Source organism: Ovis canadensis, chromosome 22 (genome assembly GCF_042477335.2).
Source record: "Ovis canadensis isolate MfBH-ARS-UI-01 breed Bighorn chromosome 22, ARS-UI_OviCan_v2, whole genome shotgun sequence".
Taxonomy (NCBI): Eukaryota; Metazoa; Chordata; class Mammalia; order Artiodactyla; family Bovidae; genus Ovis; species Ovis canadensis.
In genome coordinates this window covers 48067557-48135210 of record NC_091266.1, presented here as the reverse complement: position 1 = coordinate 48135210, position 67654 = coordinate 48067557, and the positions used below count along the sequence as shown (strand labels likewise).

At 45.5% G+C, this 67654-nt stretch overlaps 1 protein-coding gene and 1 pseudogene across 1 annotated transcript in view; one reads left to right on the top strand and one right to left on the bottom strand.

Moving 5' to 3' along the window:
- Positions 1-10592: 10592 nt before the first annotated feature.
- Positions 10593-47057, top strand: LOC138427937 (guanylate cyclase 2G-like; annotated as a pseudogene).
- A 5315-nt stretch (positions 47058-52372) lies between these two features.
- TECTB (tectorin beta) overlaps positions 52373-67654 on the bottom strand; it is a 17818-nt gene continuing 2536 nt past the window's right edge. Inside the window, exons 3-10 of the mRNA XM_069567639.1 lie at positions 67334-67476; positions 67157-67229; positions 61683-61786; positions 61458-61541; positions 56972-57134; positions 55379-55451; positions 53967-53999; positions 52373-52422 (exon numbers count right to left, since the gene is read on the bottom strand). Of these exons, the coding sequence (XP_069423740.1) occupies positions 52373-52422; positions 53967-53999; positions 55379-55451; positions 56972-57134; positions 61458-61541; positions 61683-61786; positions 67157-67229; positions 67334-67476 (723 nt within the window). The remainder of the gene's footprint in view (positions 52423-53966; positions 54000-55378; positions 55452-56971; positions 57135-61457; positions 61542-61682; positions 61787-67156; positions 67230-67333; positions 67477-67654) is intronic.

The window sequence follows — 67654 nt, the reverse complement described above, 5'->3', positions numbered from 1 at the left end:
CTTACATCTGGTAAGCATTTGAGCCAAAAAGATTCATGGAATTCTGCCTGTGATTAGAGCAAGGGAGTCCATAGACTCAGACTTTAAAGAATTTAGACTTTAATCTTTAAGATGTAGCAAGTTGACACCAAGTTGTCCTAGCAGAGGAGAGAGAGAATCTCAAGTTCAGGGCAGAAGCAGCAACGATGAATTTGGTTTGGAGAAAAGCAACCCTCCATAACCCAGGGGTTTTGAAATGCCCTCTGAAGCAGGTCAGAGCTAAAGCTCAGTAATCCCATGCTAGGAATTTGCTACCGAAGGAAATTCAGTAGTGGATAGTTAATGGCGATTCTTGATCTCTCTCATTTTAGACTGTCTCAGAGCTTCTCACACTAGTGTATTTAGGAGTATATGAGCATCTGTTGAATGCAGATTCCTAGAGTAAACTCAAGGCATCTGGTTCATAGGGTCTGGAGTGGACGCCTGGAATCTGTCTTTTTAATAAGAGGCTGATGTAAGAGGTCCTCAGATCAAGCCTTGAGATTTATAGCGAGTCTTCTGTGTTAAAATACATGATCCTGAGATGAGTGGGAGATGCCAGCGCCTACCCTGCCAGGGTCCAAAAGAAAATCCATTTTAGTCGTATTTGAATTCTTTATGGAAACAATGACAGACTATTTTGGGGGGCTCCAAAATCACTGCAGGTGGTGACTGCAGCCATGAAACTAAAAGACACTTGCTCCTTGGAAGAAAAGTTATGACCAACCTAGACAGCAAATTAAAAAGCAGAGACATTACTTTGCCAACAAAGGTCTGTCTAGTCAAAGTGATGGTTTTTCCAGAGTCATGTATAGATGTGAGAGTTGGACTATAAGGAAAGCTGAGCGCTGAAGAATTGATGGTTTTGTACTATGATGTTGGAGAAGATTCTTAAGAGTCCCTTGAACTGCAAGGAGATCCAACCAGTTCATCCTAAAGGAAATCAGTCCTGAATATTCATTGGAAGGACTGATGCTGAAGCTGAAACTCCAGTACTTTGGCCACCTGATGCAAAGAACTGACTCCTTGGAAATGACTGATACTGGGAAAGATTGAAGGTGGGAGGAGAAGGGGACAACAGAAGATGAGATGGTTGGATGGTGTCACCAACTCAATGGACATGAGTTTGAGTAAGCTCCAGGAGTTGGTGATGGACAGGGAAGCCTGGAGTGCTGCAGTCTATGGGGTCTCAAAGTCAGACACAACTGAGCAACTGAGCAACTGAGCCGAATTCTTTATACTGATGTGCATTTACCCGGTTGGTGGCTAGGTCATCTTCAGTTCAGTTCAGTCGCTCAGTCGTGTCCGACTCTTTGCAACCCCATGGACTGCAGCACACCAGGCTTCCCTGTCCATCACCAACTCCTGGAGCTTACTCAAATTCATGTCCATTGAGTTGGTGACACCATCCAACCATCTCATCTTCTGTCGTCCCCTTCTCCTCCCACCTTCAATCTTTCCCAGTATCAGGGTCTTTTCCAAGGAGTCAGTTCTTTGCATCAGGTGGCCAAAGTATTGGAGCTTCAGCTTCAGCATCAGTCCTTCCAATGAATATTCAGGTTTGATTTCCTTTAGGATGGACTGGTTGGATCTCCTTGAAGTCCAAGGGATTCTCAAGAATCTTCTCCAACACCACACTTCAAAAGCATCAATTCTTTGGCACTCAGCTTTCTTCATAGTCCAACTCTCACATCCATACATGACTACTGGAAAAACCATAGCTTTGACGAGACAGACCTTTGTTGGCAAAGTAATGTCTCTGCTTTTTAATTTGCTGTCTAGGTCGGTCATAGCTTTTCTTCCAAGGAGCAAGCATCTTTTAATTTCATGACTGCAGTCACCATTTGCAGTGATTTTGGAGCCCCCCAAAATGAAGTCTGCTACTGTTTCCATTGTTCCCCATCTTATTTGCCATGAAGTTATGGGACCAGATGCCATGATCTTAGTTTGCTGAATGTTGAGTTTTAAGCCAATTTTTTTTTTTTTTTTTGCTTTCTGCCATAAGGGTGGTGTCATCTGCATGTCCGAGGTCATTGATACTTCTCCCAGCAATCTTGATTCCAGCTTGTACTTTATCCAGCCCAACATTTCACCTGATGTACTCTGCATATAAGTTAAATAAGCAGGGTGATAATATACAGCCTTGACATACTCCTTTCTCAATTTGGAACCAATCTGTTGTTCCATGCCCAGTTCTAACAGTTGCTTCTTGACCTGCATACAGATTTCTCAGGCAGCAGGTCAGGTGGTCTAGTATTCCCATCTCTTTCAGAATTTTCCACAGTTTATTGTGATCCACACAGTCAAAGGCTTTGGCATAGTCAATAAAGCAGGAGTAGATGTTTTCTGGAACTCTTTTGCTTTTTTGATGATCCAACAGATGTTGGCAATTCAATCTCTGATTCCTCTGCCTTTTCTAAATCCAGCTTGAAGATCTGGAAGTTTCTGGTTCAGGTACTCTTGAAGTCTGGCTTGGAGAATGTTGAACATTACTTTGCTAGCATGTGAGATGAGTGGAATTGTGCAGTAGTTTGAACATTCTTTGGCATTGCCTTTCTTTGGGATTGGAATGAAAATTGACTGACCTTTTCCAGTCTTGGGGCCAATACTGAGTTTTCCAAATTTGCTGGCATATTGGGTGCAGCACTTTCACAGCATCATCTTTCAGGATTTGAAATAGCTCAAATGGAATCCCATCACCTCCACTAGCTTTGTTTGTAGTGATGCTTCCTAAGGCCCACTTGACTTCACATTCCAGGATGTCTGGCTCTAGGTGAGTGATCACACCATCGTGATTATCTGGGTCATGAAGATCTTTTTTGTACAGTTCTTCTGTGTATTTTTGCCACCTCTTCTTAATATCTTATGCTTCTGTTAGGTCCCTACAATTTCTGTCCTTTATTGAGCCGATCTTTGCATGAAGTGTTCCCTTGGTATCTCTAATTTTCTTGAAGAGATCTCTAGTATTTCCCATTCTATTATTTTCCTCTATTTCTTTGCATGATTGCTGAGGAAGGCTTTATTATCTCTCCTTGCTATTCTTTGGAAATCTGCATTCAGATGCTTATATCTTCCCTTTTCTCCTTTGCCTTTAGCTTCTCTTCTTTTCTCATCTATTTGTAAGGCCTCCTCAGACAACCATTTTGCCATTTTGCATTTCTTTTTCTTGGGGATGGTCTTGATCCCTGTCTCCTGTACAAGGGCACAAACCTCCTTCCACAGTTCTTCAGACACACTGAAGTATGCACTTGTTCAACAGCAAAAGAATCTGCTGCACTGCAGGAGCCTCAGGAGACTCAGGTTCGAGCACTGGGTCAGGAAGATCCCCCGGAGGAGGGCATGGCAATCCACTTCAGTATTCTTTCCTGGAGAATTCACAGACAGAGGAGCCCGGTGGGCTACAGTCCTTAGAGTCACAAAGAGTCAGACACCACTGAAGTGACTTAGCATGCATGCATCCATGTGCCTGTTAAAGGCAGCTATTTATCTTTCCTTTGGCTTATCATTCCCTTAATAAATTAAGATTTATACTTCACCTGACATTTCAAAAGGACAGCCAAGCCCTGATCTTTGGGATATTCATAGATTCAGTTCACAAGAGTCCCATCCACATCTTTTCCAAGTGGGAATATTAACCCTGCTTCCCCTCTTTTCTTCCTGACCCTGAAGCATTTGCTTAAAAAGGGAGGAGGAAGTGGGAGGAGTCTGTCTTCCTGATCTCAGTTTAATTCTCTGTCAGATCAATTTATTTCCTGGTTCAACCCTGGTTATAGCCCTTGCTACAGCCCTTCTCCTGTGCAGAACTTGGGAGGGAGCAGTGTTCAAGCCCGAACATTGAGGACACCAGCAAGTGGGCACAGCAAAGCAGCGAGAGGTGTGGAAGGCCACACACCTGGGGGCCAATAGGCCTGCTTCTTCCTGGCTCTGCAAACTTCAGGGAGTCTGTGCCTTCAACCCCTGCTTATTAGGAGTAGATGGTGGTGCCTCCTCTGTGGGGTCCACCATGACTGAAAGTGAAGGGAAAGTGTTAGTTGCTCAGTCATGTCTGACTCTTTGTGACCCTATGGACTGTAGCTTGCCAGGCTCCTCTGTCCATGGGATTCTCCATGGGCAAGAATACTGGAGTGGGTTGCCATTCTCTTCTCTAGGATTAGTCGAGTGAAATCACTAGAACCTGCAGCACTGGGTACATTGCAGGAGCTGATGAATGTTAATGTTGTGTCTTGTCCTGAGTGGGAACACATCTTCAGTAAGTCCTAGGTCAGACTCCAGGTCCTAGTTTGGAGTGTAGAACTGCTGTAGTTTACTCCTACGGGATTGCTAACGTAGCCTTTGTGTGTGGGGCTGGGCATGTACTAAGCAACAACAAGGAATGCACCTGGGCCTGGTCTGAGCAGCAAGCCTACTGCTGCTGCTGCTGCTGCTGCTAAGTCACTTCAGTCGTGTCTGCCTCTGTGAGCCCCCATAGACAGCAGCCCACCAGGCTCTGCCGTCCCTGGGATTCTCCAGGCAAGAACACTGGAGTGGGTTGCCATTTCCTCCTCCAATGCATGAAAACTGAAAGTGAAGTCGCTCAGTCGTGTCCGACCCTTCCTGACCCCATGGACTGCACCCTACCAGGCTCCTCCGCCCATGGGATTTTCCAGGCAAGAGTGCTGGAGTGGGGTGCCATTGCCTTCTCCGGAGCACCAAGTCTGAGCACAAACCAAAACCAGAAAGGAAGGCTGAGAGTGAAGCTTGCAAACTCATGCCCCAGGGCCTGGCAGCATGGAGAATGTGGGGAGGGCATTCCTCTGATATGAGTCAGCAGGCTGGCATTTTGAGCTCCAAGTTCCCCTCTCTGTCCCCCTTACTGTGTGTAAATACTTTTCTTTCCAGGAATCATGGAAACATGATTCGGAAACATGGCCCCATGTTCGTGGACTCCCAGGGAGAAAGGCACATGGATTACTTGGTCTATGCCCTATAAAAATCCCCAGACAACTACCTCTTTATGCCTTTTTTTCAATATGACAGCAATCAGGAAGTCATCAGGTATGGCAGGACCTTTCTCAAGTTTAGTTCATGCTACGGAAAGAGGCCTGGGAGGAGACAGAGGGTTGGGGTTCCTGTTGGGAAGTCAGCTGGGGAATCTAGCTCCTATAATTAAGTTGGTGTTCTCTGAATTCATAAGTCATGGAGAAGCTCTATACAATCAGCAAAAACAAGACCAGGAGCCAGCTTTGGCTCAGATCATGAACTCCTTATTGCCAAATTCAGACTTAAATGGAAGAAAGTAGGGAAAACCATTAGACCTTTCAGGTATGACCTAAATCAAATCCCTTATGATTATACAGTGGAAGTGAGAAATAGATTTAAGGGATTAGATCTGATAGACAGAGTGCCTGATGAACTATGGACGGAGGTTCATGACATTGTACAGGAGACAGGGATCAAGACCATCCCCAAGAAAAAGAAATGCAAAAAAGCAACATGGCTATCTGAGGAGGCCTTACAAATAGATGTGAAAAGAAGAGAAGTGAAAAGCAAAGGAGAAAAGAAAAGATATACCCATTTGAATGCAGAATTCCAAAGAATAGCAAGGAGAGATAATAAAGCCTTCTTCAGTGGTCAGTGCAAAGAAATAGAGGAAAACAATAGGATGGGAAAGACTAGAGATCTATTCAAGAAAATTAGAGATACCAAGGGAACATTTCATGCAAAGATGGGCTCAATAAAAGACAGAAATTGTATGGACCTAACAGAAGCAGAAGATATTAAGAACAGGTGGCAAAAATACACAGAACTGTACAAAAAAGATATTCATGACCCAGATAATCATGATTGTGTGATCACTCACCTAGAGCTAGACATCCTGGAGTGTGAAGTCAAGTGGGCCTTAAAGCATCACTATAAACAAAGCTAGTGGAGGTGATGGGATTCCATTTGAGCTATTTCAAATCCTGAAAGATGATGCTGTGAAAGTGCTGCACTCAGTATGCCAGCAAATTTGGAAAACTCAGCATTGGCCCCAGGACTGGAAAAGGTCAATTTTCATTCCAATTCCAAAGAAAGCAATGCCAAAGAATGTTCAAACTACTGCACAATTTCACTCATGTCACACGCTAGTAAAGTAATGCTCAAAATTCTCCAAGCCAGGCTTCAGCAATATGTGAACCATGAGCTTCCAGATGTTCAAGCTGGATTTAGAAAAGGAACCAGAGGATTCAGAGGAACCAGAGATCAAATTGCCAACTTCCGCTGGATCATGGAAAAAGCAAGAGAGTTCCAGATAAACATCTACTCCTGCTTTATTGACTATGCCAAAGCCTTTGACCGTGTGGATCACAATAAACTGTGGAAAATTCTGAAAGAGATGGGAATACCAGACCACCTGACCTGCCTCTTGAGAAATTTGTGTGCAGGTCGGGAAGCAACAGTTAGAACTGGACATGGAACAACAGACTGTTTCCGAAGAGGAAAAGGAGTACGTCAAGGCTGTATATTGTCACCCTGCTTATTTAACTTATATGCAGAGTACATCACGAGAAACGCTGGGCTGTAAGAAGCACAAGCTGGAATCAAATTTCCGGGAGAAATATCAATAACCTCAGATATGCAGATGACACCACCCTTATGGCAGAGAGTGAAGAGGAACTAAAGAGCCTCTTGATGAAAGTGAAAGAGGAGAGTGAAAAAGTTGGCTTAAAACTCAACATTCAGAAAACTAAGATCATGGCATCTGGTCCCATCACTTCACGGAAATAGATGGGCAAACAGTGGAAACAGGGTCAGACTTTATTTTTTTGGGCTCCAAAATCAGTGCAGATGGTGACTGCAGCCATGAAATTAAATGACACTTACTCCTTGGAAGGAAAGTTATGACCAACCTAGACAGCAAATTAAAAAGCAGAGACATTACTTTGCCAACAAAGGTCCATCTAGTCAAGGCTATGGTTTTTCCAGTGGTCATGTATGGATGTGAGAGTTGGACTATAAAGAAAGCTGAGCACTGAAGAATTGATGCTTTTGAAGTGTGGTGTTGGAGAAGACTCTTGCGAGTCCCTTGGACTGCAAGGAGATCCAACCAGTCCATCCTAAAGGAGATCAATCCTGAGTGTTCATTGGAAGGACTGATATTGAACCTGAAACTCCAATACTTTGGCCACCTGATATGAAGAGCTGATTAATTTGAAAAGACCTTGATGCTGGGAAAGACTGAGGGCAGGAGGAGAAGGGGACGACAGAGGATGAGATGGCTGGATGGCATCACTGACTCAATGGACATGAGTTTGGGTAAACTCTGGGAGCTGGTGGTTGACAGGGAGGCTTGGTGTGCTGCGGTTCATGGGGTTGGAAACAGTCAGACATGACTGAGTGACTGAACTGAACTGACTGAACTCATAAAGATTGACTTTGGGCCTTCAAGGAGATCTTGCCCTTGACTGAGGGTATGGCTTAGCCACTTCAGATTCCACTTATAGCCTCCCTACCTGTACCTCCACGTCAGCCTAGGCCTCCTCTGATGCTGCTCTGGGCAGGTCTCACTGCCTGGTATCTCAGGGAGAGGCCTTAGCCCTGGTTGATGTCGGAGCACAGCGTCCCTTACAGGATTAGGTTCACAGTCAGTGAAACTGCCTCATCCAGACAAGCCATGGGAATGCCAGGACGTGTCTGCCACCCTGGGCTCCCAGTACCCAGAAATGCCTGGGGGAAATAGTCTCTGTTTCTGTTTTCTCAGCTACAAATCAGTGAGCAACTAAATGAGAATCTAAAACGTAATTCAGTTTCTGCTTGCCCCCCCCCCACCACTACCTGCAGTCAAGATTTGATTTAACACTTCTCTCTCCCCTTCTCTTATGGAATTTTGTTATTGTTGTTCAGTCACTAAGTTGTGTCTGACTATTTGTGACTCCATGGACTGTAGTCTACTATCCTGTCCTCTACTATCTCCTGGAGTTTGCTCAAATTCATGTCCATTGAGTCAGTGATGCCATCCAACCATCTCATCCTCTGTCGTCCCCTTCTCCTCCTGTTCTCAATCTTTCCCAGCATCAGGGTCTTTTCCAAAAGTCTGTTCTTTGTATCAGGTGGCCAAGGTATTGAAGCTTCAGCTTCAGCGTCAGTCTTCTAATGAATATTCAGGGTTGATTTCCTTTAGAATTGACTGATTTGATTTCCTTGCTGTCCAAGGGACTAAGAGTCTTCTCCAGCACCACAGTTTAAAAGCATTGATTCTTTGGTGTTCAGCCTTCTTTATGGTCCAACTCTTAGACAATACATGACTACTGGAAAAACTATAGGAATATAGTTGAATATATGGACCTTTGTCAGCAAAGTGATGTCTCTGCTTTTTAATATGCTTACTAGGTTTTTCTTAGCTTTCTTTCCAAGGAGCAAGCATCTTATAATGGAATTTTAATGTTCCCAAATGGATTGGCCTAAGCAGGAGATGCTGGTTTGATTCCTGGGTCAGGAAGATACCCTGGAGAAGGGATAGTCTGCCCACTTCAGTATTCATGGGCTCCCTGGTGGCTCAGATGGTAAAAAGTCTGCCTGTAATGTGGGAAACCTGGGTTCAATCCCTGGGTTGGGAAGATCCCCTTGAGGAGGGCATGGCAACCTACTCTAGTATTCTTGCCTGGGGAATCCCCAAGGACATGGCTAGAGTCCATGGGGTCACAAAGAGTTGGACATGACTGAGTTACTAAGTGCACACAGAAGAAATAAAGCGACCGTGGCCAACTGGGTTCTCAGTGTTGCAGGAACAGGCATTCTCCATGCAGTGGGGATGTTATAGTCTGTGAAGTGTGAGGGTGCTTTCTAACAAGATTTGTCTAAATCAAACATGGAAGAAAACCCTAGCAACATCGGAGAATTGACACATCGTTTTTGAAGTCAGGAGTGACATGGTTTGAATCAAAAGATCGAGTCAGTTATTCTGCCCAGCAAAAAATATTGCTCTCTCATGAATTATACTACCTGAAGGCTAGGTTTAAAGAGTCTAGGTGAGGGGGGGAAGCTAGATGGATCAACAGATGTTTGAGTTAAGAGACCAAGGACTGTTTTTGCAATGACGTGTGTGTTTCAGCTGTCCCTGCTATACCTAAGGTAGAGACAAGTAGAATAAATCAAGTTGGCACTGACCTTTAATTGTCTTCTTTTTTTTTAAGACCCATGGGTAATTTCTCCACTATTTCTCGGCTCCATGGCTCCCTTCTTGAGGACAGACCTGGCTGTAGATTTTCCAATGAGCTCTGTGAAACTGAGGCGGCTTTTACAGGTCAGAGTGGCCACCTGGAGAAGGGAGCAGAAAAGATTCATTACAACAGGGCTTCTCAGCAGTGGCAACAGCACTGATGTTTAGCATGGGATAATATTTTTCTGTGAAGGGCTGTCCTGTGCCTTGTAGGAGGCCTACCAGCATCCCTGGCTTTCACACACTAGATGCCAGAAGTGCCCTCTGGCTGTAACAACCCCAAATGTCTCCAGACATTGCCAAATATTGCCTGGGGAGGCAACGTCACCAAGCCTCCCCTATCGAGAACCTCTGCCCTGAGAAAATTTGGCCCCTGAGAGCTGAGTCTTGGGAATTCCATTTCTACAGAGATGGAGTCTGGAAAAGGGAGTGTTACCTGGTGGTTAGGAGCCCAGGCCTGCAACGAGGTGGATCATAACTGAGAACAAGTGTAAAGAGAACACATAGTTTATGTTGAATGAAAGGTGGTGATGGTATGAGAAGTTCTCTCTACAAGGGAAGTTTCTATATAAGGAAGAGGTGAGTGCAGTTGCCATGGGAATCAGATGGGTATGGGAAGACCATACACTTGGGGCCCAATAGGATTCCCCGAGAAGACACATCTGAGTAGACTCTGTGTGCTTTGATTTGGACCCGCGCCCGGGCAGCTGTTGAGCCTTCTGTTTAGCAGGGCCAGGCTGGGGTCCCAATGTGGTCACTTTCGCTCCTAGGCAGGCCTCAGCAGTGCTATGTCTCTGCCCTTTAGGTGTGACCGCTGTGATCTTCGGAGAAGGTGATGGCACCCCACTCCAGTACTCTTGCCTGGAAAATCCCACAGACGGAGGAGGCTGGTAGGGTACAGTCCATGGGGTCTCGAAGAGCTGGACACGACTGACTGACTTCACTTTCACTTCTCACTTTCATGCATTGGAGAAGGAAATGGCAACCCACTCCCGTGTTCTTGCCTGGAGAATCCCAGGGACGGGGGAGCCTGGTGGGCTGCCGTCTACGGGGTCGCACAGAGTCAAACATGACTGAAGCGACTTAGCAGCAGCAGCAGCTGTGATCTTCACCCTAACCCTCCTGATTCCATCCTGGGAGCTGTCATCATAGGTCTTATTTGAAGGATGAAGAGAGGAAAACTACAGAGGCAAAATAAAGATGCTGCTGCTGCTGCTAAGTCGCTTCAGTCATGTCCAACTCTGTGCGACCCCATGGACGGCAGCCCACCAGGCTCCCTCGTCCCTGGGATTCTCTAGGCAAGAACACTGGAGTGGGTTGCCATTGCCTTCTCCAATGCATGAAAGTGAAAAGCAAAAGTGAAGATGCTCAGTTGTGTCTGACTCTTAACGTCCCCATGAACTGCAGCCTACCAGGCTTCTCCGTCCATGGCATTTTCCAGGCAAGAGTACCGGAGTGGGTTGGGTGGCAAGTCAATTATGATTACATCACCATTCTGCCCCAGAGCAAGGTGAAGCCATGCCAGGCCCAGACATCCACTTTCCTGCTCACTGCTTGTGCCTCATGGAAGGGTCCTGAGCTAGGAGCCTGTGAGGGCGCTGGGTGACTCACTTATAAATTGAATGCTTAATGGAGAATCTTGGGCCCTGAGTTCTTATTCTAGACCTACCACTTTCTTGCTGGGAATATCATTTCCGGGCCTCAGTTTCTGAATACTTAAATATGATCAGATGGTGTCTAAAGTTCCCTTCAGCTCTGTTTTGTGGTGCGTAGAAGAACCTGTATACATGCATGCCAAGTCACTTTAGTTGTGTCCAACTCTGCGGTCCCATGGACTGTAGCCCGCCAGGCTCCCCTGTCCATGGGATTCTCCAGGCAAGAGTGCGGGAGTGGGTTGCCATGTCTTCCTCCAGGGGATCTTCCTGACCGGAGATTGAACCCGTGTCTCCTGCATCGGCAGGCAGGTTCTTTACTACTAGTTCCACCTGGGTAGTAGAAGAATCCATATATCCAGCTCAAATATTAAAGCTGGCTCCTGGGGAGCATTTAGTAATTTTCAAAACCACATTAACTTCTTTAACTTACTGATAATTAAGACAATACAATTCATTTACTCCACACACACGTGTGTTGCCCATCTATCTCAGACCAGCGGAGTGGAGGGTACACCGGGAATAGATGCCTTCTGAGGGAGGCAGGTGCTCTGGGAGGTGTCTACAAAGTGGGGCAGAGACCCCCACAGGTCTTTGTGGATGTGGCTCAGGGATTGAATGTTGCAGCACTGTGAAGGCTTCAGAGAAGGGGTGTCATTTGGGGAGGGTGGGTTTGCTAGTGGTGACCACGAGAGGTAATGCCAGGGTATACTGAGGTGGGGGCTTCTCAGGGCTGCGAGGCTTGACACACACTCAACAAGCATGACCTTATTTGATACGTATATAACATTTATGTAATTCCAGAAAATACAGCATTAACGGTATTTTATGCATCCTTTAAGCTTGAAGTTTTGAAGTGTCTTTTTTTCTTCTTCTTTTTTTATTTTGTTTTTGTTGTTGATATTAGACAGGGTAATTTTTGCCAGCGTATATTGATTATTCTGAAGTACTTTTTGCCTTCCCAGAGGGATTAATGAGAAATGTTCTTTAGAGTAGAAAGACAGAACCCAAGTTTCTACACTTTGATAAGAGCTCTTTGTTCCTGCGGGAAGGTGAAGGGAGGGTTTCGAGTTTACTTTCAAGTGATTCTCAAAGTGATTGAAAACCCACAGCTGAAATAAATGTTATGTCAAAGATTAAAAATTTTAGAATTTCAGGTAGTACTTGTTCAGGAATACATGCTACTGATGATATTCAGAGAATAACAAGATAGGCAGATCAGCTATTGAATTAGAATCTATGCACTTCAACAAATATACGAATCTCAAATATCTCACAGCAAAAGTGTTCCAGAATGTTGTTACTTGTTGGAAAATTGCTCAAGTTAGACAAGGGAAACAGGTTTGTTCTGAAGACATTTAGCTTAATCGTAAAAAACAAGAAAGCACGATGAGTCAAAATCAAACATTCTTCTCTTGTTATGTATATTTTATTCTTGTTATATTGGCTTTATTTTCAAAATTGTAGTTTGCAAAATTAGTTTCCTTTTATTGGTATTCTTAATAATACTATTTATTGAATAAATGAATTATGACTTTCAATAAAAGGTGACTTGACAGGTACTAAGTCAAAGAGTGGAGAAGATAATGGCTACCCACTCCAGTATTCTTGCCTGGAGAATCCCATGGACAGAGGAGCCTGGCGGGCTACAGTCCACGGGCCGCAAAGAGTCAGACATGACTGAGCGACTAACACTTTCACTTTCAAGTCAAAGAGGCTTGATCAGGAGACTGGTGTTCATTTGTAAATTATTTTTCAAGTGTCCCTGGGGATCCTGGGGCTCACTACTCTGGCCTTGGGTGGATGATAGGATGAGGTAGAGGTGTGGTGGGGAGGAATTGTGAGCCCTCCTCTTCTGCAACTAAAACAGCTCTGCATTGGTCTATTGTATTCTATATCAGGGTCCTGAGTAAGACTCTTCTTGAAAAGCAGGGTTACTGTGTTTAAGATATATTCTCTAGGGACTTCCCTGGTGGTCCAGTGATTAAGGCTTTGTGTTCTCAGTGTAGGGGACCTGGGCTTGATCCCTCGTCAGGGAACTAGATCCTGTATGTCACAGTGAAAGATGTTGCATGAGGCAACTAAGACCTGGCCCAGCCAAATTTTAAAAAAAAAATTATAAATCTTTAAAAAAAAATCTTAAAATACATTCTCTAGGTGTTGGGGAGGCCCTGGGTGCGGGACGCAGAGAGGCCACATCCTCACATGCTCATTGAGGAAAATTACTTCAGCGTCAGGTCATGCATCAGGTTAAGTGCCAGAGTCAGAACTTGAATTGGGGTAGCCTGAGCCCAGAGTCTGTGTGGATCACAATAAACTGTGGAAAATTCTGAAAGAGATGGGAATACCAAACCACCTGACCTGCCTCTTGAGAAATTTGTATGCAGGTCAGGAAGCAACAGTTAGAACTGGACATGGAACAACAGACTGGTGCCAAATAGGAAAAGGAGTACGTCAAGGCTGTATATTGTCACCCTGCTTATTTAACTTCTGTGCAGAGTACACCATGAGAAACGCTGGACTGGAAGAAACATAAGCTGGAATCAAGATTTCCGGGAGAAATATCAATAACCTCAGATATGCAGGTGACACCACCCTTATGGGAGAAAGTGAAGAGGAACTAAAAAGCCTCTTGATGAAAGTGAAAGAGGAGAGTGAAAAAGTTGGGTTAAATCTCAACATTCAGAAAATGAAGATCATGGCATCCAGTCCCATCACTTCATGGGAAATAGATGGGGAAACAGTGGAAACAGGGTCAGACTTTATTTTTGGGGGCTCCAAAATCACTGCAGACGGTGACTGCAGCCATGAAATTAAATGACGTTTACTCCTTGGAAGAAAAGCTTGACCAACCTAGATAGCATATTGAAAAGCAGAGACATTACGTTGCCAACAAAGGTCCGTCTAGTCAAGGCTATGGTTTTTCCAGTGGTCATGTATGGATGTGAGAGTTGGAGTGTGAAGAAGGCTGAGCGCCGAAGAATTGATGCTTTTGAACTGTGGTGTTGGAGAAGACTCTTGAGAGTCCCTTGGACTGCAAGGAGATCCAACCAGTCCATTCTGAAGGAGATCAACCCTGGGATTTCTTTGGAAGGAATGATTCTAAAGCTGAGACTCCAGAACTTTGGCCACCTCATGCGAAGAGTTGACTCATTGGAAAAGAGTCTGATGCTGGGAGGGATTGGAGGCAGGAGGAGAAGGGGACGACAAAGGATGAGATGGCTGGATGGCATCACTGACTCGATGGATGTGAGTCTGAGTGAACTCTGGAAGTTGGTGATAGACAGGGAGGCCTGGCGTGCTGCGATTCATGGGGTCGGAAAGAGTCAGACACGACTGAGCGACTGAACTGACTGAACTAACTGACTGAGCCCAGAGTCTTAACCACGACACTGTCCACATTGGCCCAGACCCCGCAGTGGTGTGTGGAGCAGTTCAGCACTTGCACTGCAGGTCAGAGAGATCAGCGTTGGAGTCCTGACTCTCATTTATTAACTGCTTTTCACCTTGGCACTAATCGTCCTCATCTATAAAAGTCGCAGTCTCATTAGTACTTGGTCATCCTACTGAGAACAACCGAGTTGTGTCCTGTTTTGCAGCCACCCCAGAGGGCCACGCCTGTGTCCAGAGGGAACAACAGTATCATGTCTAGTGCGACGATTTCGGGGGATGTCAACTCCTTTGTGGACAGCCAGTGGGGTCAAGAGCTCTTTTATGCCCCAGTAGGGCTTTACCAGGTACTTCTGAGGGCAGAGTGGTTACATGCAGATGTTCAAATTCTGGTTGTACAGCTGTGTAACCTTGAACAAGTTCCCTAACCTCGATGATCTTGTCTGTAAAAGGATGAACCATACCTGCCTTGCAGGGCCATGCTGCCTGTTAAATGAGGTCTCCTGTGTCGAGCAGTGAGCTCGGATCCTGGACCCAGCACTATGCTCCCGCCCCAGGTAGGTTTGGGCTGGGAGGTGCTCAGCGATCGCTTCCTAGGTAGATTTCTTTCCCATCTTCTTTTCCTCCCTCCACCGCCCCCGCCCTTTCCTAGCTCTTTCTGAGTGTAGCATTTTCTGGTTAATCCTGGGTTAAGAACATTCTGCTCCTTCGCCTCCAGGGCAAACATGTGGCCATCTGGTATGTTGGTGACCGAGTAGAAGCCTGGATCAGGAAGCCGCCTGTGCTGCAGGAAATCCGGCTGGTGAGTCCCCACCCCTGGGAGGAGACAAAGCTTTGCTGCCCTCAGCCTCCCCCCTGCCAACTCCCCATTCCCACCTCGGGTGGGAGTGGCCCTCACCCCAAAGGGCAATGGTGGGAGTCTGCTTCCTTAACTTGGCCCAATACCACCACCCCAAGAGCCCAAACTGAGGTCTAAAGACCTCAGTCCCCTTACGCCTGACTCAGGGCCTGAATCCTGGGAGCTCTCCTAGCCTGTTCTCTGCCTTTAATCCTGGCCTTAATCCTGCCTCTTCATTCTTTGTGTCTATCTCCCTCGAACCCAGTCCTTGCAGGGAGTCAGGTTTATAGGGTTCACCTCTGGACACCCTGGTTTTATGTTGTGTTGTGTTAGTTGTTCAGTCGTGTCTGACTCTTTGTGACCTCACGGACCGTAGCCCTCCAGGCTCCTCTGTCCATGGGATTCTCGAGGCAAGAGTACTGGAGTGGGCAGCCATTCCTTTCTCCAGGGGATCTGCCCAATCCAGGGATCAAACCTGGTTCTCCTGCACTGCAGGCAGATTCTTTACTGTCTGAGCCACCAGGGAAGCCCTGTGGTTTTAGTAAATCCCCATTACTGGGGGAGACTTCAATCATCCCTCTGGTTTATTTGCTGGAGGCAGACTGCCTGGATTTACCTCGAAGCTCTGCCACTAAGTAGTTGTATGGTCTTTAACACGTTACTTTATCTTTTGAGCATCAGTTTCCTAATCTGTAAAATTCAAGCAGTCATAGTTCTTATCTCACAGGGTCTTTGCCAAAACTAGCTGACAGTGTGTAAAGCGCATAGCATCATCCCTAGGGTGGGAAACATAGTATCATCACGAGCTATTATTCCATCATTATTTTCAGATGTGTGAGTTAAGGCACATTCCCTTCTTTGGTGTTTGCACAGAATCACCAAACACCTGCATTGTCACCTAATGTTGCAAAAAAGGAAGTCTTAAGGTAAGCAAAAGAATCAATCTTACCTCACATTCGATTAGCAGCACCCTTATGGCAGAAAGTGAAGAACTAAAGAGCCTCTTGGTGAAAGTAGAAGAGGAGAGTGAAAAAACTGGCTTAAAGCTCAACATTCAGAAAATGAAGATCATGGCATCTGGTCCCATCACCCACCGCACAGCAAATAGATGGGGAAACAGTGGAAACAGTGGCTGACTTTATTTGGGGGGGCTCTAAAATCACTGCAGATGGTGATTGCAGCCATGAAATTAAAAGACGCTTACTCCTTGGAAGGAAAGTTATGACCAACTTAGATAGCATATTCAAAAGCAGAGACATTACTTTGTCCACAAAGGTCCATCTAGTCAAGGTTATGGTTTTTCCAGTGGTCATGTATGGATGTGAGAGTTGGACTATAAAGAAAGCTGAGCGCCAAAGAATTGATGCTTTTGAAGTGTGGTGTTGGAGAAGACTGTTGAGAGTCCCTTGGACTGCAAGGAGATCCAACCAGTCCATCCTAAAGCAGATCAGTCCTGGGTGTTCATTGGAAGGACTGATGTTGAAGCTGAAACTCTAATACTTTGGCCACCTCATGCAAAGAGCTGACTCATTTGAAAAGACTTTGATGCTGGGAAACATTGAGGACAGGAGGGGAAGGGGACGACAGAGGATGAGATGGTTGGATGGCATCACCGACTCAATGGACATGGGTTTGGGTAGACTCTGGGAGTTGGTGATGGACAGGGAGGCCTGAGATGCTGGGGTTCATAGGGTTGCAAAGAGTCAGACATGAATGACTGACTGAACTGAACTGAACTGAACTGAATAAAGAAGCTTATCAATGCTTTTGCCCCTTCATCCAAGAGGAGTTCTTCTCCAGTCTAATTTCAAGATCTGAATTATCTTGCTGGGATGCCTGCAGAGGATTAAATTAGCAGCGCAGTTGCCCAATGTCTGGTTTCTCCGTTCTGGGTGGAGACTGTCTGAGCTTGGTTTTGACTCCTACGGTGTCATAGCTGCTTCTGGACTGTGCTCCTGGGCTCATCCTCCCCATGGTATGTGACCATCAGCTTTATGTCAGGAACAAGGAAGTATTTGTAAAACTCAAGACTGCATGACTTTCTCAATATTGAATCGGGTTATGGTTTCTCCCAGGGAGAGTTCAGGTTACTAGAGTTAGAGTTCTCTGCCTCAGGTGTTATCATTTCTGCTTAATAATCCAAAGTATTAGGATCAAATCTACAGAATCTATGAAGCTCCCTGTGCTTCCAGGTGAGTCACTTGTGATGTTTGGAATAATTGTGTTTTTCAGGATGTTTTGAGAAACTCAGGCCATGAAATGGATTGGATATTCAAGCTCTCATTTGCATATGACATACTCACATATCATATCATATGTGAATATCACATAAACCTATGTAAAGAACAAATAGTGTTCTTGAGTTGTTCTGTGTCTTGGATTAACTCTAATCTTTCTTGAAAATTCTGGTCCTCTTCAAATCTCTTCAAACAAAATAATTCCACTCCTAAAATCCAACTCTTCCATCAGATTTTCCATCCTTTTCACCCTCCCTGATCTCAAATACATGTCAACAGAGTAAAATATTGTACACTCAAGTTGGAAGGGATACCCAAATATGAACGGAGTATTTACATTTTAGCGTAGATTTTTTTATCCCAAGGAAAATCTAATTACTAGATCATACAGTGAGTTGGAGAGGGAGATCCTAATAACCCTTCCTTATCCCTAACCCTTGATTCTTTTCCCCAGAAAATAGGATTAACTGTTACAGTCACCATAGAGCTGTTGATCTAAGTGGTGGCCTTAGGATGCATACCTGAGAAAACAAACCAGCAGGTGAATCTTCACTTTGGGCAAAGAGGGTTGTGATGGATGTAAAGAAGAGGAGGAGCAATAATAGTAATAACAGCTAAACTATATTTAGTGCTTACTTTGTTCTCACAACAAAATATAAGGAAGATCTCAAAAAAAAGGTAGATTTATTATCATCCCCATTTCACAGGTGGAAAATGACTTGGGGGACCCATTCTGAGGGTGCTCTCTTCACCCTGGGCTAAAATCTAGCTGGTCTTTCTAAGCTCACTGCATCTGCTTTTTCCATTAGAGGGGACCAAGCCAATGACTTGGAATTGGATCCTGGTGAGGGAGTCACTCACCCTGACACACGGCAGCAGGACAAGGCTGTCCGGCCATGAATCAACATTCCCGTCCATCAGCTGATAGCCTCCTATAGGCAAGACCCTGCCTGAGTGCTGTGGGGGATACATGGGGGAAACATAAACTCTGCTCTTCTGGGTTTCTAGGCCAGTGACTCACTGAGTGGCTGTGGCACATTGCTTCCCCTCTAAATGGTAGGAGCGGATCAGTGAGCTTAGAAAGAGCAGCTGAATTTTAGCCCAGGGTGAAGAGAGCATTTTCAGAATGCTGGTCCACAGTGTCATGGCCCACCTGCCTCATTTTCCATCTGAAACAGGGATAATAAGAGATTTGCCTCATATTCTGTTGCAAGGATAAAGTAAATTAATGAACACAAAGTGCTAGAAAGTATCTGAGCCAGAGGAAGTTTTTGCTGTAGCCACGTGTTCTGGGAAACAAACTCACTCAGAAGGGCAATGCAGGTAGCGGCGTGCAGTTTATTACACCGGCCGCCCAAGGCAGAGTCTCCTCTTAGCCAAAGGACCCCGACCAGTTTTTGTGAAAACCTTATATGCCCTAAGTGTACTTGCTCAAACCCACCTCCCCAAATACCTTGAAACTAGTCTGGACAAGGTAAGAGAGAGATACGATCAAAGTTAACCCATGATTCATGTGTCGTAAGACTAGATAAAGAGTGGATATTTATCAATAGGCCTGTGGTCATATCCCGGTAAACATAATGGAATTTACCACTTTGTTCTGTTACAGAGATGATTAGCGTATTCTTTTAGGCAACGGAGAGTCCAAGTCCTGAGGCTCTTTTATCCAGGGGTCTGGTTTCCCATTTGTCTGCCGTTTCCACAGACACTGGGCACAAAGTTCAGAGTCCACTGGGAGGGTGACCATGTGTGTAGCCTAATGCTTGCAGCCTGGCCTAAGAGGGAGTCCAGCTCTGTCTGTTTCCTCCTTCATTCCCCCCTCTTGATGCTCTTAGCTCATATTATGAGCATCACTCATAGGGATATATTGCACCCTGGCTCTCCGACCGCCAATTTGGGAGAATGACATCAACCTTCGGGTTACAAAGTTCATAATACATTGTAAAATTCAGGGTCCACAAAGCAGAACTATCAAGGTAACTATAACAATGGTAAATATAGTTTTCCATCAATTGCCCTTCACCCAAGAGAGGACTGAAGTCCAGAAAGGAATGTTTTCATTTGACATTGTTTTACCTGGTTTTTCATGTCATCTAAAGCAATCGATACATTGCCAGATAAGTCAGGAATGTATACACAACATTCAACCGTAATTATAGCACAGGTCCTTCATTAAGCAGCTGTGAGTATGTCCAGCAATTCTATTATGAATTACTGCTTTTCTCATTTGGATTTGCTCTTCATTTAAGGCTTGGATGGCTTTTGTTCTATCTAGGAGGGCCTGTTTTGTGAAATTAGTCAAGGCCTCTACTTTAATCATATCTGTTTTCCCTATAGTGAAAAGTGAAGTCACTCAGTCGTGTCCGACTCTTTGTGACCCCATGGACTGTAGCTTACCAGGCTCCTCCATCCATGGGATTTTCCAGGCAAGAATACTGGAGTGGGTTACCATTTCCGTCTCCAGGAGATCTTCCCGACCCAGGGTTTGAACCCGGATCTCCCAGATGGTAGGCAGATGCTTTACCATCTGAGCCACCAGGGAAGCCTAAGGCAGCAATATACTCATACCACTGAAACACAGATCTTGTCCACCTAGTGTGTAAATAAGATAGATTTATCGGGGCTTGTAGGTTAGGCTTTTGTTACACTGGCCTTTATATCAAATGTAACCCCATGACCTGAGTTTATTGACTGTAGGTCTTACACCAAGAGAGCAAGGAGAGGTTATGATTGACAAGAGAGAGGAAAATCTCTTTTTGTCATTCCAGAAAAGAGCAGAGTGGTTTAAAATCTTGGCAGAGTGGTGACACCCACCAAGGAAGTCCCTCCATCGCTTAAGAAGCGATGTCCATCGACAGAAGCATAGCCCCACTTATCCAGCAGCTGGAGGTGTTTTGGAAATCTGGTAGGAATGTGCCCATGAGATGAACACATTGTCCTGAGTTGAAATGGAAGTTAAATTCAAAATCATGTTGATGAGGCCAAGCAGCAGGAGTTGATTGTGCGGCTTCATCCTGAAGGGGCTCGTCCGGGATCTTCTTTTCCATCTTTTTAAGGATGGCCTTAGTCTCTCGAGGGTCAGTGGGGTCCCTCAGTATTTTTTGGGTCTGCACGGTATGTTCTCTTCACCCTTGTATGATGGATCCAAGGGACAATACCTGCAACTTTAACTGCAGTAGGGGTAGTTAGAATAACGTAAGGGCCCTTTCACCGAGGGGCTAGCAAATCATGTGTCCAGTCTTTGACCCATACTTGGTCACCAAGCATAAACTCATGAATCTGTTCCCCAAGGGGGAATGGCACCCTTTCTTGTACAAACTTAGTTACCCGATTTATTACCTTACCCAGTTCCATCTGCTGTAAAATCCTATCCCCCATTACCTGAGGCAAATTTGTTGACACCTGTTTTATTATGGGAGGGGGCCTCCCATACATAATTTCGTATGGAGAACAGCCTTGGGACTGTGGGGTCATCCTGAGTCTGAGCAGAGCTGTTGGAAGCAAGTCCACCCAGGAGCAGTCAGTCTCTATGATCCACTTGGAGAGTCTCTTTAAGGTCCGGTTGGTTCATTCCACCATCTCAGAACTCTGGGCCTATATGCAGTGCGCAGTTTCCATCTGATGTTTTAAGTTTTGCTTACTTGTTGTACTAAATCAGCTACAAAAGCCGGGCCATTGTCTGAACCAATGCTGGTAGGAAGTCCAAATCTGGGAACTATTTCCCTAAGCAGGCACCGGGCTACTTCTGATGCTCTTTCAGTCCAGGTAGGAAAAGCTTCTACCCATCCCGAGAATGTACATACCATGACCAGCAGGTAACGGTAGTGTCAGTGAGGTTTCATTTCAGTGAAGTCCACTCCCAGGTGTTCAAAGGCAGCGTGCCTTTCAGCTGAGTACCCAGAGGTTTTTGTCTAAATACCCGAGAGGCAGCATTAACTTGTGAGCAGGCACCCTGGCCTAGGTGGGTCGCTTGGTGTGTTTGGCTTACCAGATTGTGTGCCAGCTCCTTTGGTACCAATAATTTGCCACTTGGCAATTGCCACCACCCCTTTTCAGTCTTGATGGCCCCTTCCACTTTGGCCAACCTGACAGCTGTTGTCCTTGTTTTATCAGGCTGGTGCCATCAGTATATGGGACCCAGCTAGGGTCTGGACCCTTGTGTCCTTCTTTAAAACAAACCCCAGAGACCTTGCCTCCTCCTTGCAGATCTGTGCCTTCTTCTTCAACACCCGGTTACCTGCTTCCATCAGCAGCTGGAGCAGTGCTTTTGTCCCTTCCCAGCACTTTTCCTTGGTCTCTGCAGCCAGCAGCAGGTCATCCCCATATTGTAGGAGCCAATATCCATACTCTTCCAGATGGAATGAGTTCAGGTCAGAAGCCAAGGCTTCCCCAAAGATGGCTGGGGAGTTCTTAAACCCTTGTGGGGGAGTCCAGATGAGCTGTTGCTTGGTGCCCCCGACCGGATCTTCCCATCCAAAGGCAAAGATGGGCTGTGAAGCTGGGACAAGGCGTAGGAAGAAGGCATCCTTGAGATCTAGGCGAGTATAAACTTTAGTCCTCAGCGGGAGGAGGCTAAGTAAGGTATAGGGGTTTGGAACAGTGGGGTGTAAAGTCACAGTAGCCTGGTTGACCAGCCTGAGATCTTGCACAGGCCTATGGTCCTGCCCTCCTTCCTCTTTGACTGGCAGGATCAGCATATTCCAAGCCGAATGGCACTCTACTAGAATGCCCGCTTGTTTCACTCTATTGATGTGGGGCAGTATGCTGGCCCAGGCCTCTATTGGTAGTGAGTACTGGCACTTTCTAACCGGGATGGTGCCTGGTTTGAGTTCTTTTATCACTGGGGCTTGATGTTTAGCCAGCCTGGGGGGAGGGGGTGTTGTCTTCCATCCAGACCTCAAGGAATAATTGAGTTAGCTCTCTCTCATGCTCTTCCAGCCCACCTGGTTCTTCCTTTGGAGGCTCATGCAACCTCCACTCATCTTGGGGTGGTATTGAGAGAGAGCGCAAGTAAGTCATAGTGTCCATCCAGAAGGTGGGCCTCTCCTCAGGGGAGAAAGTCACTTGTGCTCCTAGTTTGGATAGCAAGTCTCTTCCCAGCAGGGGTACTGGGCACTCAGGAATGTAGAGGAATTCATGAATCACTTGGTGCCCCGCCATTTGACATTTTCTGGGCTGGCAAAACAATTTAATCATCTCTTCTCTCGATACCCCAGTTACAGTGGTAGACTTTTTGGACAGTGGTGGTTTTTTTGGACAGTGGAGCCACAGGTTTTACTACTGACAGTTCTGTTCCTGTATCCACCATGAAGTCAATGTTTTGGTCGCCCACTTTTAAGGTTACCAGCAGCCCTATTTAATTTCCAACCCAGCAAGCCCCACAACTGCGGGAGCTTCCTCTTCCTTCCTTGCCTTAGGGCATTCATTCTTCCAGTGGCCAAAAGCTCGGCACCGGACACACTGGTTTGGCTGTAATGGGGCCCGGGACCTCTGTTGGGACGTGTTGAAGGACTGTCCTGTCCCTGGGACAGAGGAGGTTTTCCGGACGGCCCGAGATAGACTTTCTCAGAGCAGCAGCTAGCATTGCAAATCTCTTGTCTGTTCGCTTTCATTCCCTCTGGCTCTCTGGCAGTGCGCAGTCTCTGCTTAATTCCAACATCTCCCTCCCCTTCCTGTCAGTACTCACCGGGAGAGGCGGGAGAGGCGGGGGAGAGGCGGATATAGTTTGGGCGGTTTGGCCAGAGCGGATCTTGGAAGTGTTGGCCAGAGGCTTCTGTCACCGGGATCGGAGCCTGCCCAGGTGGCGGCTCTACGACCTCGGGGAGAGCTGGTGGAGGAGCAGCAGCTGCTGCAGGACTTCCCCCGGCCCTGGATCGGGCATCAGGGCGGCCTCTGGTCCTGGTGGAGCACTGAGAGGCAGGCGCGTCATTATCTAGTATGGGGGAGGGGTCAGGTGATCCCCGTCCAAATTCTGTAGAATTTCCTTTCTTAATCATCAGTCAATTTTTGTGCCATTAATATTTTTCCCTTTCCCTTCTGGATACAGAACCTTGTGGAAGTAGGAGGGTCTTGAGCTAAGCCTAGCCATGAGTCAGTATATGGATATTGATCCAGGGGTCCTTGCTCTCCTGTGACTGCTGTATAGACTGCTTTCACTATCTTTAAGTTCATGGTGTTATCTGGCGGCCATCCTACTCCCACAGGGGAACATTCGACCTCACAGAGTATGTGGAGGCGGTTAGGCTTCACCTTCACCTCATAGTCTCCTCCTAATCCCCTCTTTAAATGTTTAATCCTGCACTCCAATACAGTTGCCTTAGATTCACTTCCCCCCATCTTGCTTACCTTCTCAAACCTTATTCTACTTTTCCTTTTCGTTCTGTCTACAAAGTTCTCAGAATCCTATGTACTTCTGATATTTCCACTCAATGACACTTAAATTGCCATTCTGCCTCCTTCCTAACTGGGGTGAGAAGAGCCTTACCTGCCAGATCCCAGAGGGAGAAGGGGGATCGGCATGTCTTCTCTTGCTGGTCAGCACAGCTGATCCAGAACACCACATGGTCCAAGACTGTTTCTCCCTTAAAGTCCATTCTGTCTTGGTGGGCTTGATCAGATGCGGATGAAAACACAGATGGGTTAAATATCCCATGTCCCAGGCCATCTCCGGGAAAGCCAATTCATACTCATTTACGTACCCCCTTCCTTCTAGCCTAACAAGGGGGTCAAGAATTTCACAGCAGATGGGACAACTCCTGGGGAGGGCAGAATATGAGCATACAAGGACCAGTTTTCTATCCTAAAAATCCCCTGGCGATAGCTGGTAATAATTTCCCCTAAGACGGCGTGGACACACCTCCTAAATGACCTTCACAAATTTCCTTCCTAAGCCCTAGCACGCTCGTAGACCTGTGTACCAGGCAATCGCCGCCTGCCTATTCCAGGCTGCTTGGGTCCCCACTCCTTCTAGTCCCTCCCAGGGGGGTGATCAGGCCCCCTCTTCCACCTCCTCACCTGAGCGCTCAGTTCCCCTGCTGCCATCCACTACCTGTTAACGTGAAAGGTCCAGGCGTTGAGAAGCAGAATCCTTCTAGAAGGGCGAGGCGCCTTCCCCCCTCTAGAAGATTCAAGCCACAAGGCCTCGGAGTAGTCCCAAATGGGACTTGTCTCCTTAAAGTGAGGAGTTTCCCAGTCCATGTACCAAATGTTGTAGCCACACATTCCGGGAAACAAACTCACTCAGAAGGGCAATGCAGGTAGTGGCGGGCAGTTTATTACACCGGCTGCCCAAGGCAGAGTCTCCTCTTAGCCAAAGGACCCCGACCAGTTTTTGTGAAAACCTTATATACCCTAAGTGTACTTGCTCAAACCCACCTCCCCAAATACCTTGAAACTAGTCTGGACAAGGTAAGAGAGAGATACGATCAAAGCTAACCCATGATTCATGTGTCACAAGACTAGATAAAGAGTGGATATTTATCAATAGGCCTGTGGTCATATCCCGACAAACACAATGGAATTTACCACTTTGTTCTGTTACAGAGATAATTAGCATATTCTTTTAGGCAACAGAGAGTCCAAGTACAAGTCCTGAGGCTCTTTTATCTGGGGGTCTGGTTTTCCATTGGTATGCCGTTTCTATAGACACTGGGCACAAAGTTCAGAGTCCATTGGGAGGGTGACCATGCATGTAGCCTAATGCTTGCAGCCGGGCCTAAGAGGGAGCCCAGCTCTGTCCATTTCCTCCTTCAGTATCAGATATATTTTGGCTATTATTATGATTATTGTTATTCAGCCTCCATGTAGGTTTCTTGGATGAGGTTGACCTGATTGACCTCGAAGGACATTTGTTCCTCAAGAATTCGATTGCTCTTTGTGTCTAAGGAGCTAAGTCCTAATGACCCTGTTAAACTTTGACCTCCCAGGCCTTAGTGGGAAGCCAATGTATTGTTACCAAGCGAGGTAGACAAAGAGAACCTCCCTGTGATTGGTTTCCGTGACAACTCTGAGTCACCACTCATACTATTTTAGTAAAACTTCATTTCGTGTCTCTTAAGGGTTTGATCTAATCTGTGCACGTTCTTAGGAAGACAAGGACTTGTTTTCATCTTTGAATGGCTTAAAATTAAGCTAAAGAAAAAATGAAAAGGTCAGGAATTGTACATAGGAAATTATTTAGATGGTGGTGTGAAATAGGAAACTCTGACATGTATCCTCTCTTCTGGGATCTTCTATTTTTTCCCTCCCCTACTTTCCATTACCTTCCTGCTAAGCCCAGGGAAGTAGTCTCATCTCATCTCCAGTGATCTGCCTCCCATCCCAATCAAAGCAGTTGGCATCATTTATATTGGATGTAAAGAGAAAGCTAGTAAGTTCTCACCATGATGTGAATGACTAGCCTTTTTGGTGTGGGTGTTTGGTCTTCGAGAATTAACTCAAACGATGGTCTGGAGAAATGCTGGGGTGGGTGTGAATGACACTTTGAAGGGGACAGTCTCCCTGGTGGTCATCAGCCATTTTAGGGCCCCTGAGTCTGTCCTGCATTCCACGCCAGAAGAACAGAGGACAGGTCGACTCTGCTTTGGAAGGCTTGCTGTCTCCTGAAACGAAGTGTGCACATTGCCCTATGTCAAGGCTCATGTAGGGCCTCTGAGGCCAATTACTCTGCAAACATTCCTTGAAAGGTGATTAAGAATAACAGAAAATTCCCTAGATCATGTTGGAGCTTTGGCATGGGTGACCTGGACGTGAACCCAGGTGCTGGATCGAGCTCTGGGGGTCAGGTTGCACTTGTGGCCGTCACATACCAGTCATAAGAACAATTCCTCTCCCGATGTCCATTTGACCAGAACCTCCTCTATACCAGGTAGCAGGGAGTTTCTGAGATGCCACTGACTTTTCAAGAGAGCAAATGTATATTGATCAAGCACCTAATTGGGTTAACCCAATTGGGAGGGTGCAGAGGAGTGCATGTTATTGTCCTGTGCTCAGAGAGTTCAACCCAGTGGGGCCAGCTCGGAAAGGATCTTTGGAGAGTATAATACTCATCTTGAGTTAGGGATGGGCCCTTGTTTCTCAGTGAGAGACATCTTGATTAACAGGATGAAGGACAGTTTGGCATAGAAGTTGTCCTGGGGATTTAAACCCTGGCTCTGCCATGTATGGAAAGATGACCTTAACTAGTGTCCCTGTGTATGAAATAAAGATAAGAACAGTACCTGCCTCATAGTGCGGTTTTGAGCACTAAGATATTCATGTCACTTAACATCATGCCTACTCCAAAACAGTTATCTAATAAATGTTAATTGTTAGTATTAGCAGGAGTATGGTTTACTCTGGAGGAGGAAATGGCAACCCACTCCAGTATTCTTGCCTGGGAAATCCCATGGAGAGAGGAGCCTGGCGGGCTACAGTCCTTGGAGGCACAGTCAGGCACGACTTAGTAACTGAGCATGCATGGTGTTACTGTTACCCCAGATAACCCAATTGCTAATACTAAAAACCATACACTTTCTTATTTAACTGAACAATGGGACAAGCCTGCATTGTTTAAATATGGTACCACCAGCTACATGTGACTACTGAAATTAGCAGTGTGGCTAGTTCAAATGGAGACGTGCTAAAAGTATAAAATGCATGCCAGTTTTTGAAGATTTAGTTTAAAAAAAAAAGGAATGGGAAATATCTCAATAATATTTTCATGTTGATTACATGTTGAAAAGATAAGTTTTTTTAATACATTGGGTTATATAAAATGTTAAAAGTAATTTCACCTGCTTAACTAAAAACTTAAACATGATACATGTGTTTACATTATATTTCTATTGGACAGTGCTCTTCATAATTAGCAATTAACCTTGTGGTTAATTTATCCTTAGCCCTAATATTTGTAATATTCATACTTACTTCATTTTCAAAAGGAAAAATGAAGAGGCTTAGTGAGGTAAAGTAACCGGCCCAACTGGCAAGAGGCAGATCAGGTTCTGCAACCAGTCTGTATCCAAAAGCTGAATTCTTTCTTCCTAAGTGCTAGAGAACACAGCTGTGGGATTCAGAGGGAGGAGCCGTGTGGGCCAGCCTCAGCCTTCCAACTGGAAAATAAATGTGGCCTCAGATACGTAGGTAATAGAACTGCCAAAAGTGTGTGAAACCTGGCACTTAAATTGTGAGGTATCATGGTTCTATTTGTTCTCAAACAACAGAATACATTTCAGGCCCTTAGTGGATATTTCCATCAAGATAGAAAAATAAATACAAAACAGACAAAAGCCATCTCTTGGAGAGAACTACCTGCCTAGGATTTCAGGCACCCCTAAACATGTCATTTTTGTCCTCATGGAAGGAGTTTTGCTAACATCCCTGGATGTCAGCGGTGGTCACCAGCAACCAGAATGTAGAAGGTCTCACGTCTGGGGTGTGCCTGACACTAGCAAGGGCAGGGACAGTCGTGTGTGTCCAGGAGGCGTCCTGTGGAATGGAGACGTCTCTGTGAGGTCGGAGAGGACTCTGGATGGGACTCAGGTCTTCCCAGATTTCAAGCCCAGGCCGCTGTTTGTTGGCGCCTCGCCGAAACATTCCAGAGACAAACCTACTGGGCCCCTCCGGGACTGGTTCAGTGAGTCGCATTTCTGAAATGTGATTCAACTTTATCATCTCAAGAAACAACGAAGCAGGGTGGTAAAGCAACACAGCTTCCTGATTTTTTAGGGGTGAGGTGGGGGTAGTGTACCCACTGTCCTGAACGTTTCCTTATTGCTTTCTGTATTAGCCTGAATTCTACACAATACTGGCTCAGGGCTCTTGTTAGGGCCAACAGTGATTCAGCCTGACATTACCGCTGGAGGAAGAGGGGAGTCTTGGAGCTGGCGCCCAGGGGGCCCAAGGACCCTGTCCCAGGGTACAATAATCCACTCAGGGACACTTCTCAAATTCCTCCTTGCTGGACACTGCTGCCACCTTGTAACCACACCACGTGACTCAAGGCTAGACTTGTGATTCATTTAAACCTGACACTGTGCCAGAAGAAGAGGTATGCTTTCACTTACCCGCTTCCTGCTCCACCCTCCTCTGCAAACGCCAGGGGTCCAGAAACAGTAAAATGAATGGTTGAGAAGTGGCTGGACTTCAAAGGTGTCTGAACCTGGGTTTATCTTCCAGCTCCATCCCTGCCCCCTGGTAGCAGTTTATTTTTTAAACATTGTAACATACCTTAAAAAATTTTTTTTAACTCGGGGTGTAATTGCTTTACAATGTTATATTAGTTTCTGCTGCACAACAGTGAATCAGCCATATGTATCCATGTATCCCTTCCCTCTTGAGCTTTCTTCCCACTGCCACAGGGAGCAGTTTAAAACCCAGAGTTTCTTCATCGTGAGAGATCCCCCCTCACCACCCTTATCTCCTTGGCAAATAAGAGTCATCACTGCCTTGGGGACTGACCTCCTTTGGCCTGCCTTCAGATTAAGTCCTCTTCCTCCATTCTGATCAGTCTCCTCTGCACTCAGGCTTGGTTTATGTGATATGTAATCTGCAGTAATACAGGTTCTTGGTCTGGCCCCAAGCATTCCTTTAGTCTTTTTAAGCTCCCCAGGTGATCTTAATGTGCAGCCAAGGCTGAGAACAAGACAAGGACAAGTCTTCTCAGCTTAATAGGTACATGCATCTCCTGGGAACCGGGTTTCAATGCACAGTCTGATCCAGTAGGTCTGGGCAGGGCCTGAGATTCTGCATTTCTGTGGATCTCCCAGGGGATGCTGATGCTGCTGGTCCCTGGGACATCTTTCGAGTAGCAGGGGTCAAAAGCAGACCCATCTCACAGATGGTAAAATTGAGGCCCAGTTAGATGATTTGCTTGAAGAAACTTAGTGGTAAAGTTTAGGCTTGAACATGTCTTCTGACTCTAGGCTTTTTTTTTCTGTCCTCTTTATAAATAAATAATATTATAAATAATAGTGCTTTCTTATTGCATACAAATAATTGCTGTAATGTGTTGTGGTGTGTGGGCTTAGCTGCTGCACGGCATGTGGGATCCCAGTCCCCCGACCTGGGATCAAATCCATGTCCCCTGCATTACAAGGCAGACTCCCAAACACTGGGCCACCAGGAAAGTCCCCTGTCATCTGTTTTGACAAGAAGAGTGAGGCACACGGGGTAAAGTTACTTGCCCTCTACCATGTGGTAGAGTTAGGGTTTGAACCCAAGAGTCTGATCACAATGCTACTTTTTTTTTAAGTTGGCCTTGCCTTTGTGGCTCCACATTAAGGGGCTGGAAATAGTTTTCTCCTTTTTGGATGTCCCTGCCCAGGGTGACCCCCTGGGTGAGGGGCTCTTGAACAAGAGAATGTGGAAATGAACATGTCTCCCACCATGGCCTGTCTGTTTCTGTCCATCAGTCTCTATGTCTTCCAGCAGCATCCATCGGCACCTGCTCTAATCCATTTACTCATTTTCACTCTTCAGGGTCTGCTGTTCCTCCACAGGAGCCCCCTGGGGTCCCATGGCAACCTGAAGCCTTTCGACTGCCTGGTGGACGGCCGGATGCAGGTGAAGCTATTGGGATTTGGGTTGTGGGAACTCCAGCATGGCCGGACATATAGAACATACAATGAGGAAACGACGGACCCATCAGGTAACCACTGCAAATCCTGCACCCACGAGCTGTCAGGAGAGGGGAACAGGGCTCCTCATCCCACCTGCGCTTTCTGATGCTCACCCGCTCAGGTCCCTGCAGTTGGGCCTTCCTCTGGGGCTGATGTATGCGGTTATTCCGGTCACCCAAAGAGAGGGAAAGAAAAAAAACAAAACAACCCACTGGTGGCCTGAGCCCATGTTGGGGTGTCTGAGCAAGGAGCCTAGTCCTTGCCCTGACTTAGCTGGGTGGCCTGAAGGGAATCACTGGCCTTGCCTTCAGTATTCCGTGTCCCCTCGTGTCTTCATGCCGTGTTCTCAGTGGAGAGGGAACCACCCGCCAGGCCCCTTACAGATGATGAGCTTGGTAGTTCTCCACCATCTCTGCACTTCAGTATCACATGAGAAGCTTCAAAAGACATGAAAGGGGCTGGGTCCCATCTCGTGCCAACTGAATCAGAACTTATGAAGATGGGGTCTGCGCATCTGTGTTGCTTTCTAAAAGCCTCTCAAGTGATTCTGATGTACACGTTGAGACAAGACACCACCTGGAGTCCAACCCTCCTGCACATGTGTGTGAATTGAGACTCCACAACTCTTCCTACTTGCCCAGGCTTGCTGAGCACTCTTGAGTCTTGCCTTGCACTGTCCTGGGCCCTAGTGAGCCCAGTGTGCTCTGCTTTGACTGCCTCTCTCTGAAGCAGCATGCTGCCAGCAGCTTTGCTGTGTGCACGTGGGGAGGTGTCTATAATATGGTATCTTGCCAAAAAGACAAAGGGGGAAATGTTGAAAACCTATTAGTAGCCGTTACTTCCTCCGCATCCTGCACTTTATTTTCTTTTCATGATTGTAGCCTATAATGATATAAAAATCTATAAACATCACTGCAAAAGAAATGTTAAGTTTATCAAATATCCAGCACAGATATATCTGTGGAGACAGAATGAGGATTGGTGGTTGGCAGGAGTTGGGAGATAGGGGAAATGGTCAGAAACTGGTTCATGGATTCAAGGTTTTACTCTGGGCTGTCAGAAATGTTTTGGAACTCGATGTACTCAATGCCAGTGAGTTGTTCGCTTTCAAGTAGTTTTATGTTCTATGAATTGTTACATGATTTTTTTTTTTTAATGTAGGCAATACAGAAAGGAGAAAGGAAAAGAAAAGCTGCCTGTAATTGCACAGTCATGAGTTAACTGCTGTTAACTTGTTAGGGCAGGACCGTCATCATTAGTTCCTTCATATTCACACACATGGGCCCCCAAGTGTGTGAATAAGGAGATGCCTCCAACCATCAGGGCCAGCTTCTCGGGGGCTGGATACTTTCAGGGCTCCTGTGCTTCCTGGAAAGAGAAGGGGTGACTTTTCCTGTTCCACCCAGCAGCTCTGACCTTTGACAGTCTTGGCTTTGCAGAGTTCTTACTGGATAGCCCCAGAACTACTGTGGCTCCCCTGGTCTGGCACCCCGAAGGGAGATGTTTACAGCTTTGCCATCCTAATGAGAAAGCTGATCCACCACCAGGACCCTGGACCTTTTGATGATCAAAACCTGACAACAGCAGGTAATGCTGGGAGAGACTCCTTGGCCGGCTTGGTCATTCAGCCTAGCCTTTTTTCTTTCCTGTCAGTTTCCATTCAGCCTAGCCTTTTTTCTTTCCTGTATAGTCAGTTTTTTATTTTAAAAATCTTATATCTTTAGACCCTTTTTGAACAGTTCCATCCTTTCACCCTTTTTTGGTCTTTTAAGATACTGACATTTTCAGGGTCCAGATCTCTTGTCTTGTAGAATGCACTACTACCTGAATTTGTCAGTTTCCCAATGGCTGGATGTAGGTTATTTTTAGTAAGAATACTTCTTCACATCAGGAAGCGCAGGCTATCATTGATGTCAGTTACTTCCCTGGTTGCGCAGCTGGTAAAGAATCCAGCTGCAGTGCAGGAGACCCTGGTTCAATTCCTGGGTTGAGAAGATCCCCTGGAGGAGGGCATGGCAACCCACTCCAGTATTCTTGCCTGGAGAATCCCATGAACGGAGGAGCCTGGGGTCTACAGTCCATGGGGTTGCAAAGAGTCGGAATCAACTGAGAAACTAAGAACAGCAGTGAGAACTACCTTTTAAATGCTTGCTTTTATTCTTTGTTTTGTGAGATGTTTATTAATTTAGAATCTATTCCAGTCTTATTTTTTCATTTTTAAAATTCATATTCCTTCTTAAAGAATTAGAAGACAAATTACAGTTTGGTTGCAAAAAAATTAAGGAACTCAGAACTACATGCTTTATTCAATTACAGCAGGCAGAGCAGTTCTGGAAGAAAATGAGTCAGAATGTGTCTTCTCTACCCAGAATCTCCCCCTGACTTCCCATTTGGGGAGTGAAAGATAAGTCCTTACAATAAATAGCCTGCAAGATCACTGAAGGCCTCTGATGGAGCCTCTGTGACTTATATTAGTGTTTGGTGGCTCAGTGGTAAGGATTCTACCTGCCAGGCAGGAGATGCAGATTTGATCCTAGGTCTGGGAAGATCCCCTGGAGAAGGAAGTGGCAACCCACTCCAGTATTGTATTCTTGCCTGAAAAATACCATGGACAGATGAGCCTGGCGGGCTATATAGTCTATGGGGTTGCAAAGAGTCGGACATGATTTAGCAACTAAAACAAGGGCTGTGACCACAGCTGGCTAGATTGAAACAATATTCTTGCACAGTTCTAGAGACTAGAAGTCAAAAATCAAGGTTTAGCTGGGCTGAGCGCCCTCTAGAAACTCTGGGGGAGGCCCAGTCTTTGCCTGTTTCAAGGCAGCTGCCCCAGCCTTCCTGGGTTTGTGGCCACATAGGTCCAGTCTCTGCTTCCATCTTCACATTGCCACGTCTCCTGCATACATTTCTTCTGAATGTCTCTTATGAGGACACTTGTCCTTGGATCAGGGCCCACTCACATAATCCAAGATGAACACTTCAACCCCAGATAATTTTTTTGCAAAGACACTTTTTCTTCAAATAAGGTCACATTCTCAGGTCCTGTGGATCAGGACACAGGCATATCTCTCTGGGGACCAGCATTTAGCCTTCCTCTTCCTAATTCTGCCTCTCATACCTTGCTCCTTTTACTCACACTGGCCACTTTTATATGCCTCCAAAGTGACACACTTTCACTCCAGTGAAAGTGCCCTCTGTCTGGGCATCTCTTGCTCCATATTTGTAAGTACAAATTTGTTTTGTTCTTTCTTAAGGACCACAACAGTTTTCACTGTAAGGTTATGTTATATCTTGGGCTGGCCAAAAGGTTCATTTGGGTCAAGATGGTACAAACAAGCCCAAATGAACTTCTTGACTAATCCAGTATTACTGATTGGTAGACATTTTGATTGTGTCCCTTTTTTTTTTTTTTTTTCTGTTTCAAACTCCTGCAGTGAGTAGTCATGAATCTTTGTGGACATGTGTGACTATTTCTTAAGGGTCGATTTCTGTTCATGAAATTGAAAAGGTAGACCTATTTTAAACATATTTAAATTTTCTGCGAAGTGGTGTCCAATTTTCTACTTACAAAGGATATATTCAGGTTTGAGAGATTTGGGGAGCCAGATTGTCTCTGAACACATTCCATGAGGGAATTAAAGGCAAAAGTAATGGGAGGTGAAGCAAGACCTGATCAAACTTGTTTTAAAAATGCACAGTAGGCATAACCCCTAGCACTGTTATTTTCCACTTTGGCTGCACACTGGAGTTTCCTGGGGCACTTAAGAAATGTCTGAGGTTTGGATCTCAGCCTCAGAGAGCCTGATGTCACTGGTTTGGGGTATGACCTTGGCATCTGGGTCTCTAAAGTTTCCCAAGTGATTCTAACATATAGTTCAGGTTGAGATCCACTGTTGTGGAGAGAGGATGTATGTGTGTGTGTGTGTGAGAGTGTGAGTTTGCATGTAAACCAGCCCACCTTTCTCTCTTGATTTCTTTCCCCTTGCAGTGCTGTGCTCAGCCATGTCTGACTCTTTGCAACTCCATGGACTATACCCCGCCATGCTCCTCTGTCCACGAGATTCTCCAGGCAAAAATACTGGAGTGAGTAGCCATTTCCTTCTCCAGGAGATCTTCTTCCTGATCTTGGGATTGAATCTGTGTCTCTTGCATCTCCTGCATGGACAGGTGGATTCTTCACCACTAGCACCCCCTGAAGGGCCCTTATCTTTTCCCCCTTTTGTTTACTGCCTTCCCCACCATTTCTAGTCCATCCCTGATGGCCCATCCCAAACCGCTTCTTTAAATCACTGTGCATTTCCTGGAGACTTTTTCAAGTAAGGAGCCTTTCTGAGTGTACTAGTCACTTTGAAAGCAGATTCTGGTTTCTAATTTGTGGCAAAATGTAGGAGAGGTGAGACTCCTCCCTAAAGGTTGATCTCAAATCCAGGGGTATCTGAATTTGGAACCAAGCAGCTAACAGATGTTCCCTCACTGAACCCAGGTGGAAGCCCACCTACCCTTGTTAAGCTCAGCTGCCACGTGATTGTGCCAGCTGGGGGGGGGAGGGGGTGTGTGGAAAGACTATGGACAGTGGGTGCATTTCCCCCTCATTGTGGTCATCTGCTCACCAAGCTGAATGAGAGGCAGTCACAGGGGATGATGGGTACAGAGGACCACAACCAGGAAGGGTACAATAAGCGCATCGTTTATGGGCAAACACTCCCTTCCATTAACCTCTACATCCCTGCAAACAAATCCTGGTCCTGGGAACAATATCAATTCCCTGCACACATTAGAGCAATGGTTCTCAAACATTTCATTGCTTCCCAGGTGGCGCAGTGGTAAAGAATCTGCCTGCCAATGCAGGAGACACAGGAGACAGTGGTTCAATCCCTGGATTAGGAAGATCTGGAGAAGCACACAGCATGCAACCCACTCCAGTATTCTTGCCTGGAGAAACCCACGGACAGAGGAGCATGGCGGGCAACAGTCCATAGAGTCGATAAGAGTCGAAATCAACTTAGTGACTGAGCACTCATACTGTCAAACAGTTTAGCGGGCATCAGAATCACCTGGAGGGTTATTTGAATTGAAAAGTAGAGGGATGTGCCCAGGATCTGTGTTTTAATTAGCTCCCCAGTTGATTCTGAGACCCGCTAACACTAACGTTTGAGACTTGATTTCCTCTTTCCCTATACTGTCCTCTTGAGAAAGAAGTCACTATGTGAAGGTTTCTTGTAAGGACAGGGGCATGTGCTCCACCTCCTTGAATGGAGAACAATCTGCATAAATTCTTTGGAATTTATTTCTATGGGTTTGTCTATGTTCTCCCATTTATTTATTCATTCAGTTACCTATTATATTTCATTTATGATATGTATATATAATTTATTGTATGAGATAGTTATTTTATATTCTGAGTTATCTAATACTACTTTTTTGCTCAAATTGTTTCATCTTTGACCGTTTCATTTCGATTGTCTTCTGTATACCTTTGACATATACCTGTTGCAGGGTTTTATTTTGTGCTTCCTTAGTTTCTGGTGGTATAAGATGCTTTAGCCTCATCTTGGATTTTCCCTGCTTCAGTACTAGAGTCAACTGCTTTTTTTTAAGAAACTCGACTCCTTTATTGGAAAATGAACACCTGGATGCTAGATGTGCTTGTTGCTATGGGCATACTGTTGTTTCTAGCCCCTCTTAGTAGACAGAGTGAGATAGTATGTGTGTGTATACTAACTCACATGTACATACACATTCATATCATTAACTCCCCATCTGTGTCTGTGTTAAGGCAAACATGAGTTCATGTTGACATCTCCAGTGTCATTATTGCACGGTTCGTTTATTTTATTCTCTCCCCATCACTTATGCATAACCTCCTTTTCCAATAGCGAGCATCCTGGCTCCCGCCATCTGCCACCTGTTTATTTGTTCAATCCCAGTATATGTTTACAGTAGCATCAGAGTTGTTCACCTGAATCCCCAGAAGAAGCAGTTCTACCAGCTAGAGGATAGTGATTATGGACATTTCCTTTTGACTTTAGTCTTACCATCCCTACTCATTTTATTTTATTTTTAAATATTTATTTATTTAGCTGCATTAAGTCTTAGTTGTGGCGTGCAGAATCTTCATTGAGTCATGCAGGTTCTTTTGTTGCCGCCTATGTGCTCAATTGCCCTGTGGTATGTGGGATCTTACTTTTTTGACCTGGATCAAACCAACATTCCTTACATTGCAAGGCAGATTCTTAACCATTGGACCACTAAGGAAGTGAACACCAAGGACCACCTTCAGAGAACTCTTTTTTTTTTTTTTTAATGTATCTAGTGGCATGTGGAACTTCCCCAAACAGGGATTGAACCCATGTCCCCTACAGCAGAAGCTCAGAATCTTAACCACTGGACTTGCCAGGAAAGTCCCTATCTTCTCATTTTAGAAGCTGCTTCCATCAGTGCTTTACTCCCTCCCCCTTCAGTGAGGTCATGTCACACATTTGTAAACCAGATTCTTTGGTCTCTGTCTGTATTCTGTCTTGCAGTTGTCCAGTCTCCCAACTGATATATTTTTAAACTTACATTCTTTATGATTCATTCTTTGTGCTATAAAGTCCTGTGGGTTTTGGCAAATACACAGTGCCACGACCCACCAATGCAAATTTTGTGCAGAATAATTCATAACCATAAAAAAATCCCCAGTGCTTCCCCTATGTAACTTTTCTCCTTCCCCAATTCCTGGCAGCTTCTGATCTATTTTCTGTCTACAATTTTGCCTTTTCTGGGATATCATATACACAGAATCACACAGAATGTAGCCTTGTCAGACTGGCTTCTTACACTTAGTAAAAAATTTAAGATTCATTCATTTTGTCACACCCACAGGGTTTTTATAACAAAAACATGTACATCGTTATCAAATATTATTTCCTCTACAAACCAGAATGTTTAATAAAAGTCTGTAGATGCTAATGAGGAAGTGAAAGAAAGTAGGTTTACATAGTTGGACACAGAGGCAGAACATATTAGTTACAATTTATTGTTTGTTAAAATAACTTTTATGAAAAATTTTACTGGTAATGCAAATTTCATAAAGCACACTTAGAGTGTTTCTAGTACCAAACGCATATATACTCCTGAAATCACGGGGAGATATCCTTCATTTCAAGAAAAGTTTTATTAGAAAAAAAATCAGGTTAATAAGGGTATACATTAGGAGTCCTCATTTTCCAGGAGAATTCTAATATTTCCTGTAAAATATTCAGATTTCTTTGAAATTTTAACCTGTTTGATTTGCTTAAAAACTGAATTTGTAAATTTGAAAACACCTCTGTGTAAAGTGAAGTGTCCTCAATGGCCCAAAGTTCAGGCATTGAGCTACCTAAACTCCAAATGGATTTCAGAAATCATCCACCGAATCAAGGACCCTACGGCCTCCGAGCCACATCGACCTTCCCTATCGGAGGAGGAGGGAAATGAAATTACGATGGTCATGGTGAAGGCATGCTGGGATGAATCTCCAGAGAAAAGGCCCACTTTCTGTTCCATCAAGGTTTTACAGGAAGCCTGTCCGGAGGGTGAGTTAGGTGTGTAGCAGAGGTTTTCTCCTAATTATTGAACCATCAGAATTTACAGGAAGCCTGTCCGGAGGGTGAGTTAGGTGTGTGGCAGAGGTTCTCTCCTAATTATTGAACCATCAGAGTTTTAAAGCTCCGTGACTATGACTGATTCTGTGTGCCTCCCTCCCTCCCTCCCTTCCTTTTCTTCCTCCATCATGTACTCATTCAGTGCCCATCATATACAAAGCGCTGTGCCGCGTGCTGGCTGAAGTCTAGTGGCAGATCCGCCCTTTATTCCATAAACGACATAAACAAGGATCAGACTTTCATTGCCCTCCTTTGTCCACCCCAGATACTGCTTATCAATCAAGACTCTCCTTCCCAAGGAGTTCTGATATGACCTCAGAATCTTTTTCAAGCCAGCATTCCAGGGGGTTATGACTCATTCACTGGGACTAGATGGTAGGATAAAAAAAAAACTATTCACCGAACTTAGAGTAGGTTATCGACTTTAATTATTCATGCCTCTTGAATAGTTTTCTCAGTAGTGGCTTCACATGAGGGTCACTGTGTCATCTTGTGACCCGTTGAATGTCAGAAGGTACAGCCTTTGAGAAGTAGCTGGAGTTGATAGATGCCTGGGTAGGAGTCGGGCATTTACTCCTAATTTGGCCATTCCACTGTACGTTCTTAACAGAACAGCCCTGTGTTCCGCATTCTCCATATCAAAATAGTTTGAAATAGTAGGTCTCAGGTCAGTGAATACTTTTTACTTAGAAAATAGAGTCGCCAATGTTAAGGTAAGTGTATTTCCTATAAGAGCCTCAGTCTCCTCCTGTGAAAGATGAAAAATTTATTTGATTACTCTGAAGATGCCTCTAAAACAAGAGCCTAAAATAAATAAATTTATATTTTAAAAAAGTAAAATAAAAAAATAAAAAGCAAGAAAAAAAATAAAATCATTCCTACGCACCTCAATAAATAAATAAATAAATAAATAAATAAAACAAGAGCCTATGGGATCTAGAAATGCCCCCGATATCTGCCACCAGAAAATAAAACATCTGGTATTGCCATCTGAAGAGAGAAGAACAACTCATCCTGAAACCTACATTTCTGCACGCCCGTGACAATGACATGAAACATGTAGGGAAGAGTGGTGTGGGGAGGGCAGTGAAAGCTGCTGTTTGTTCAGTGCCTGCTGAGTAGCAGACACAACCCTAGTACTCACTGCCTCCCTGAATTTTCTGAAGGACCCTATGAAGTATGTATTATTATCCTCATGTCTCAGATGAAGAAACTGAGGCTGGAAAGAAGCAGGCAGTTCAAGATCACAGGGCTGGTAAAGGACAGACTGTCCTGCCACGTGCCTATGGCCACTGGCTTTTCACTGCTGTCCATTGGCAGCCCTTGAGGATGAAAGCTTAAGGGCAAGACCTGCTGTCTCGGAATGTATACTTGGATGCTGTGTTCTACTGTGGCCCTAAAGTTCTTGGACAAAGAACTCTGGGTTCTTTTAAAGCTGCGTGAGTGTACTAGAGACAGTGTGGTAAGCAAGATGGAAGTGTACGCCAATCACCTGGAGGAGGTGGTGGGAGAGAGGACTGACCAGCTGCTGGCCGAGAAGAGGAAAATGGATCAGCTTTAGTCCACAATACTGCCCAGGTATTCTAAAGTTCCGGGGGCCTTGACAAAAGAACCAGCAAGCAACACCATTGCTATTTAAGGAGGTCCCACATGGAGAGACAATTTCCTTTGTTCTTTTCTTAAGAGACTGTTAGGCTCTTCTAAAATGGGTCAAGCATTCTGTGTGTAATTTGGTACATTTTGTAAAGGGAGACAGAAGCAAATGCCCTCTAATCCACAGGAATTACAGAATATAGATCTGTAAAAGATGGAATATAGTGAGTGCAGCAATAGGAGGATACCACTAGATGGCGCTCTGGCTTCATGAGTCCGATGAGGCTGCTGCTGCTGCTAAGTCGCTTCAGTCGTGTCCGGCTCTGTGCGACCCCATAGACCGCAGCCCACCAGGCTCCCCCGTCCCTGGGATTCTCCAGGCAAGTGTGCTGGAGTGGGTTGCCATTTCCTTCTCCAATGCATGAAAGTGAAAAGTGAAAGTGAAGTCGCTCAGTCGTGTCCGACCCTTCCCGACCCCATGGACTGCAGCCCACCAGGCTCCCCCGTCCCTGGGATTCTCCAGGCAGGAGTACTGGAGTGGGTTCCATCGCCTTCTCCGCATGAGTCCGATACTCTCGGTCTATTCAGATTATTGTTCAGTCGCTGAGTCGTGTCCCACTGTTTGGGACGCCTGGGACTGCAGCACACCAGGCTTCCCTGTTCTTCACTATCAGATTATTTATATTATACGTCTGTCCAGATACTTTGCACAATACGCACTACTAACCAGATTCAAAACTTGGCTTCGCTTTTGGCTCTGTTATCACCTGGGCACTCTCTGAACACTCGACAGAGCATCTGCTGTTAAAATTCCTGTACCCTTCCCTGTGTCTTGACAAAAAAAGGGGGTTGGCGATTTGAATGTGTTGATGTGAGATTGGTTGACAGAAGCAAAAATGTTAATTAATGAATTGATGAGTGTTTACAATTGTTTCCACATCTGCAGGCTGAGTCTTTCTAATCAACTCTATAACCAGTAGGGGAAAATGCAGTTCCCTCAGGGAGAAAATCTTTTTGAAAAGGCATTTATGTGACCTGCTTCTCACCCCTCCCCGAATTTATACCTACCAATTAAAAAATCTCTTTAGAGAAAATGCAGGCTGGGAGATGGGTGTCAGAAAATTCCCTCTAGATGATGGATTCTTGTTAACCAAAAATCCAATGCACTGAAGCAAAAAAGGTCTACCAAGGGAGACTTTGTAGGGATGTGTAGGAGGCAATATAAATAAGATACTATTCGAAAACATCCTTATTCTCTGTTTTCAGCTTCACTGGAGAACAGCTTATAGCAGGAAGGTCCGTGGAACCAGAGCATTTTGAGTCCGTGACAATCTTTTTCTCTGACATTGTTGGATTCACAAAACTCTGCTCTCTCAGCTCCCCCCTGCAAGTTGTGAAGCTCCTTAACGAGCCGTACAGTTTATTTGATCACATCATTAAAACCTGTGACGTGTATAAGGTGAGACACCCGGTTTCCTGGGTCATGGGGGCACACATGACCCTTGTAGCTGTCCCCCCGGGCAAAAATGAAGATGAATTCAGACCAAGACATCAGTCAGGAAGAAGGCTCTATTTTAGGCTGGCAGTCTATCTCAATTCATGGCAGAAACTCAATATTTGATTCTTGTTTGTTTTCTTGGAAAAGGGCTTGATTCATCACAGATGTAGGTGCTTGTCAAGAATCATCAGCTGTTCCCTCTGTTTCCTTCCATTATTTTATCTCACAGTAAACACATTTCTCAAACAGGCATTGACCTTCTACTGGCTAATTCCTCCAGTTCCCTCCTGAATATTTCTTTTTCATATTCAGAGAGGCTCACATTTACTCTCCTTTAAAGACTGTCTTTGAATCCGGTGTGTCTCACTTCTATTACTGTGATCCTTAGCAATTCAAGCTTAGATTATCAGACTCATGACTAAAGGTCAGATAGCAACTACCTGACTAGTACTATTACTCTGGAGATGTATGAACAAGGTCACCTAGAATGAAAGATGAGTTTTGCAGGGGAAGAGAACAAGAGCTGGCGGTTTGACTTCATTCATTAATGACAAGGCCACTTTATATGTTTTCTGGTGGGGCCAGATGATGACTCCAGGATGCCCGTGTTCACACGCACCAGGTGGGCAGCCACAAGCTCATCAGCTCTGACCTCTTATGGCAGGGCTCTCTGCCTATGGTCCTGGATCAGGAAGGGGCAATGTAATCACGTCCTCTGGCAACACATCCTCAGTGGTATTCCCCCAAAGTTCCCCAGCGATGTAGCCCCAATTCAAGAGTGGATAGAAAGATAGTACAGACAGTCACAAAGAGCAGATCATATTCACCCAACAAAAACAGAAGCTGCTCTGCTTAGAAGATGCTCCTCTGGGATTGCCTTGTAGCGTTTTCTTCTCGGCTATGCTTTGCGTGAACTAATCAGTTTGTATTTCTAAAGGATGTGCCCAAGGTGGGGTGAGGTAGCCTAGAAGCAGTTTGACTTGTGTGCTTGTTGATTTTGGGTAATTTCAGTGTCACCAGGAGGCAGACGTGTTCTTACTGCCTGGCTAAGGCCTGAAATTTCACCTTTACCATCATCGCTGGAATCTGCTGAAATGCAGATGGATCTGAAAGGAGCTGTAACTTTATACTTATGCTTGTCATTTATTATCTCTTGTGGATGAAGGATCTGAAAGATGATTTTATTAGGAGGATTAGGGAAAAAGAAGACAGATGCCTACATTTATATATTTTGTATAGTATAAATGTATGCATAATGGTACCTAAGGGCCCTTCTGTGGAGTGAAGCTATTCCAGGTTGGATAAGATGGACTGCCCTTGATGGACCCAGGTGATCTTACAAGGTTTGCCTCATCAGTGTGTCGCTGTCTGCCTAACTAGTTTTGAACTTGGGTTGGGAGAATACGGTCACCGGCAGCCTCAGATTTCAGAAGGGAAAGCCGTGACTGGGGAAGAGGGTTGGGGAAGGAAGGGTTCGTGGAGGAAATGGGACAAGGGTGGGACCTTGAGGAAATGCTAGGACTTGGACGGGGTGGAGGTCATGGAGTGTGGCCCTTCCAAGGATGGAGCCCAAAGCAGGATCAGTAGCAAGGGGCCTTGACTTGCACTCATCCCCTCACTCCCAGCCTCCCTTGGGAAGAACACAAAGCCGTTTCTTCCTTTGTTTCCAGGTTGAAACCATTGGAGATGCATACATGGTGGCTAGCAAGCAGACTTCCCATTTGCACTGGAATCTGACACGTGGACGAGATTGCCACGATGTCCTTGCACTTCCTCGGTGCCACCATCCACTTTCAGATTGGGCACATGCCCAAGGAGAAGCTGAAGCTCCGGACTGGTCTCCACACAGGTAGACAGCACTAAGGGCAGGTGGCCTTGTGGCCCAGATACAGCAGCTGCTGCTAACTCGCTTCAGTCATGTCCGACTCTGTGCGACCCCATAGACCGCAGCCCACCGGGCTCCCCCGTCCCTGGAATTCTCCAGGCAAGAACACTGGAGTGGGTTGCCATTTCCTTCTCCAATGCATGAAAGTGAAAAGTGAAAGCAAAGTCAGCAGCAGATAGTTCTAAATCCACACCCTAGGCCTGAGGCTTTCAGAAGCCCCGAAACCAAATGGTAAAATCCTCAGGGGTGAAGAAAAGATTGAATCATCTTTGCTTGTGTGTTTCTACTTAGCCAGATTGCTTGGTAACAACAAGGACACACAAAGATTCCAAGGTGTTTAGCCCCCAAAAAGGAGGAGCCTCCAAACCAGAACTGTTATTACCAGAACTGCTTTGCATCTGTGCCTCACCATCAAATTATCAAACTCATGGGCCTGTGACTTGGGAATAGATGATCTGCACTTGATTAAATGCTATTCTGTCACTGTCTTGAAATTCTTGATAATTTTTGAATGGAAGATCCCTTATGGTCATTTGAGACTGGACCCTGCAAATTATGGTAGCCAGACCTTTTCCTCCCTCTCCTCCACAGCTTAACTAAAATAGACCCTGACTCCTAACCAGAATTAACCACCCCTATGTTTGTGCCGCTGATGCTTTGTGTACATCCCCAGTGCGTGAATAACATCATCATTGGTTTATGTCTTAGTCAGCCTGGTTGTTAGGAGAAGGCAATGGCCCCCCACTCCAGTGCACTTGCCTGGAAAATCCCATGGATGGAGGAGCCTGGTAGGCTGCAGTCCATGGGGTCGCTACAAGTCGGACATGACTGAATAACTTCACTTTGACTTTTCACTTTCATGCATTGGAGAAGGAAATGGCAACCCACTCCAGTGTTCTTGCCAGGAGAATCCCAGGGATGGGGGAGCCTGGTGGGCTGCCATCTGTGGGGTCACACAGAGTCGGACACGACTGAAGTGACTTAGCAGCAGCAGCAGCAGCCTGGTTGTTAAAATGCCATACATAGACTGGGTGACTTAAACTACACACATTTCTGACAGTTCTGGGGGCTGGAAAGTCTAAGCTCAAGGATTCTACCACGGTGGGTTCTACCTTTTCAAGCGTGTAGAGTTTCTGGCTGCGTCCTCATGTGGAAAAAGAGAGATAACTCTGGTGCCTCTTCCTGTTCATTTCAGGGCTAAGTCATTTCAGTCATGTCTGACTCTTTGCGACCCCATGGACTATAGCCCACCAGGCTCCTCTGTCCCTGGGATTCTGCAGGCAAAAATACTGGAGTGGGTTGCCATGCCTTCCTCCAAGGGGTCTTTTAGACCTAGGGATCGAACCTACGTCTCATGTCTCCTCCATTGGCAGGCGGGTTCTTCACTACTAGTGCCACCTGGGAAGCCCAATTCCTCTTCTTACAAGGGCACTAATCCCATCAAAAGAGGCCTACACTCATGACCTCCGCTAATTACCACCTAAAGGCCCCACTTCCTAATACCACTGTATTGAGTTTAGAGATTCAACATGTGAATGTGAGGTGGGGCACACAGACATTCAACCCATAACAACTGATTATGTTGCTTTCTGCTCAGAGTCTGTGAATTCCGTAGTTTGCCTCATTGTAAACCTTGAAATCTGTTGCCAAACTTTGCCCCAGGAGAGTAGTTGACAAACATTTGCTGACTGGGTGTGCATTGTGGAGTTGACACTGGGGAAATTGCGGACTGGCCGTGCCCCTCTGTCCTTGGCTTTGCAGGTCCCGTGGTGGCTGGCGTGGTGGGAGTCACCATGCCCAGATGCTGCCCGTTTGGAGACACCATGAACGTGGCGTCCAGAATGGAAAGCAGCAGTTTGCGTGGGTATTGTTTACAGCACTTTGCAAACACAAGCTCGCTGTCCCTCTGGTCCCCTATCTTTAACCAGAGAGTATTTTTAGAAGACCATTTGCATTGTCTACTCTTTTCCATCTGAAGGATAAGATCATTATCCATTTTAGACAACACTGGTTGCAAGCTTTGTAGATAAGCCTTTGCACTGAGCTCTTGATGGAGCCCTGTAAACACACATGACAGCTCCTTCTAAGACTTTCCATCCTAAACAGTCATGTACACATAGGGTAAGATCATTTAAATATGGAGTAGGAGTTGGCCAACTTTCGGAGCAGGACCAGAGAGTAAGTATTTTAGGCTTTGCAGGCTATAATCTCTGTTGCAACTATGTAACTGTTGTCATGCAGAAGCAGCAGTTTGCAACCTGTAAATATTGGGTGTGTTTATGTTCCAATAAAACTATTTGCAAACACAGCTGGTAGGCAGAATTTGGCCTGTCAGTAGCAATGCGCCAAACTTGGTGTATAGTTTTGGTGATACCAAAGAAATCTATGGCCAGGAACTCTGGGGAACATCAAATTCTTTTGCTTCAGAGAAGTTTTATTGCACTGATTATTGCTAGACATATATATGCCATTTATTGACTGAGACATCTATCAACTGGAAAACTAATTATTTAGTGATTTAAATATTAAAAAATTTAGATGAACATTCTTTTGAATTTGTAAATCTTTCATAGCACATAAGACACACACAAAATCTTCTCCCCTCTGATTACTTTTTTGTCTAAGTTAATCAACTGAGTTCCCAAATCCAGATTTAAACCACTGTCTTCACTTATAAGAGTTCAAGGATAAAATATGAAATTGGAAGTGCTGAGGTAGGCTCCAAGCCTCACTTTGGTTGCAGTTCAAGTTACAAAGGACCTTTTCAGTGGTATATCTCAGTTCTGGTACCATCCCAGGGAACCCGAGGGGCCCTGCTGACCTCCATCCATCAGGAACACCAACTTGCATATGGAGTCAGTTCTTATTTTTAAACTGAACCTATTAAAGCTTGAGCAACACCCAGCAGTGTGTGAAAACTGCCTGTATGATTTGGGGTCCCAGCCCATGTGTCCCAGATGTGGGAGATGTTGTCTGTGATTCGCTTAATGAGACGTGCTGGCAGTGCCAGAATTTGAGCCAAGTGTGAGGTGTTCCCTCAGCCTTTGCTCTACTTTTAACATCCATAGGAACTTCACAACCATGGTGATGACTAGACTGTAACTGGTTTCTGGCAGCTGTCCGGATCCAGGTCTCTCAGAGTACTGCAGGCATCCTGCTGGCATTTGGAGTGGGGGGGGGGGTACAATTTGCAAAAGAGAGGCACCATTCCAGTCAAGGTAAGACCAGGGCCACTTGGGTCCTGGAAGGAGATGTCAAGGAACTTGATGGAATGAGTGAGTCTCCATGCCCTGGTTCGTGGAGATCACTGAGGTCCACATAGAGCACTCTTGATTGCCAGTTGTCTTCCTCCAGAGAGGGCTGTACGGCTGCCTTGATGGTCAAGCATGGAATCTGTGACCTTGGCTCCCACCTAGACTAACCTCTTGTGCGACGCCTCCTTCCTCTTTGCTGCGCTGGTCTCCTGGCTTCTGCCTGAACACCCCAGAATGAAATAGTCTCCCACACAAAGCAACAGCAAATACAACCCGGGAATAATCGTGCCCACATTCTTCTGTTTCCCTTCTCCTGAGTCTAAAGTGCCCAGGTGGAGGTGATGGAAGCCCATCGGTCTGGGAGCACTTAGGCCTCATCTCATCTCTACACATCTCAGTATCTCTTCCCTTTCCCTCTGCCTTCTTTCCATGCTGGCTCCCAGTCCATCACTGAAATGTACCATGAAACAGCCTCATCTTTTTGATAAACCTTGCCTTTCTGGGGGTGGTGGTGCTTCTCACAGCTTGGAGATGTTCACAGTGCGGGTGGTGAGTGGTTACTAGGACTCTGGGAGCTTGAGTGAGTGTCAGGGTCCAGGGAAAGAAGTGAAGTGGAGGGAGGGGGGTTACCTTCAACTCCTCAGTTTACTAAGCCTGGCTCTGGCATCATCTAATGTCAGGTAAGAGGAAGCTTTTTTTAGATGGCGGAAGTGTAGACCTAGCTATGAATCCTGTTCCTAGCTGTCTGATCTGGGGGCTTGGTTTTATCATCTGTAAAATGGGAACAGTGATAAGACTGCCCTCACAGGGTGGCTGTGAGTGTTGTGAACCTGGATGTGAGGTGTTTCCCCTGGTGGCCTGCTCACGGTAAGAGCTCAACAGATTTTATTATTATTTTAAAAGCTTTTCTTTGCAGTAGATTGAGACTCCACTGGCCCTCACCCCCTAGGCCACTTGCTGAGTGTCCATTTGGGCTTATCAGCCTAGTCCAAGGACATGATCACGCTTTCATCGGTGATGAAGCTTGTCCCTTATGGAGGCAGCTCCTGCCTGGTTGCAGTTTGGGCTACAGACATGATTCTCAGGAAGCCAGCAAGGATGACCTGAGTTGTCTGCAGAGAGACCACACTTGACAGACAGCCCCTCCTGCTCTGAGATTCACCAGCTCTCCTTGACTTCCCACAGGGCAAAGGAGAACAAATCACGTTCTGGTTGAAGGGCAGAGAAGACTTCAATATTCCACTCCCCGAATTTGCTGAGAAAGAAGCTGAAGTCCCAGGGATCTTCTGAGGTGAGTATTTTCTTCAGAGGTGTTTGTGGGGTCCCAGGAAAGTCTGTGGGGGTGCCTTAAATATCCCATTTAGGGGTTGTGGTTCAGATGTCCCGGTAGTTAAGAACCTACCTACCAACGCAGAAGATGCGGGTTCGATCCCTGGGTAGGGAAGATCTCCTGGAGAAGGATATGGCAACCCACTCCAGTATTCGTGCCTGGAGAATCTCATGAACAGAGGAGCCTGGTGGGCTACAGTCCATCGGGTCGCAGAGTCAGACATGACTGAGCTACTGAGTACACGCCTGTGGTTCCAGGGTGAGTCAGTCTCCCACTAGGGGGCGCCATCTAGCTGGCCTCAGGGCACCCTGGCGCCCTGTTCAGTTCAGTTCAGTTTAGTCGCTCAGTCGTGTTCAACTCTGTGATCCTATGGACTGCAGCACGCCAGGCCTCTCTGTCCATCGCCAACTCCTGGAGCTTACTCAAACACATGTCCATTGAGTCGGTGATGCCACCCAGCCATCTCATCCTCTGTCGCCTTCTCCTGCCTTCACTCTTTCCCAGTATCAGGGTTTTTGCCAATGAATCAGTTCTTCGCATCAGGTGGCCAAAGTATTGGAGTCTCAGCTTCAGCATCAGTCCTTCCAATGAATATTCAGGACTGATTTCCTTCAGGATGGACTGGTTGGATCTCCCTGAAGTCCAAGGGACTCTCAAGAGTCTTCTCCAACACCCCAGTTCAAAAGCATCGATTCTTCAGCACTCAGCCTTCTTTATGGTCCAACTCTCACATCCATACATGACCACTGGAAAAACCATAGCTTTGACTAGACGGACCTTTGTTGGCCACGTAATGTCTTTGCTTTTTAATATGGATTCCTGTGGCCTCGAGCAAACCTAGAGTTTGAACTGGATACAGTGAACTCATTTCCTGGGGGACCAGGGCTGTTGCTCCCAGACCTGCAAGTGAGCCTGCCTCCCTGCCAGAAGTTTCCAGCCCATTAGCTTGCGAATTGGCAGTGAATCCAACTTCATTCTGGGGAAGGAGAAAGCTGGAGAATGAAGCCTGGGGCCAGGGGCCTGCCTCCCTTTGCAAAGCGCCTGCTCCCTAACCTCTAGTGTTTATTATCCTTATCAGCTAATCAGAATGCAGGGATGTTTAAGCCCACAGCTGAAGGCATCTCAGGAATGTTTTCTAGGCTGAAGCTCTGTCTGAGGTGTGAATCACTGAAATCCAGCCGAATTAGGCCACCTGGGGGCAGGCAGAACCCCCACACTCTGGCTGGAAGGCCTGGCTTCACTTCCTGTGAGCACTGTGCCTTCCAAATGCATAATATCCTGTTCTCAATTTATTGCTTAATTTCTTTCCTATCCACTGAGCAAAGGACAGAATCGAGGCTTGAATTTTAAGTAGGATTTTTAAAATTCATTTATGAAGTATTTAATTTTTCAGTCTCCAGGAGAAAAGGTGAACCCATCGATTCTGCCATGAGTAATTCCCCCTTCACAAAAAGAATGGGGTCCCATGTTGGTTTTGTGGGTTTTGCTATAGATCTACTGAACCACTGGTGCATTTACAGTATTTTTTTTTAAAATTCCTTGAAACTCCTTGCATGTGGCTGCCGCTGAAATTGGCAGAGCAACTTGAATGATATGTCCTCTTTGAGTCTTTTTCTATTGAATTTCCAGGACTAAAGATGTGAAAACCAAAGAGGAATATTTTCTTTTTTGCTTGACCTCAGAGAGGCCTTTGTGGAGATATTTCTGAGCTCTGTATAAGGCTTTTTGGTTGGATGGGAGCATTTAATACCAAATTTGACAAAAGGTTTGGTGGAATTCCTGCCTTTCTTCAGGAAGAGGGACACTAGGCACCGAGGGAAGAGCTTTGCAAACAGTAACCCAGCTCCACTGAGTGCCTGAGCCTTCCCATCAGCAGGACTCCTCTGCCCTGAGGTGAGCAGTTGAATTCTAGGACCTTCACAGATGCCACAATTCCATTTTCACTGTGGTGGGCTCTGCTCCTCTCCAAAGCCCTTCAGCATCAAGGATTGAAAGCTCGTGACTGATGCTTAGAAGGAGAGAGGAAGAGGCATTTATATACGGGAAACATGGAGCTACCTCAGCATGGAGACCATGGGCCAAAAGTTGCTCCTCATGCCTGATACCTTCTTCCCTGGTTTGGGGTCAGGGTTTCTGAGTGCTAGCACTTTGTCCCATCATGAAAGCAAACAAGGCAGCTTCTGCTCTGGGGTCTCTCAGAGAGACTGGCCGTTCCCATCCATCCATCCATCCATCCATCCACCCACATATCCATCTATTTCTCTACCCATGTATCTATCCATCCTTATGAACATTTCATTAATTCAAAGAGCATTTAGTGAGTATTTACTCTGTGCCAGGTACCACAGTGGGAGACACAAGAAAATAGGAAACTTTCCATGATCTTTAGCTCTCAATTTACTGGGAGAGAGGAAGCATACTAGTAATGCAATGTAATAGACTAATAGACGTACGTGCAAAAGAGCGGAAGTAACTGAGAAACCCAATATTCGTGCATTGAAAGACAATTAGAAAATGATACACAGATGTAGGGATGGGGTGGGATGTGATAATCGACTATTATTGTCCAGTCTTTGTATTTGTATCAAGTGTGGGTGTTTGTTCCCTTCCAGCCCTAGCCCACAAGCCTACACATTTATGTTCACATAGTAAAGACTTTGCTACTTCTGCCTTTTTCATCAGACATTATGACACAAACTTTTGGCATCCAATCACACACATGCCTGGAGAATATATACACACACACACACACACATGCCTAAATATACATATTCACACACATTCACGTGTATACATACACATGCACAGATATAGACTCGTATATACACACATGCTGAGTATATGCATACATCTCTCTATAGCTATCTCTCTATAGCTATAGGTAAAGCTGTATCTATCAGTTGGCCAATAGGTAGAGATTTCTGGGCATGTATACGCTCAGTATATATATGTATGTGTATATGTCCATGTCTCTATGAATCTCCTTTGAATTACTCAAGTTAAGAGAGAGAGATGTCTTTAGGACTCATAACCAGGAATTTCGATAAGAGCAATTTCCTAAAATCTGTATCCAGGTTGCTTCTATATCAATCAAGGATGCCTAAAGGGGAAGTTATTATTCCCTCCTCCTCTCAATGTCTCTTTTTTCTTCAGCACTAGTGGGAATTTGCAAGACAGAATGTTTGGAGAGTAGCTTTCTCTTAGTGATAGAGAAATTGTGAGACATGAAACATACAACCAAATATCATAGACCTGTTAGTTAACTTCAAGTCTAAACATGTGCAGTTTCTGCTGAGACATGATGGCCTGAGAGACAGCGATAGCCACAAAAAGTTTTCCTCCAAACACTCATGTGAAATGGCTGCACCTCCTTGCACAGAAACCCAATACTGGAATTTTCAAATGCAAATGTAGGATAGAATGGTTGAACACCAGTGGAATATATGTGGATCTAAGAAGTTCTAGTTGTAGAAACCCCTGAGTGGATTGAAGAATTGGCTATCAACATGATATATTAACACTGTAAGCTATAGTCATTGTTTATTTACTTTAAGACATTTAATTTATTCTGTAGCACCACGAAGAGATACAAGATCATTAAACATTATGATAAAACAAAGCAAAACTACCACAACATTGTTTTACTCTGACAGCCAAGGATTTGTGATTATGGCTGTGAGTATGCTATTAAAGAGTTTTTGATTAGAACTGATAAAATATATCTTCTGTCCTTTTGAAGTAAACGCTAGCTATAAAAATTCTGAATTTATAGGAAGAAGAGATCCCAAATGGTTGGAGTACCAGCTTTGAGACCAGTTCGACTACATTGACTTATTTTAATGTAACCTATTGCTAAACACGCACTCTGTGTCTCCAGAGATTTTAGAATTAGTTTAATTTCTGAGTTCATTAACACCATTTAAAAGCACCATAAAACTATAGATCTTAAAACTTCTCAAATACATTAAATGCAGAGATACAAGCTGACATGTTTTCCAACAATAAGCCCAAATCTATACAAGACAAAGAACAGAATTTAAAGTTCAGGCTTTTCCAATGACACCCCAGCTGCTAGCCTCAAACTGGGGTCCTCAATATATTTTCTGGGATCTGCCGATTCTCTACCAGGACAACTTCTTTCAGTTTTTCTTTGTTTTCTGGGTCACTGGAGTGGCAGTGCTCTCAGCATCAGACACCACATGGTTTCACTGGCCATTTGTTTTCATTTTCTTTGTATTTATGTTTCCAATGTTTTGTTGGTTCCATTTGAACAATACAGGTTAGTGAGATAAAAACAGATATGGGCTTGAAAGTCGCAGTCAAGGCTAAATGAGGTCAGGCCATTCTCTGAATCAAGATTTCTTAGCAGAGTGAATAAAAATAGTGAGCGCCTTGGGCATTGCAAGGCATATTAGGATGGGATTGCCAGGCTGCAGAGAACCTGTCACGGTAGTCCCTCTGAGGCATGTTGCAAGCAGCAGTTTCGCTTAGGCAATGCTGTATTAACATGTGAAACTAATGCTAATGTTTTATTCCTTTTGCAGCTTGAGTCCTATTCAATTTGTCATTTTCTTCTCATCTTAGAAGTCTATATCAGCTATAAACATAGTGAGTGTCTACCTACGTAATGTCTATACATATCTTAAAACTTTATAGTAAAAAAAAATTAGGTTAGCACTCATGGGGATTTCTCAAGAATTGCTTCCCTTCATACTGTTCAGTTTGGAGCAAAAGAAACGTTTCTGCTCTGATTTCCACATCATCACTTGAAAGATTAAAACCCCTGCCTAGTGGCTCAACCCTGGTCCGTAGATAGGAATTGCACAGCCTTGATGACAAAGGCCCCTTCGGCAGAGTTGGCTGTTCCTGTACATTCTGTCCCCAGTACTGACTTTGTGCTTATTCTCTATCGTCTCCTCAAAATGTTCAGCTGTGCTTGGTTGCTACTCTTTTCAAATTAGAATAACTTTCAAAAGAGTCCACTGCAGCCCCGACTTGAATCTGGGGAAAGGAGACTTCACCGCCAGCTGCAGGGGAGACATGGCAGAACCTAAGAGCCACAGGAAGTCACAGGAGGAAGTGGGGCACCAAAGAAAAAACGATCACTGAAATTCACAAAGATGACTGGAACACATATTTGGCCAAGCGCTATTCTCTGCTCCCCAATGATATGGTCTTCCGTTTGTTCTTTTTTGGCAGCGCAATAAATGTGGTTTGTCATTGACAGAGGAGATGCTCTTGGTGGAGGAGCTGCATCTGCCTGCCCAGCTCTCCCTTATAACACAGCACAAACCCCCAGCATCACGATGAGGTGATAGAGCACATCTGTGGACCAGACAGGAAAGGAGAGAGAAACAGTTTGGCAAGGAGCAAGGAGAACTCAGCAAGAGAGTCAGCATCAAAGGGTCCACTCAAGGGTGCTGGGTTTTCATAAACCTCTGCACGTTGTATACATAGTTAGATTGTTTCATCCTCCAGGGTTTCCATAGCTCACCTTCATCAGTGCCAGGAACCCAACAGATAAACTCAGGATATGGGACTCTGACAAATGGGAACCTGAACTTGAATAATATAGTGATGGTCCTTTTCACTGTATGGCGTTAGCTGTAGAACTTCCTTTAAGAATGAGAATCCGGGTATCATAAAGAATTGATTTGCACAATTTCCTGTAATTATGAGAGCAAAGCCTACATCTGTGAGTTTAGGAATAAATAGAACTGCCCTGCCCATCTTCTCGCATAGCTACCTCCTTCTCATCGTTTGATGAGACCTTCTTCCTCTAAGAGGCTTCTCAGGCTACTGTCTAAACCACTCTTCAGCTCCCACCCGCCCCACTTCACACGTATTAGGAAGGGCAGGAGCCCCGCTTGCTTTGTTCACTGTGATAGTTGCACCGCCTAGAAGAGTGCCTGGTACAGAGTCAGTACTTAGGGTTGATATTTACTGGATGCTTGCTGCACGCTGAGCATTGCTTAGGGCTCTTGGCTGTGATAGTTAATCCACACAACAACTTCTGTGTATGAGACGGGCAATTATTAACCCAGCTTCAGAGAGGAAACTGGGGGATGCACGGGTGAGGTCATGGCTCAAGGTCACCCAGTTCATGACGGGAGGGTCACAGAAGGGACTAGAAATATTTGTTGAATGAACAGATCATTGAAAACTCAAGCTCTCCAAATGCAGAAACCCCCAGGAAGCCACCTGGTGATGTCTGTGCTCAGACTTGGTGGGCCTGGGGGTAGGGGTCCTGTTCTGCTTCATCCAACTTGCCCCCAGCTCCTCCCTCCCTTCCGAGCTTAGGGGCTGGCTGGAGAGAGACCTCTACCTCCAGTCCCCCTCCACATCATACCGGTGTGCTTTAAAGTATACCTTTTAATTCTTAAGGGACCAAAGGTAAGCTTCTTTTAGAACACAAGAGGAATTTGCTGTATGGGTCAGGAAATTCAAACAGGAACTCTGTCAACTTAGAGGGGCGGGATGGGGAGGGAGATGGGAGGGAGGTTCAAAAGGGAGGGGATGTATGTACACTTATGGCTGATTCATGTTGAGGTTTGACAGAAAACAGCAAAATTCTGTAAAGCAATTATCCTTCAATAAAAAAAAAATAAATTAAAAAAACCACATATGCATGCTAAGTCACTTTGGTCATGTCTGACTCTTTGTAACTCTATGGACTATCCCCTGCCAGGCTCCTCTGTCCAGGCAAGGTTACTGGAGTGGTTGTCGTGCCCTCCTCCAGGGGATCTTTCTGACCCAGGGATCGAACCCTGCATTGGTAGGTGGGTTCTCTACCACCAGCACCACCTGGGAAGCCCCTTTGAAGCACACATCTGCCTGTTAAAAACACTGCATGGAGCTCTTTTCCTTACCTGAGAAGCTATAGAGACCAGAGGATCCCCTGCCTGTAGTGAGTAAAGAGAAAATGCAGAAGCTTTAAGAAAATATCACAAAGGGAGCAGCTGTGTTCCCAAAACACAAACCTGACTGATTTCCCCCTGATTAAACCAACCGACTCCCCATTGCCTTTAGGACAAAATTTCTAGCAGGCTTGACAAGGCTTCATCTCACCATTCCATTCTCAGCTTTCTATAGCAGGGCTTGGTAAACTTTCTGGAAAGAGCAGATAATAATAAATATTTTCAGTTTCACAGACCACATGGTATCTATTGCAGCCACTTGAGGTGGTTGAAAGCAAGTGGCGACAACCCCTAAATGAACCAGTGTGGCTATGTTCCAATAAAACTTTCTGTAGAAACACTTACATTTGAATTTCATATTATTTTTTAGTGTTATGAAATACTGTTTTGATTTTTTTAAACCACATAAAAAGGAAAAACCATCCTTAGCTTGCAGATCATACAAAATCAGGCAGTGACTGGGTTTGGGTTCCTGGCCAGAGTTTGGTGACGCCAGCCTTGCCACAGGCTTGCCCACCCTTGATGTCACAGCCCCCTTGAGGGCCTGACTTCAAGACAACCCACAGAGGTCTTCCTTAAGCCTGACTAGGTTGAGTTGCCTACCTGGCCATTCCCAGAGACCCTGCCTCCCCCACCACGATGAACAGACATCTCCCTTTCCTTTAGCATTTAGCATCTCTCTCTCTTTGCTGGATGGTACATTCTAGAAGATGAGACCCATATGGGGCTCCTTTATTTCTGAAACCCGAGCACCAACCCAGGCCAAGCTCGCTCCTTTACTGGTTTGTTGAATTGCCCTGGATGCCCTGCTGCTGCTAAGTCACTTCAGTTGTGTCCAACTCTGTGCGACCCGATAGACGGCAGTCCACCAGGCTCCCCCGTCCCTGGGATTCTCCAGGCAAGAACACTGGAGTGGGTTGCCGTTTCCTTCTCCAGTGCATGAAAGTGAAAAGTGAAAGTGAAATTGCTCAGTCGTGTCCGACTCTTCGCAACCCCATGGACTGCAGCCCACCAGGCTCCTCCATCCATAGGATTTTCCAGGCAAGTGTACTGGAGTGGGGTGCCATCGTCTTCTCCCTGGATGCCCTAGTAGCTTCGTTTTCTGTTATTATTGCCTGCACACCATGTCTGGAAGTTCAGCACTTCCTAGTCCCTGAGGGGCATTGGAATTGCAGCCACAGGCCCAACTTTTTAGGGTAATTAACAAACTTCCCCACCGTCCCCAGGTGGGGAGACTCGTTGCGGGTAAAGGTTGTGTCTACAGGCACAACTGGTTTGGCAATTCAGTGAAAATGCTCAAACTGGCCGTGCCTGTGGACATAGCCCGACAGGAAGGCAACCGTTTGGAAAACAGAGAAGCTTACTACGGAGGGAGAGCTCCACGACCAGCACGCCTCCAGTCTGGTCCCGGAGGAGGCGTTTCCGCTTGTCACAAGTCTGGAGATGCAGCAGAAGCAAAGGGGAGAGGAGGGGAGGGCGGAGGTGGGATCAGAGACAAACACAGGAGAGAAAAGAGATTTTTTTTTAAAAAAAAGTCACAAACTTGATGGAGTCAAAATCCCCCAGACCTCAGATACTAGTTCCCTTATAGTTTTATAACCAAGTGAGAGATGTATCTCATCCCTTCTCTGACTTGACAAAAAGGAAGAAATCTTTCCATCATGAACTCTTCAAGCTGGAACAAATCCACATAGCATTTGGGAGGGAACTGACCCTGTTTCTTTTGATGAGAAGTAAGACTTCTGCCCATAGTTACCGTTGTCAGAGTGGTTTGAGATGTGGACACCTGCAAAATGTGTTCCGGTTCATTTTCATTTTTTAAAGGTAATACCAATTATCCTTCCAGGAATAGTTTAATGTTTCTTTACTGCCTTCCCTTTATCTGTTTGTGCATAATTGACTACTTTCTGGCCAAATAGGGATCATCAGAAATAGAGATTATCGTCTTATTTCTGCTGGTTACTACAGGTGAGCAGGTACCCTCTTCAGAAACACTGTGTCCCTCCTCACCAAGGTCTCTGGTGCAAACAGACTGGAGGAGGTAACAGTTTGGAATTAAGCGCTTTGAGGTCTTTAAGGCAGTGGTTTTCAAACCGGAGCATGCCTCAGAATTACCCGAAGAGCTTGCTAAAGCACAGATGGCTGGGCCCACCCAGAGTGTCTGAATCAGGTGGATCTGGGGTAGGGGGCTGAGAATTTGCATCCTCACCTAACAAGTTCCCAAGTGGTGCCGAGGCTGCATGGACCACACTTTGGAACCACTGCTCTAAGGACCAGGTTCACATCAGGTCCCAATGGAAAACTGTCTCCCACCTGAATTCACTCTGTATGTTGTTTGGTCTTCAGCAACTTCTTGGGGGAGAAGCAGAAGGGAACCTGACCGCCCTGCATGAGCTGCACTAAACGTTTCTGGGAAGCTGGGCCCTTTCTCTCAGGTGATCAGAACAACTATGATCTCACGTGGGAATTCCTACAGCATCTCTCTGGTCCATCACAGGTCCTAGAGATGGACCCTCAGGCTGGTAAGTCAAGAGCTAAAAAGTACCTTTGCCTTCCACCCAGAGCTTACTGCTACCACCTGGATTTTGAATTTCCCTTATTCTTTTAACTTTTCCAAAGCATTTCCATGTCTGTCGTTGCTTTCATTTTCCCTAACACTGCTCTCTGAAGAGAAGGGCCGCCATTACTCATCATGGCTCTATCTTTAAAGATGGGAAAACCAGGCTCAGGGGTTAAGTGACATGGGCCAGATCATGTAGCTTGTTGGTGGCGGGGCAGAACTGCCTGGGACATCTGCTCCCACCCTCAGCATCCTTTCCTCCAGAATGTCTTCAGCACACACCTACAGGGTCTAGTGATAATTTCCCAGCTGAAGAAATATACAGCTTCTCAAATACTGCTTCCCCCGCCACACCCAGGCTCAGGTAACACTCTCGTTCCAGGGAGGGGTGGCTCACCACGGGGCAGGAGAGCTTCTCACTGTCACAGATGAACGTCTCACAGTGTAACCACACCTTAGATAGTTTGGGGATGTTCTGGAACCGGAAGGCATTGAATTGGAAGGTTGCCCTGTGGTCTTTCCCGTTCTCATGCACAAGGACGGTTTCATCCGTGGGGCAGCTGCAGCACACGGGGTAGAGGGAGGGAAGCGGGGGAGACAAGGTCACCTCGTGAGCTCCAGCAAGCATGTCTGGGGCAAAGCCGTGCGTAGCCTCCTCTGGGCTGTTACACAGCACGCTATCCTTTGGAAGCACTTCGACTGGTGGCATCTCACTTATCTTCGTTTCTCTGGGGTCTCTTTGAGGAGCTATGAGATGGCTGTGGACATCCGTATTCTACAGACAGAGTACAGCCAGGGTGAAGCAACTTTTGAGAAGCCACACGTCTGGTAAGTCACCACATCTTTGTCCCAAAAAAGTGAAACCCCCAAGACAGTGTCTTTGGCGGACTGGAACGTGTCCAGACTCTCAGCATGCATCCAAAATAGAGCTGGTGGTGCGAGGAGCAGCGTTTCCCACTCTGCTGGCACAGCAACCTCTGCCCAGGTCACACCCAACACACTGTTGTGTGTGTATTGCGAGGTTTTGCCACTGGGAATTTGAATTTATATTACTTAAGTTTTATGTCCATTCTATTATACATGACTACTTTGGCAAAAAAGTGATATTTTTAATATGCACACAGAAAAAATGGCGTGAAGGATACTACCTAAATGTTAACCCTGGCTATTATGGACAGTTTTTTGTGTGTGTGCTAAATTCTCTGTAAGGAGAATGTACTATTGGGAAGTTTCAAAATTCTAAAAGTACATTGCAGTAAAAGAAAAAGAAAATGATAACATAGATGGACATGGGTTGAAACCCATTGTTTTCACCTGGGGGCCATTTGGCATGTAGTTGTCATGACTTGGGGGACAGGGGAATGCTCCTGGAGTCTAAAGGGTAGACATCAGGGATGCTACAGAATGTCTTGGAGGGCACAGGACAGATCTCACAACAAAGACTGATCCGGCCCAAAGAGTCCATGGTGCTGAGACTGGGAAACCCTGGTTTAAGCACAGTAATTTTTCATTTGCTCAGCACATATGGATTCTCTACATAAGTGCCAGACATTCAGCCAGGTGTTTGGAAGAGACGCAGTGTTTCTTGGGAATATATAGGGGCCACAGAGTGTGGGGACTTGTGTACAGGTGATGGTAAGGAACGGGATCTGTCCTCTGTGGAACAAAGGTCTATGGGTTCAAAAGCTCAAGACCAGTGAATAGCCCTGCTTGGACCCCAAAGTTCATGCCTCTCCTGGCGTGTCCCTCTGACTCTACTTTCGTTCCAACTCAAGACATACAACAGACAGCAGAGCAACCACCCCAGGGAACCTTCATGGTGGACCCTCCCCTGCCCCCTCTGTCAGAATCAGAGTTTAGGAGCCAAATTAGAGGTAGGACAGAAGGGATGTTAACTCTGAGAGTCACTGAGTGAAATGAGGCATGAACACTGCACCTTTCATCTGACCAAGGCCGGAAGTGGGGTTCTGTTGGTGGAGGCCTCTGAGCGGTGACAGAGCTGGGGGCATTTTCCGAGCTGTGAAACAAGACTCTTGAAGGATCATTCGGTCTTTAAACCCGAGATCCTTGTGCGAATTCAAGACTAAGTGCTTAAAATAGATCCTTGCTGCTGGAGTGCCCAAGGCCTTGTGTCAGCCAGTGGAAAACAACGTAAGCAGAGCTTTGTTGGCGGCAGGCAGGAGGTAAGCCATAGGCAGGCCTAAATGCCTTGGCACTTCTGTCTCTTGGTGCTGACTGTGGCATTTGCCTGTCCGTGACAGGTAGCTCAGGATTGTAGAATGTCCAGAGGGAGGCTTGTATACCGTCATCACAGGAGTCTCCTTTCCCCACCTGAGGTCAAAATTCCTGACAACCTATTTATTCCAATCTCTCCAGGCATCTTGAAAACTGGGCTTTTCTCCCAAAGGGCCTGGTGTGAACCAAAAGCTTGTGGGAGGTTATGGAGTGGACTTTCTAATTCTCCCCTTTGGCACTGGTCTTTGTGCATGTAACTCCAACTTCAAGGGGCCGTTTCAACTAGTCAGAGTTTGCGACTATATCAGGGCTTCTTTGATTTAGCAGCACTTAAATGCAGATTCCCAGGGTTCATCTTGGGATCTTCTGAAGTTGTAGGTTTGCGATGTGTCTGCATGAGTAGCAGGCACCCAAAGGAAATCCTGTGCGCACTAGAGTTCAAGGACCACTTGTAGAGACTCCCCCAAAGTCACAAGCGTCCCCTTTTCTGTCATATCACACATCTGCTACGTGAGCAAGAGTACCAGAACTATCTAAGGAGACAATTCCATGATGTGCCAGAAGACTTCGCCCTTGTGTGGCTATTGTTTGAGAGAGGGTTCCCAATGCCTATTGGTAATTTCAAGGTCCCTATAGGTCAATAATTTATTTTAGAATCTCTCTGAAGTCATTGGATTTGTACCAACAACAACAAAACCTAAATGGCTCATTCAATAACATATGAAGTAAGGACCCAAACTGAGCTGTCGTCCCTGCAGGAAGATAGGTGGCTTGCATGTGGCCCTTATTGACCTGTCCTACCTGGTGTTCTAAGGTGATGTGTGTGTGCGTGTGCACACGTGTACTCGGTCACGTTCTACTCTGTGCGACCCCATGGACTGTAGCCTGCCAGGCTCCTCTGTCCATAATGCTGCTCAGATCATCATCCCTTGACTAGCTTAGACTTGTGGAATTTGAATCTGCCTGTTCCTCAGTTTCCTCATCTATAAAATAGTGATTATTATACTACCTATTGTATAGGAAGTTTAATGAAATTGAAAAAAGTATTTGTAAAATTCCCCTCTAGAGCAGTGTCTGGTATGTTGTAAGAGCTATATCAAGTGAAAGTCACTCAGTCGTGTTCAGCTCTTTGCAACCCCATGGACTATACAGTCCATGGATTTCTCCAGGCCAGAATACTGCAGTGGGTAGCCTTTCCCTTCTCCAGCAGGTCTTCCCAACCCAGGGATCAAACCTAGGTCTCTAGCATGGACTTCCCTGGTGGCTCAGATGGCAAAGTGTCTGGCTACAATGCGGGAGACCTGGGTTTGATCCCTGGGTTGGGAAGATCCCCTGGAGAAGGAAATGGCAACCCACTCCAGTATTCTTGCCTGGAAAATCCCATGGACGGAAGACCCTGGTAGGCTACAGTCCATGGGGTCACAAACGGTAGGACAGGACTGAGCAACTTTCTTTCTTCTCTTTACCAGCTGAGCCTCAAGGGAAGCCCAAGGGCTGTATGAATGCTTCTTAAATAAATAGAGATAAAGATCCAAAGTGGCTTTATCTTTGTTATCCCATCATCTTTGTCCCTGGTCCCTGTATTTTTGCTTAGCCCTGATGAGTTTCAGTGTAATTGTCTGCTTTGGTTTGGGGAACGGCCTCTTCTGAGTTTACTGTGCGTTGTGTGGACAATGCCTGCATCTCTTGTTTTCCAAAGTTACAACTCTAAGGGTTTCTAGACAATTGTCATCTCAGGGTCAGCATGTCATCATGAACTCAAGGAGAATCCAGACTCCCTTACCCAGAACCCCTCTTCCCTGGGAGCTTACACACTATTCCTCATCTTCGCAATCCACCGTCAACAGTAGAAAGCATTCTTTGTCACGTGTTCTTCAGAGGCTGTGCCCTGTCCTTCCCTCTATTATATCTGATCGGTCGCTAAATTTTTACTGCTTCTCCCCGCTTGGATGGCATGAGATGACGTTCTTTTCAGTCACTCAGCTACACTGTTGATTCAGGTCTTATCACCTTGGGCTCTAGAGCTGCCACAGCCTCTAAGCTCATCTTTACACCTCTTGTGTACTCTTTCTAAACCATCTATGTATGATTTCTAGAATCATTTTTCTAGGCTGTAATTCCAATACTTTAGTCCTCTACTCCAAATTTTAAGAATTACCCATGGAATTATTCGTAAATAAAAACAATGGTATTAAAATTGATTGGATACCAACCAGGTACTCTATGCTAAACTTTTTACATGGACATCTAATTTAGTCCTCATCTGGGTTCTGATGTCAGATGGACTGGATTTGAACCCAACATGTCTATTTCCCCATAAACACACACATACACTAATTATGTGGCATTACTTAACCCCTCCTATGCCTCAGTTTCCTCATCTGGAAAGAGGAGATGATAGTAATCATACTCACCTGTTGTCAGGGAAGTGAGCTAGTACATGATAAAGCTCTAGGGATAGTATCTGGTACCTAGAAAGCACTGTGTAAGCTTTTCCTGGTATCATTACTCAGTCTGGAAACACAGAGGAAGTCACTAATGTGGCCCCAACAGGCTCCATCTCTTCCTCCCAAGCTGTCCCGAGGCAGAGTCGCCCCTGATCACCTGGTCCCACCACTCAGGCTTGTGGTCCAGAGAACCATACCTACCCCTTGTTGATCAGCTGCCACTGCAAAGGATACATGAAATCAGCCGAGGGTGTGGCCCAACAGCTGTTCAAAACCACTTTAAACCTGAAAACGAAACAAAACACATCTCACTTGAAGCCTGAGAATCATATGCCTAGAAACACTGGGTGATTAAAAAGCCTCTGGTCTGGTATTTTTTTCTCATCTTTGTATTTACAAATACAGACAATAAGAATACACACTTACCTAATGCTTAACCCTTTGGCTTCTACTCCTGCAAACAGATCTGAACCGATTTCGGATGTCTCCAGGATAAAAGGCGCTTCTTTCTTAGTGGAGAACTTGGCATTCTTTGGAAGGAAATTAACACTGGGCATTATGATCTATCAGGCTGAGTAGTCTGGTCTGACAGGAGCAGATACATCAGGACAGGGTGGGGGGTGGGGATCAACCCAGAGACACACACAGTGAGACCCTCGAGGGCCAGAGAAGTGGCACCTCCTAGGATCCTGGTGCCATCTAAGCATGGAGGAGGACATCATTTAACTGGGTTTGCTGGTTACAGTGAGACACGTACTGAATGTCGCATCTATGCCGATGAGGAGCAAGACTTGCTTGATGGAAAAAGAGTGGAATCCAGCAACGCTGGATTTCCTTGAACAGATTCCAGCTTGGATTGGAAAGTTTTTACTTTGATTCCCAGTTCAGTTAACATTAACAGCGGAAACAACTTTCTGATCACCTGCTATGTGTCAGGAACTGCCCTCTGTGTTGAGAGAGTCTCTAAGTCAGGCTGTCCTGTCTGTTGAGATTTATCAGTGAACAAGTAGAGATCACTGTCTCCAGCCACCTGACGTTCTAGCCAGGGAGTTGGACAGCAGACAGTAGATTAAACGAATTATATGGCTAGCATAGACTATAGTATTCTATATAGAAAAACTATGGGAAAAAAATGTAGAGCAGGGTAAGGTGGATTGGGAATGCAAGGAGGGGACAGGTTTTAATTTGAAATACAGTTGTTGGGAGGCTTCCTTGAGGAAGTGACGTTTGAATCAAGACTGGAGGGAGGAGATGCCAGGTAGGCATCAGGCCATGCAGGAAAAGGCCCTAGGGGGAGACGGTGCCAAGCAGGACCGCAGGGTGGCCAGTCTGCTGGAACACGAGTGAGTAAAGGGGAGGTGGGGAGAGGCAGGGAGTGAGGAGGGCAGGAGAGGAAGTTAGACTGTAGGGGTGGATCCAGGAGACTATGGCTTCAGTTCAAGGACAATTGGGACTCATTGCCATGATTCAAGTACAGGGGAATCAAGACAAGTATCCTGGATTAATCCTAGTTCCCACCACTAACTTGGGAGTCACATAGGCAAGCCAGCCTTTTGATCCTTAGTATTCCCATCTGCAAAATGGGAATACCTTTTGCCTTCGTCTGCCTTGCAGAAATGTTGCCATGATGGTGGCTATATGCAATAGGAGCATAAAGCTTAGACCAGGATACTAATGAAAAAACTGAGTTTCATCAACTTAGAGATTCAGGGAACTGCAATAGGTAAACAATGACAGCAAGGACATCTAGATAAAATAGACCTTAACTCCCTAAGGGTCAAATTTAGGGAATTGACAAGAGGGTTTGGAATCATCTTCTAGGGTCTCTTACATTATCTTATCAATCGCAGGTGCAGCCAGGGCCTCCTGATTTGGTCACCCAGAAGTCAATTATTTTTCTTCCCTTCTCTCAGCCCCCTGCACCAGTTAAATGGTTGTAATGATTAAACAATAACATTCTTAAATATAAGTGATCAGCTTAATGTGCAAGTTGAAGTGGCAGAGGATAATGGCTTCTAATGTTCCTTGTTATTTTCTGAGATTTATTTCAAGGGACTGTTTCCAAATGTAGGATCTACTGGAGGATGATAATACCGTCACTAATGTAGCCAGAGGTACTTCTCCTGGCCCCCATCTCCTAGGAACCAGGAATTGGAATACTGGAATGCCTCCACTTGCAGAGGAACCCTCCTGATTGTTACAAAGTGTCAAACACAATCTTCACCCTTAATTCAATTTCTGAGAAGAAACACCTTTGATGGTCAGTTTCTCTACTTCTCACCTGACAGAAGGCAATGCTCAGTGTGTCCCCCCTACTTTCTTAATAACATGAAAATTAGGGACCTATGTCCAAAGAGCATCACCCTTCAATACCTAGGCAATTTGTTTTGGCAAATTCTGGGCTCCACCTTTTAGTAGGAGCATTAACCCAGGGGATCATACTCAGAGAAGAGTGAATAAGAGGATGAACGGACCACCAAGAGTGGGATGATATTTCGTTTGGGAAAGACAGGCTTAAGCTAGTTGAAGGACCTTCAGCAGTATCATTTCAGAGGAGAGAATTGGGACTAATGGGCCAGAGTTCAGGACATCAGATTTCACATGTTGACCTAAAATGGGAAGGCCCAACTTGTCATCGTCCTTGGAAGAGATAGGGAGTTCATCCCCCAACAGTCTTGCAGAGGGTTTGGGGCATTAGATGGAAGGTCTACATTAATCACCTCTGAGGTTTGTTCTGACTCTGGAAGTCTATGATTTTGGTCTCTATTTCTTACATTTGTTCCATCCCAGCTTTGTCATTTCTTTCTGTCTGACTAAAAGCAACAGTCTGTACCATTTTGATTGAATAAAAGTCAGCCTAATCCCACTCTGACATTGATGTTCAACCCTATAAAAGTAACAATGCTAGAGCTAGGAGCTCTCAGTTCCCAGTTTAAATGAGGTCTGGAGACCTCTCTGGTGATCCAGTGGCTGGGACTCTGATTATCCAATGCAGGGAGCCTGGGTTCAATCCCTGGTCAGGGAACTACATGCTGCAACTAAGACTAGACATAGCCAAATAGATAGATATTTTAAAAATGAGGCCAAAGCTTACAATTATGAGAATGACTACTTCCTCAGACACTTATTTGTGCCAGGAACTGTGCAAAGTGTTTTATAAGGATTATTTCATTTAACCCTTATAACAAACCTCTCAGGTAAGTGCTGTTATCCCCATTGAACAAATTCGTAGGTGGAGACCAAGAGGAGTTAACTAAATTGCCCAAGGTCGTATTACAGTAAATAGGGGACCAAGCTTCCAACCTGTGGTCTGACGTCAAGGCCTATTTTCTTAACCTCAATGTTAGGCTGCTTCTGCAAGTTGACTACCTTCCTTTATTTGGGATTGAGAGATTAAGAAAGACTTTTCACCAAGAATACCAACTATGGAACCATTCACAGTAACAAGTAGAAGAGGATGGAGAGCGAGGAGAGGAAGCGGGCTGAGCAGAACTGGTGGTTTTGGAGCCCAGCGTTTGGAGCTCTTGGAATCCTGGGCAATTAGCAGTGCGCTGATTCCACTGCCCCAGGCAGGGTATTGCTCTGTCTCTGCTAATCTGATGGAAATTTATACAGGGAGCAGCTGTTGCTTCAAAAGCACACAAGAATGCTCTGAAAGTGGAAGAAGGGAGGAGAAGAAAAATACCAACCACATGGATAAGGCACAGGAAACCGAGCGCATTGCGGGAATGTTAATCAGTACCAAAATCTCGGTTGTAACCTCAGCGCCCCCTCGTTGCCAAGGTTCATTTGTCTGGTAAGGGTTGTGTTGGGCCCTAGGGAAGGCCTTAGCAAGAACTCATTTCTAGCTGTTCAAGGAAGCAGTCTGTCTAGCTCAGGGGATGGCCTGGTGATGCTGAGAACATGCTTCCTGATTTTTGTTTCTTCTTTAAAAAGATCTAAGGTTTGATAGTCATGTCTGAAACTTCGCTCCGCATAACTGATGGTGAATGATGCATTTGGACAGTCATGGTGCCTCTCCATTTCCACCTGTCGTAAAATCTTCATGGGGTCATATCTACAGTTTTATTTGGTTAAAGCAACAATCCTATACTTCCGGACAGGGATTCAGTAGTAAAGATAACCCATCATCAACATGTCCCCTGGGTCTGTTGTCATGTGTAAAGCTTATTTTCCTTCCTGGAGAACCTTTCTCAGTTACTTCAGTGGTTTTGCCATTCTTTCATCACCCTGGTGATCCACATTGCTTCGAGCCCCTGCCAATATAGGTCAAGGGTTGTATGGGATTCCTTTTCTCAGGACTTAATCACTAGTGGTTTGTAGCCTGGGGCAGATCTAGGTTTTGTGGGACCTTGAAGCTTATTTAGAGAGCCCTCTTGAAAGAAAAGAATTAAAACTTTGAATATAAAATTAGACACAGGGCCTTGAAAAGGGCCTGTGCATGTCAGATTGGAAGAGAGGGATGACAGCATGAGATGGTTGGATGGCATCACCAACTCACTGGACATGAGTTTGAGCAAACTCCTGGAGATGGTGAAGGACAGGGAAGCCTGGCGTGTTGCAGTCCATGGGGTCACAAAGAATCAGACGTAACTGTGCAACTGAACAACAACAGCAAAATGTTAGGGGTCATGACACTTCGTAAGTTTGCCCTGGAGACCAGTGTTAGAAAACCTTGTTCCAGACTGGGAACTGCTCTAGACCACAAGTGGGGTCTTGGGCAGATCATTTTCCCACTGGGTTTTAGATCCTGTTCTGTAAAATGAACTAGGCTATTCTAGGATCCCTTCTACGTCTCACCTTCTAAGTTCAGCAGATTAATAGCTTCCAGAGAACTGGGAACTGGGTTCCCCTTGTGGCTCAGTTGGTAAAGAATTCTCCTGCAATGCAGGAGACCTGGGTTCGATCCCTGTGTTGGGAAGATCCCCTGGGGAAGGGAAAGGCTACCCACTCCAGTATTCTGGTCTGAAGAATTCCATGACTACAGTCCATGGGGTTGCAAAGAGTTGGACCTGACTGAGTGACTTTTACTTTCAGGGAACTGGTAAAATGAGTTCCAAGAGTTCAAAGTCAGTGGAGCTCCAGGTAAGATAATTGTTTCCTTTATGAAATGAATAGGTTGCTCTTGATGGCCTTTAAGGCTATCTTCCAGTTCTAATCTTTTACGTAAAGGTTTCCATTTCTGGTTTCTGCCTGTGTTTTCCTTTAGCCAGCTGGGCTATTGCCTCCTCACTGGGAGCTGCGGATCTAAAAGACAAAGCACCTCTGTAAAAGGAGGGCAGCTGGGCTAATGGCCATTGCATACTTGGTTTCTCTGGAGTGTTTTATTCTGAGTGCCTTTAGCTTCAGTGTCAACATAGGCAGTATGCCGAAATTAGACAAAGAGGAGACCCACTAAGCAAAGGGCTTTGGAGACCAAAAAGCCAGGCAGCAGCAGCCACCCTAAACTTTCCCCTTACTGCTGTCCCAGGTAGGAAGCTCACTACACCATGCCCGATGTTTTAACAAGAGCTGGATCCTAAATTTAAATCTCTAGAGTGGGTTGTAGTGGAAACTAATCTTGGTTAGGAATTAGACTGTGGCTGTCTTTACTGCCTACTGACCTTTGGTAACTCACAAGATTTCTCTTGTCTCAATTTTCTCATCTGTGAAATGGGAAGATTAACCTTATTTCTCTGTGACACCTTTCCTTTCTTCCATCCATTCATCAGTCTATGAATCTGAATGTCTGTTGCATCCAGTCTTCAAAGAGGCTTAGCACTAGACCAAAGCTTATGATTCAAAGCCAATTCAAGAATGGGCTTTCTTATACAGCTTAGGGGAGAACAAATGCTGTGGAAACATCCCATCATCTCCTGTAAAGGCCACAGGGCAGCAGTGGGGACCTGGAGACCACTTACAGTATAGAAGTTGAGAGACAACTGGCTTTCAAACGTGCCCATGCTCCCGTTCTTCACGTGAACAGTGGCCACTCTGAAAAGGGGAGAGAATTTTGCATAAGGGCTGAAACATGCCTGGTTGACAGGGACTGCAGACAAGTGCAAGGCAGCCAGCCCTCCTCTCTCAGAGCAGCTTACCTCTGGTCAAAGGCAGCCTGGTTCACCAAGTAGGTGGAGTGATAGGTGCAGGAAAAGGAGTAGTTCACGGGCTGGTTCTTGACGATCACGGTGCTGTCGTTGGAAACGATGTGACTGTAGAAGTGGTAGATGGGGGGCTTGTACTGGAGAAAGGGAGCAGGCAGTTAGGGTAGCCCTTTACCCCCATGGTGTGAGTGAAAGCTCTTGGAAAAATGGTGGACGATGGCTCAGAAGAAAGTCTGTGGGGAGCCATAGACGTTTGCCATTGATATAACACCCATTCTTGTTTGTAGGTGAGCTGACAATTTTTGTAAAGAGTTC